This window comes from Eublepharis macularius, chromosome 2 (genome assembly GCF_028583425.1).
Source record: "Eublepharis macularius isolate TG4126 chromosome 2, MPM_Emac_v1.0, whole genome shotgun sequence".
NCBI lineage: Eukaryota > Metazoa > Chordata > Lepidosauria > Squamata > Eublepharidae > Eublepharis > Eublepharis macularius.
This window is the reverse complement of record NC_072791.1, coordinates 44,196,688-44,267,987: the sequence shown is the minus strand read 5'-3', so window position 1 is coordinate 44,267,987 and position 71,300 is coordinate 44,196,688. Positions and strand designations below refer to the sequence as shown.

The window sequence follows — 71,300 nt, the reverse complement described above, 5'->3', positions numbered from 1 at the left end:
CAATTCACAGGGAGCAATATGATAGTGTCATGCTCATGGTGCCCTTACTGTGCATGCAACAATATTGGCCTGAATCCAACCACATCAAGAAAACTGAAGTGCCTCTAAGTTTTCTTTAAAAGGGGGTGGCAATATTTTTAAAAAAAACCCTTGCCATTGCAGACCCACACTATGTTGTTCCTGGAGGTCTGCTAAGCCCCCCGGAACAAAATTTCAGGGGCTAAGTGGCCTGGAGTGGGCAGGAGAAAGCAATGAGTCCTCTCTTAAGAAAACTTCAGGGCTTTTAAGTCTTCATAACTGCATGTTTGGATCACTTCAAGGAAAGCCTTGAAAAACCAATAAGCTTTTGACAAAGGTGCATCAAGGAAGCTTGTAAACCCAGGAAGTGGACTAGATGACCCTGGAGGTACCAGCCCTATGATTCTATGATTAAATCAATTCTAAATTGAGCCAATGGGGAACAGGCACATCATTAATATAGGGACCCAAGTTTCATATGTCAAACCACTGAAGTATATTTTGTAAAAATCCCAAAAGCAAAGTATTTCGTACTAAGGAGCACGAGGCAAAGCAACCCATGATCTGGAACATAGTGGCCATTCTGGACAATTAGGTATATTTAGGTAAGTAGCATAATGTGCCCAGTGCTCCTGTTACCCACGATGAACACCAAAGTCCAACCTTTGTAAACAAATCCTTCAAGTCCATGACTTGGCATGACTTTGCTTTATAATAATGAACCATATTTGGAACTCAGGCTCTCCCAAGCATGAGGCCCAGGGCAGCTGATCCTGTTGTTCACTGGCTAAGATTGCCACTGCACAACACCTCTGACGGTTGATGCTGAAAACGACAGCCATGGCTCAGATCAAACCCTTTCTCAGTTCCTCCTGTAAAATATCTCCAGTTGCCACTAGGTGGCTCTACAGTCAGCTACAAATAGCAGAAAGTAAATTATGGTGTTTAAAATAAATAAATAACATTTAGCAAGTGTCTGCTAAGGTATTTGCAATCAGCACTTCCAGTAAGCAGATTTAATGAACTATAAGAGATGATGCCACTTCTGGGAAGTCAAGTGAACATAGTGGCAAAAAGACACTTTGTTTTCAGACCGTAAGTTCATATTTCAGTCTCGACAACTCTCAAATTTACAACTTCTGAACTCATACAGTAAACATTTAAAATAATTGCTTTATGTACAATTTACTTATTTATTTATGTCATTTATATTCCGCCTTTCTCACAGAGACTCAAGGCGGATTACATAGTGTGAGATTAGTACAATCAGTAGCAAGGACAAGGACAGGCATTTCCGTACAGTGTCAAGCACAGTTCCATAAACAATGTCATAGGGTAAATGAATACAAGTTTACAAAGACATAGCATTAGCAAGGATCCAATATGGGGTTGAAGAATTGCTGAAACAGAACATAATCAATTCTAAGACTTACATTAAACAACATGAAGCACAGGTAGTATATGGCAGTACATATTTAAAACAACAGATAATAGGCAAGGCAACATAATGTTGAAGTCTATGGTTCCTAACTCAGAGAAACATCTGGGACCCCTTTCCTACAATACCGCCCTCCTAGCTGAGAAAAAAGCCTTTTTGAATAATTCGGTTTTGCATTGTTTGTAGAAAGCCAGGAGGGTGGGGGCTCTCCTGACCTCCTCAGGCAGGCCGTTCCATAGGGTAGGGGCTACCACAGAGAAAGCCTGTGTATGGGCTGCTGTTGATTTTGCCTATGTACAGGCTGGTACCTGCAAGAGACCCTGTTCAGATGAGCGAAATGCGTGCTCTGAGTCTACAATTACATGAGTGGTTTTTTTTGCCTAGTGTGGTTCGTATGTTTTTAACAATAGTATGTTGTACAGAAACTGAACAGTCAAGCTGTTCTGGGGATGGAGACACGGCATCTTTTTAAAGGAATGCCTGTTGTACAGCTCTTAAAGCCACAGGAAACGATAGGGAACAAACAGATAAATTTCTGATGAGGGCTGTAATGACTAGGGAACCTGAACCGAATCTCCTGTAATGTAACTAATTAAATCATTTTAAGATAAACAGGAGAGATGGGGAGGATCTGTTTTTTTAAAAAATGGAGGATGTGGGTGAGGGAAGCTAAACTCTGATACCTCCCCATTTCTTTCAGCATTTTTCTCCCAGTGCAGCTAACTTCCAGTGATGGAAAGCCAGCTGGGAGAAAAATGCTCTTTGCATCACAGCACATCAAGGTCAAATGCAGATATAGTAGCATTTGGCTCCCCTCACCTGGGTACCCCATTTAAAATAGACATCCCCTAACCCCAGGGGTCATTTCGTAGAAAAAGAGCTGGAGGAACTCATCAGCAAAACTCATTAGCATATGCCACACCCCTTGACATCACCAGAAATGTGTCATTAGCATGGCAATTTGCATATGCCACACCCCCTGAAATCACCTATCCTGGCTGTTTTGGACCCAATCCTGCCCATTCAGGGCCGAAATTGGGTCCAAAATGGTAAAAAGGGGCTGAAAATGGCCCAAAAGGGGCCCAAAATGCTCAGGATCGGGCCGCTGCTGAGCAGGAAAGTGATTTGCCACCCGTCAGAGGCCCGATCCGGGCCGTTTCGGCCCCAATCCAGGCCGAAACGGGCCCAAAATGGCTGAGTGTCAGGTGGGTAGTGCCACCTGTCATGTGACCTCGTTGAGGAACTACCGGAACTGTGTTCCTGCGCATTCCCCCTCGAAATGAGCCCTGCCTGACCCCCTCTCAAAGATCCTGGAAAAGAAGGGAAGAAACATTCCAATTCATGGCTTGTTATGAGTAAAATTGAGACGCTGAGTCCTGTCTACCTGAAATTTGGCAGGAAGGATCCTTTTGGTGAGGGACATAGTTCCCCAAAATATATCCCTCTTGGGTGGAAGATAAAACAGGTATGCACAGAAATATGATTATCATTAAAACCAAAGGAAGCAAATAGGTGTAAAGGGGAGAGAGAAAATGAATAAAAATAACACACACTAGAATGCAACTAGTGTCATAGTTTGAATTGGTGTGATTTGTTATTTTAGCCATTTCAGGAGGGGCACTGTGTTGGTCTGCAGTTGAAGAGCAAGATCCAGGTCTAATAGACTAACTACTAACTAGATTTCCAAGGTATGAACTTTTGAGACTTAAAGCTCCCTTCATCGGCCCAACAAAGGGAGCTTTGACTCTTAAGAGCTCATACCTTGGAAATCTAGTCGGTCTTTAAGGTGCTAAGGATCTTGTTCTTCATTTTAGCAGTAAGTGTTATAGGCCTGCCAACTTTTCAGTCAGTCCCTGCTCCTTTAGCTGGAGCTTGCTTGTAGCCGTTAACAGGTAATAATGTTTATGATGAAAAGGTTCACCTGCAGTTCCTACATCTGAAGCTTCTGTGTTAAAGGCACAGGAGTAAACCAAGCTGTTCTTTTTTCCTCTGACCAAATAGCAACTCTAGTTAGTTATTCCTAGGGTTGCCAGCTCAAGGTTAGGAGATTCCTGGAGCTTTGGGGGAGCGAAGCATGGGGATGATGGAGTTTGGGAGGGGAGGGAATTCAGCAAGACGTAATGCCATACAGTCCACCCTCCAAAACAGCCATTTTCTCCAGGGAAGCTGATCTTTCTACTTTAGCGATTGGTTGTAATTCCAGAAGGTCTCTCAGCCCAACCTAGAGGCTGGCAACCCTAGTTATTCAGCTGAACTAAGCACTCTGTATATGCTACAGGGTACTTTCATCTATTTTTATGTCATATTCTCAAGGTCTGAGTGCCAGCATTGAAAATAAATGCCAGAACATAGACTTTTTTATGTGCCAGTAGGTAGGGTTGCCAACCAGCCTGGAGGAAAATGTCCTGTCCTTTTAATAGAGTCCAAATTAGTGGGAATGGGCAGTTGAAGCTTTTCATGGCATGGAGGTAAGGACAATGATGTAAGCCACTTTGGATCCCCATTGTGGAGAAAAGTGGGGTATAATCGTTGTAAATAAATAAATACAAATAATTCCCACTTAGCATCTATTAAAAGGATAGGACATTGTCCTCCAGGCCAGTTTGCAACCCTACTCAAAGGAAATGAAGTTGCCAGTTAGTCAAAAAACAGCCAACTTTGTTTGCTCCTGTGCTTTTAACAGCAGCTTGCTTTGCAGGAATCACCAGGTGAAGCTTTACATTGTAAGCTATGGCTTAAGGCATGAGACAGAATACCAGGTTACAGAGCTGGCAGCCTTGTAACAACAGGGAATCCCCTTGTCAGAGATAAGTGGGAAGAGATTCCAGATCAGAGTGAGATGAGCTTCAGCATCATGTTTTTATTTTAGATGTTAAGTACTGAGATTGAGCCCTGTTTCCCAAACATCTCATAAGGACCACATAAGTACAAGGATGTTTAACATGCCATTTGGGAAAGTCACATGTAACTTCCACATTTCCAGTTTTTTTTTAAAGACTCTATTGATTAACAAAACAGCATCTGTTAGATGTTGAGGAGAGAAGCACGTGAGCAGCTGACTTGGCAACCCTACCCATAGAAACCAAAGTTGCCAGTTGTCCAGAAAACAACCATTTACAAGATTTGCATTTTAGACTCAATATGTCATTCTTAAACATCAGATTCAGGGCCAAAATAGACATGAAAGAGTCTCTCTCTTTTACTGGATACCTGTAGCTGCACACCTGGGACTGATTTAGATGGCTTTAAAAGGAGATTAGACAACTCATGGAGGTCAGATCAATGGCTATTAGCCATGTGGATTTAAGGGGAACCTCCATTGGCAGAGGCCATAAACGTCTATATACCAGTACTGCTATGCCCCTTTTGTTGGCCCTCCAAAGTAACTGGTTAGCCACTGTGTAAAACAAGATTTCTGGACTAGGTGGACAGCTGACCTGCTTCCAGCTGCTGCTGCAGAGCATAGCATCAGATGGTCAGCCCCACGCAACCCTTTTCCCTGTGCCCAGGGTCATCCTTGCATTTGCAATATTACCTTAATGCTCCTTGCGCCACATCCTGCAGCCCATTAAAGCATCCTTATCCCATGACAACTTCCTCTCCCAGATTATCTTGTCCTGTTTGACTCCTTCTCTCTTGCAACTAAACAAATCTACCTTTCATGAAGTATTTTTGGCACACACAAAAAAGTACCCTTGTCCATCCTTTAGTTTTGCAATATTATTTTGTTTGTTTGTTTTTATTTTATTTTAACTACATTAACTAACAGTACAAAGGAAAGGAAGGAGAACAAGGGAAGGAAAGAAAAAAAAACCAACAACAACATATAACAACTACACTACACAGAATGCTTTCCCTTCATACTGCCATTATTAAAAAAACTAAAGCTTTGTATAATATTGATGGAGTGGTTGACCTTACAAAATGCAAATTACAATTCAAATTCGAATTAAGTTTTCCTCCCCCTCCTGGGTCCCGGACGCAATTCTCTCTGAGCAACTGCAGCCGCAGTGCTCGTTTCCTCCCCCCCCCCCCAGACTTCTCCTTTTCTTCTTGCTTGGTGTCTCGCTGAAATTCCGGATTTTTGTCCTCAAAATCCCTTAGTTGATCTTCTGATAATATCTTGTAAGCTTGATCTTTGTAACTGAACCAGATACCTTCCGGAAATAGCCATTTATACTTTCTTCCACGTTCCCTCAGAAGAGCTGCGAGCTTTTTATACTTAAATCGTCTTTTCCGAACTAAAAATGGAACGTCTTTCAGTATCTTGACTTTGTTACCCAAAAAGTCCAGATCCGCGTTGTATGAGTTGTATAGGATAGTGTCTCGGATCCTGTTAGATGAAAAATCGATGATGATCTCGCGAGGCAGCTGACGCTTCATTGCATATTTTGAAGAAGCCCGGCGGACCTCCAAAATGGCACTTTTAACCTCTTCTTTAGTTGCCTTCGTGGGTGTCGCCAATAGTTCCGAGACCAGACCCCGTAAATCCTCATTTTCCTCCTCTTTCACGTTCTGGAGGCTCAAAATTGTCTGTGTTCGTTCCACCTGTAGCCCGATCAGCTGGTTCTCCACCAGCTTTAACTCTTTATTCGTAGCCTTCACGAGTGACGCACTTTCCCAAGCAGACTTCTCTGCCCCCCCCGCTACTTCCTTAATGGTTTTCACTTCGCTCTCAATTAAGCCCACCCTTTGATCTGTTTCGTTCAGCTTGTCAACAAAGGGTTTTATGGCTTCGATAACCGACCTCCGCACCAATTCTTCGAGCGACTCTCCTTTCCCCTGCAGGGCAGCCGAAATTGACTTGCCCAGAGCGGGGCTCTGTTTTTTCGCTGCCATTTTAGGGGGGGGGCGCCAGCCAGATTCTGAGACTCAGCGAGGGGGAAGAACTAGCCTTCTTAGCTTCAGATCCCACCACTCCTTCACGTGCGCTTGTAATAACAGAAGGGATTTGCTTACTTACAGGCTTCCGCCTAGTTCTGCTCTTTGCCGTTTTCCATGGCCCGGCAGCACTCAAGGCACCGCGCACGTCTGCCGGCCTCCGTAGGGACAAACGGGCAATTTACCCCCCGCAGTGATTTTCAGGGGGCTCTTCCCGCAGCGTCCCGGACCCTGCCTCCCTCACTGGGAGTCCGGGGGGCTAATCTTCGCAGATCAGCCGCCCGGTCAGGGCGCTCGGGTGCTTCCTCCCGGACCTGCAGAGAGGAGCGTCCGACATGGCCGAGAAAACGAAACCGAATCCATTTTGCAATATTATTTTGAATCCCCTCCCCCGTCACACAAATCTGTTACTGTGTGCAAAGTATGGGGTTTGGGGCCTACTACCAATTACCAGGTCTGGTAACCTAAAGTCCCATGGCTGCAACAAGTTTGAAAATGCTTTTCTTTAGTGTTAGAGTCCTAGTTGTTAAAGGTTAAGTAGCCTTGAGAGCCAGTGTAGTGTAGTGGTTAGAAAGTCAGCCTAGGATCTGTGGCTAGGCCCAGGTTTGAATCCCCACTGTGCCGTGGCAGCTCACTGAGTGACCCTGGGCCAGACGCCCTCTCTCAGCCTACCTACCACACTGAGTCATTGCTGTGAGGATAAAATGGAAGAGGGGAGAACAATGTTGTAAGCAGTTTTGGATCCCCTTTGGGGGGGATGGGGCATGAAATAAATAAAAATGCTCTTTGAATCAAAGGAAAGTTACCATCTCTCATCCATGATTCCTCCACATGTTTTCATTTTTCTTTCCACTAAAATTGAATGCTGGTTGGTCAGCTATTTTAATTGTTCTATAGAAACTCTGTTATATCAGAGAGATTACACAATGCAGGAATTAGGACTGCAGAGCACTTTCAAGAACTGTGATTTCCAAGTATGCTGCTACTGCTTCCAAAGGAGGTATTTGCTAAGGGATTTTTAGGAGCCCTCTCCTAAAATCTATGTGTGAGCACATTCAAGCAAAAGACACACACACACGAGGCAAACTCACCTCGGTAGGCAGATTCTTTCTCCTTAACTGTAGAGATTGAACTACAGGTCAGCTCAATCTTGCAGTGAGGCGAGAAAGTTCCATTCAATTGTAAACATTTTTCATTGTTTTCATTCTGTAACTTAGGGCCAAGCTACAAGTGACGAATGACACAGGTTGGACACTTGTCATCCTCCCTCAAGTTTTGATGGGAAATGTAGGCATCCTGGTCTTGCAGCTTGGGTCTCCAACTGCTGTCCAATGGATTTTTCAACTGTCACTAGACCAACATTCCGCCAAGCTGCCTACATTTCCCATCAAAACTTGAGGGAAGCTGACAAGTGTCCAACCTGTGTCATTCATCACTTATAGTTTGGCCCTAAGATTTTAGCCTTGAATGTGTTACTTCCCAGAAGCATTTCAAGCCCACAACAAAAGTATGACTTCAGCATTGAGGTGTTTATATTACAGTGAGATCTGACTGTCCTGTCAATCAGGCTTTCGGTGCCATGTATCCTGGGAAATGTAATTCTGAAGGGATGTTTGTATTAACCTTCTTGATCTTTTATTCTGCAAACAATTAGCACTAAAGGTATATAAGATCCTATGATGTAACTGGTCTTTATGCATATGATCCAGAGAGAGGCAATATGCATCTGGGTTTTATCTGAAACAATAACACTCATATTTCCTTGTATCACTATGATTAGCGTCTTGAATATATTTGGGTAAGTGGTAGTAGGGGAGTTTATAATTGACAGCAGAGTACTATTTTAAAATTTCCCCTAATTTAGGAAAGGAGAAGAGAGTCTTTAGCATTAGAATTAAATAATAATCAACAGGTATTTCCTAAAATAATATCTGCATCTAAAGTAACAGTGCTTTTGAAAAGCATTTGTGATGGCTGAAGGTACTTGATGAGCACATGAAAGGATTCACCAATTTTATGTATACAAATTTATCTATAAGTAACAGTAAAAACAGTAGAAAATGCTAAAAATTGGCTTCCTCTGGTCAGTGTGAGTAACAGTAGCTCAGGAGATAGTGAATGTTTTCTGATGTTGTTTGATCTGTATTTAAGTGCAATGGAGATGCTATTATTGGTTTTCAACTAGTGGGAGAGAACACAAGTGGATTGTGCCCTCATCTAAGGTGCATTGCAAGAAAGGTACATCATTCTTCAGCCTTTACAAAAGACGATGAACTCTATTTTAGAGGGAGGGGAAATGCCGGACTCATGGAAGGAGGCCAACATAACACTTATTCCAAAAGAGGGACAAGATCACACATTGACAAGAAACTACAGGCCAAGATCACTATTAAATAATGACTATAAGTTTTTTGCATAAATCTCGGCAGGAAGACTTAAAAGTATCCTACGGGATATTATTCATGAAGAGCGAAGTGGATTCCTACCTAAGAGGCATCTAAAGGACAATGTAAGAACAGTATTGGATATTCTGGAATATTTAGTAAAACATAATGAAAGACAAGTTGCTTTGATTTTCCTAGATGCTGAGAAGGCCTTTGACAACTTAAACTGGACATTTTTGTTTAAGATATTGGAAGATATCGACTTTGGGACAATTTTATTAAATGGACTAAGTCAATCTATGCAACTCATACTACACGGATAGTCGTGAATGGAGAGTTAACCAAACTATGTGGAATACAAAGAGGCACAAGACAAGGTTGCCCATTGTCACCTTTGTTATTTATATTGATGCTTGAAGTTTTGAATAGGGACATAAGATGAGAGAATTCGAGGTGTTAAGGTGAAATAGGAGAACTACAAACTGAGGGCCTTTGCAGATGATTTGGTGTTGATTTTGGAGGATGCTTTGAAAGGAATTGAAACTCTAATGACAAAATTGAAAGAATTTGGTGTAGTGGCTGGTTTTAAGGTTAATAAGCAGAAAACCAAAGTCTTAACTAAAAATACGAAAATACAAGATCAAGTGAAACTTAAGAGCAAAACAGAGTTTAAAGTTGAGAAAAAGGTAAAATACTTTGGTATTACTTTGTCAAATATGAACTGTATGTTATTCCAAAATAACTATATTAAGACTTGGAAAGAAATTAAAAGAGATATGCTAAGATGGGATAAAATTCAATTATCGCTGTTGGGAAGAATAGCTACAATTAAAATGAATATCTTACCTAGAATGTTATTCCTATTTCAGACAATTCCTGTATTGACAACAGAGACACCATTTAAGCAATGGCAGAAGGATATATTGAGATTTATATGGCAAGGCAAAAAGCCAAGGGTTAAATTTAAGGTTCTACAGGATGCAAAAGAAAGGGAAGGTTTGGGCCTCCCAGATTTGAGATTATATTTTGCAGCTGTTTGATTTGGATGAAGGAATGGATACTGTTAAAAAATAGATTACTGGACCTGGAAGGGCATGATCTAAAATTTGGGTAGTATAGGTATCTATGGTACGACAAAGTTAAAGCCAACGCAGAGTTTAATAATCATTATGTAAGGCGTGCAATCCTGAGAGTATGGAATAAATACAGACTTAGGTTTTGTTTGAAAATACCTCTCTGGCTCTCATTGCAAGAAGCTCATTTTAGAAGGGAAATGGTTAGTCCACCTAAATGGTTAACTTATCAGGATTTATTGGAATTCTCTCAGGACCAAGTTAAAATTAAATCTAGAGAGGACTTAGCAGCAGAAGGGAATGCCTGTCAGTGGTTTCCATATATGCAAATTTTGGAGAGATTCAAACTAGGCAAGAGTCATTATGACTGAGAAATATAAAACTGAATTTGAAATAGCCCTTTGTACAAATGATGAACATGTTATTTCTAAAATGTATAAACTTTTGTTGAGGTTTGAGATGGAAGAAGAGTAAGTAAAAGAATGTATGATTAAATGGGCGAAAAATTGTGGACATGATATATTAATGGAGCAATGGGAAAATATGTGGACAAGAGGGCTGAAATTTACATTAAGCTCCAGTATTAAAGAAAATTTTTACAAAATGATGTCTCGTTGGTATATAACTCCTGAAAAATTGGCTAGAATGTATAAGGGGGCATCAAATGTATGTTGAAAATGTGTTAAACAAGAAGGGACATTTTTTCATATGTGGTGGACATGCAAGAAAGCAAAGAGTTTCTGGTTGCAGATACAATCATTGATGCAGAAGATTTTGAAGATTAAACTTCAGCTGAAACCAGAGACCTTTCTGTTGCGAATAATGGACAGCCAGTCGGAAAAAAGTTTTAGAACACTGTTTTTATACTTTATTACAGCAGCAAGAGTACTTTATGCACAAAAGTGGAAAACTACATTGCCTATAGTGGAGGAATGGTTGACAAAAGTTTTGGAGTTTGCGTTAATGGCAAAACTTACTGCATTAATTTGAGAAAGGACATTAGTTAACTTCGTGACTGAATGGAAACCGTTAATAGACTTTTTGCATGAAATGGATAACAATGATTTGTTGACATCTGGATTTATGGATTAAGAAACATGAACAATAGAAAAAAAGAGGGATTTTGTGACTAACTTAGAATAAGTGGGACTCTAGAAATGATATATACTTGGGGCAGAGAAAATCAGAACGCAACTTGTAGCGCAATTTAGGTGGTTTTTTGTTTTCTTTTTTCTTTTCCTCTTAATTTTATAGATATATGTATTGTTAGTGTGTCATGTTTAGAATTGTGTGTTTTTTCTTTTCTCTTTGTTTATTGTTTATTATGTTACGGTGTATAGTTTATCGTTTAAATAAAGAAAAATCAAGCAAGAAAGGTACATCAGCATTTTCTTTCCCCATTTATTTAAGAGAAGGAGGACAGTGAGGGAGATGGACGTATATAGAAAAAAGTAACAGCAAGTCCCAGAGTGCTCTTTAAGTTCTGTATCTGAAAAGAAGAGAGATGATTTGCACAGACTGTGAAACATGCATCTGGATGCCCATTCTTATTACCTCAATGGATAAAGTAAGTTAATTCATGCTGTGTGCTATTTTTATGAGTAATGTAGATGTACCAAATTTATTCCTGGGTGAGTTTAAAAGAAACTGCCTGTTCCATTTGTTGAAAACATGACATGTGATCATTAAAAAGGAGGAATACAGTACACAAACTACCAAAAAACCATGGATTGATTTTAAAGGAGGCTTTTTCCAGAGACATGAGTGACTCAATCCCACTTCTGTATACATCAGCACCACAACATGTAAAGCAGAAGTTCACAGTTCTGGTGTCAATGACCAGTCACAGATCTGCCAGTGGGTTTGATCTCTGAGTTTCTTCCTCATATTTATGCTTCCCCAGCTCATAACAATTTGAGCATGGCTTCATGCTCCGATCCACTCAACTCACTTCCTCATCATGACAACTTAGTTGTACAAGCTGATGAAAGCAAACCTCATAGGCAGCTTGAAAAGAGCACAACAGTGTCCCCCCAACCCTAGTACTAAAAGTGGTGCCTTCCACGAAGGTGGGCAGCTGTGTTGGTCTGCAGTAGTAGATTAGAGTCTGAGTCTAGTGGCACCTTAGAGGCCAACAAGATTTTCAGGGTATCTGAAGAAGGGAGTTCTTCTGACTCTCGAAAGCTTACACTCGGAAGCCACTGGAGTGCCACTGGACTCAAATCCTGGTATTGAGAACGTATTCCAGAACGGATCGCCCACGAGCCAAAATAAAGTAAGCTTTTCGCTACGGGTACGCACAACCACGACTTCATTTGAGCCAAGCTTCACCAGGGTTCCATCTTTTCAGCGCTAGAACTCAGCTGTGGAGCAAGTGAAGGAAGAAACTGACCAAAGTGCCTTTGAGGCTGTGCAGAGCGCCTCTCGCCACCGGCGCCCAGCGGCTCTTCAGACGGCGCGACTCCCAGGCGCTCCAGAGCAACTGCTTCTCTCGCCCCAGCGGTCCTGCTCTCGTCCGTCTCTCCGCCCGACTGGGGGGGGGGGGTCGCTGCTGTCCCTTTAATTAGCCCCAGCCGGGCGGAACGGACGCATGCGCACCGAGGGTCTGGCTCCGGGCATGGGGGGAGAAGCGGCGCTGGCGGCCCCCCGTGCAGCCCCCGGGCGCCAGAGCCCCAGGCCGGTTCCCGTGCTTGCTCGGGCCGGAGGTGTCGGCCGGAGGGCTTGCAGGGCGCGACCCTTCCGCAGCGGCTTTGTTCCCGGCGCGCAGCATCTGCCCGGCCGGCTCCTCCTCCTCCTCGCCCAGCGGCAAAGGGAGCCGCTGTCTGCGGCCGGGCCGGCCTTTGTCTCTCTGGCTGGCCCGCAGAGCTAACGGGTCCGCTTGGGAAAACGCGCGCGGATGCCTTTCCCTCTGAAGCAGCTGCAGCCTCGCTCGCTTGCCCGCCTTTCTCCCCCCAGCCTTTGCAGGCGGCCGCCTCCCTTCCCCGGCAGCGCCCATTGCATTGTGATCCGCTCCTGAGCTCACCTGCTTTGCAGCCGGCGGGGCTCGGGTTGCAGCTAAGAAAGGCGCCCGGAGCTGCCCCGGCAAGGCTCCCCCACCTTGCCTTTTGCCTTGACCTTCTCGCGTTTGGCTTGCTGATTGCCTCTGTCTGCCTAAAGGGGACTGGAGGGCACCTGAGCTCAGCGGGTGGGGCATGCCTGCTTATTGTCCTGTTGCTCTTGGGCGATGACCTGCTGCTCTTCCCATTGGCAATGCCTTGGTAGGTGAGTAGGATGCCTTCTTGAAAAGCTTGACTGCATCGAAGGGGCCTTGACTTCTTCCTCCCGCTCCCTCCCTCCCTCCGGCTTTCTCTTCATATCCAGCCATATCCATTCTGGGGGGCGGGGGGGGGGGGGAGGGAGAATACCTGTTTTTTTTCCTTTTGCTTGAAAAAAATCCCTTTCCTAATTCTTTATGAACTCCTCTGTTTATTTTATTTATTTTATTCCATTTACATTCTGCTCTCCCTGCAAGCAGGCTCTTTAAGTTCCTCCTCTTGAAGCAACAGATTCTTGCTTGCAGGTAGGTAAGTTGTAATACAAGCCTTGGTGTTCCAGGGTTCTTGTATGAACACACAAATCTTTTTTTCAGAAAAGACCTCCTCTCTCTCTCTAACTGTCATGTGTTCTTCAGCAGCAGAGACTTCATCTCCAGCAACCTGAGGAGCCCAGGCAGGGCCCTGCTGTAAGCAAGAGAAGGTCAGATTGACGGACGCTGGGATGTCAAGCAGCAGAGCAGATGGTGGTGGCAGCAGTGCTGCCGTGGTTAGGAGATCAGAGGCTAGTGAAGGGATAGCACAGAGAGAAGAGGAGCAAGAAGAAGATGGAGATGAAGATCTCCGTGATGGTGGGGTTCCCTTCTTTGTGAATCGAGGAGGACTTCCCATTGATGTGGCCACCTGGGAGAGGATGTGGAAATATGTGGCCAAGATCCACCCAGATGGAGAAAAGGTGGCCCTCAGGATCCGAGGAGCCACTGACCTACCCAAGGTGAGAAAGCCGGAGGGAGAAATGGAAAAAGTAAACTGCTAATCAGAATTATCAATCAAACTATCAGTGATGGAATTAAAAATTACAAGGGCTCTGGAATGATAATTCTGAAGATGCCAATCTTTAATCATGAAAGGGTGTAAATAACATTTTTTCTGTCTAGTAGTTATCTGTGGACATTTTTTCTGGCTAGTAGCTAACATCAGAACATATCTTGGGAGTGTAACTGATTCTAATAAAGAACATCTACATATTTGTTTTATCAATTAAGTGTCTGTGAAGGGTTGAAGTAACTTGAGTTGCCTTTAATACCACCTGTTTGGGGCAGGTTGTTTAAAATAGGCAAATATCCAATTCAGATTCTGAAAAGGTAGCATGTTAGGGGCCATGCCAGAAAAAGAAGTGAATTTTGTACACTTTGCAGCTGTCTAGAATAAAAACAGGGAGGAAATAACTTTCAGAAGAGTTGTGTGAAATAGGCTTAACTAGGTGCAAGAACTTGTGGCTATGGAAGGAAGAGCTGTAGGAAAAGTTCTTCTATGTTTCCGAACACTGGAATAATCTAGCCAGTACAGTACTCATGGAGTCTAATGGTTGGTTAGGTAACTCTTCATAGTAGAATCCACCATGGGAGGCCATGCTAGTCCAGTGGCACCTTAAAGACTAAAACCAAAAACTTGTTCTAACATAGGTTTTCATGAATCAGCACTCCATCAGATGCATGAAGAGCTCATCCCTTTGGCATGTGGATGAGCATTTCATGTATCCGATTAAGTAAATATATAGGGGAATAAATTTTATTGGGCTTTAAGGTGCCTTTGGACTCTTATTTGTATTATGTATTTTGGTCTTCCAGAATTCCATAAACTCTTCCAGTGTCTTCACAGAACACTTACTTTGTACAGGATTTTGCTTTATATTTTGCATTCTGGCGCTGTTCAGTGTTGAGTTGCTACAGTTGCATTTGCTGCTGGGTTGGAAAGCTCCTTTCCCTCAGCCTTTAAGGCTCAGGGCCATTTTAGATGTTATGGCAGCTCAGCTGCCAATGTCATTTTAGAGACAAATTCAGCCATTTAAAAATGCCATGTGGGCCAGCCCATAGTGCAGAGGAAACGGGATCTTGTACCTTGTCAATTACTGAAACAGGCCCCCTCACAGCTGTTTCAACATTTGAAGAGTATAGGGACAGGAGACAAGATTCCCTGTTCCCGCCATTTTATATGGCTGAATTTAGCTCTAAAATGGCATCAGTGACCATGGGTAGGACTGTCGTAATATCTGGTTTGACCCTCAGTGTGCTTCTTTTTCAGTGGGAGGAGAATATTCTGGGACCCAGAAGCTCCTTCTACATCCCTGGTATAGACTGAGGAAATCTCTCACCACTGAAGGTCTCATTAGTATGTTTATAGCTGAAGTGACTAGAGATGTCTTGAATGTTATCACAGTTGTTGTGACTTGAGCTCTTCAGAGGATTGATCTTGCCTCAGGGCATGAATAAAATGACCTGCAAAGTGGGATGTAGGAAGACTGAGTTTCCATTCACTTAAAGAGCAGCTGCTGTGTATTCAAGCTGGGGAGCATAATATTTAGTCTTCTAAATAAACAGAGATGAATCTTGAGCGACTAGATTATGTTGTCTTCTCAACAGCGTTTGTGTTTGGTCTAGGTAGACTGAGAAACATTTGAAGAAACTGATGTATTGAATACATTTTATTACTTCAGCCCTTCCTCCAAGGAGCTCTGGGTGACATGCATCATGACATGCACCCTCCTCTGTTTTTTTCTCACAACAGCCCTGTGTGATGGGTGACGCTAAGAGACAGTGACTGGCTCAAGGCCACCCACCAAGTTTCCATAACTCAGTGGGGATTTGATCCTGGGTCTCCCAGATCTAGTCTAACTCTTTAACGATTACACTAAGCTGGCCTATTTACGTACTCAAATAACTTTCACTAGCGGTTGCCTTTGTACTGTGTTGTATTAGTGTTAAAGGGCTGTAGCCACTGTTGTGGATGGCAAACTTCTCCACAGGTAGCAGGGAGAGGTGTCAATCTTCACCTCAACATTGCTTTCTTCTATAACATATAATGTGTTTAGGTTAGCCTTGTTAGAAAACAGTTTTAAAATGCCACAATAGTAAAGGTCAATGGGGTGTGTAATGCAGGAAGACTTTATCTCCTTCTAATGACAACCAGTACCAGATGGTTGAGTTGGGTGGGCCTCTCTGGGGAGAGTTAGGGCAGATGGGGACCTTGCAACACTAACATGGAGAAAGTGTGTCCCCTCCACTTCATACAGATTGTGGCTGGCATTAACGGTTGTTTGGTACAGGACAGAAGTGCTAGCCATCTGCCACATAACTACATGAAGCTTGCCGCATGGGAAGCTGCTTGAAAATGCAACTGTGTGACAATCCATGTGTCTAAACCATGTGGCCACTCATATGGTTCTGGGGGCTTTGAAGCACACCATTGGCAAAACTCCTGAAAGACAAGGCTCGAACACACATTGATGAAGCTGCCTTCTGTTGCATCAGGCCACTGTTTATAAAGTATGGTCTACTCTGGTCTTGCATTGGCTCTCCAAGGTCTTGGGTCGAGGTCTTCCATATCACTCACCACCTGATCCCTTTAACTGGAAATGCCAGAGGTGGAACTTGGGACCTTCTGTAGGCAAAGGTGATGTTCTACAACTGAGGCACGGCCTCTCCCCTTTTGTTGTGGTTTGCCAGCGTCACAATACACTCATTACTTGCTACTTGATTATTTTCACCTAGCTCTCTTGCCTCACAGGCCGCAATGAGTTCTGTGGCACCCATGTGTTTGGTATAGTGCATCTAGTTTTCAGCGCATTGGCTGTTCAAGTATACTTTTGCTCAGGGTCTTGATTGAGTGGCCTGGTGTTCTCTCTCCTGACTTAGTTAGGCTCAAGGATTCTAGTGCCAATACAGATTGGCCCATTGTGGCATTTTATGTTGAATGTATCCCAGCACAGCAGCCTTCATTGATGCCTTTGGGCAGCCCTGTAAGGTGGCACAGCATCAGCTGCATGCCATGTCCCCAGCTTTACAGCAGGCAGAAGTTCCTGGTTTCTGTGTCTCTGGAATCATATACACTTTCCAACTTGGGCCAAGTTTGTGGCTTTGGGAAAGTTTTCCTCTGGCAGAGCAGATCCAGACCCATTTGCTTCCCCTGCTAGGCAGTGACTGCTGCTGCTGCTGCTAGATCTTGATAGCAGTGAGGTGGTTGTCTATCAGTAGTGGGTAACATGTTTTAAATAGCATCATCAGCAAGATTCTCCTTTCTGCTACTAGGAATGTCGTGTGCGCTAGCCATCCTCTGAGTAAGATGTTCAGGAATAAAACGGGAAGCTACTGAATCCTTGGTCTGTCGGTATTGCCCGCTTAGGTCGGCAGCAGACAATCTGGGGTCTCAGGGAGAGGACTTTCACATCACCTCCTGCCTGTACAGAGAAATTGAACTGATGATTTGTGGATTTGATTTCTAAGAAGATAAACTTGGGAAAAATAAATAGAAGGGGGAGCAGTATTGAAAAGATACATTTTAGAGGTATTAAAACTACAAGTATAATATGTGTAAAGATAGGTGTTGTAGAGAAAAATGGGAAATGAAATATGTATTATTTTTCTTTGTTTTTCCTTTAATTTTAGTTTCTTTTCTTCACTCTCTTTTTATTCCCTTTTCTTTAATTTTTCTTTTCTCTACCCCTTTATTGGATTTTGATTTTATTAATAAAATAAAAATTATTAAAAGTGAACGTACTGCCTGTACAGCAGATGCTGTACTACTAAGACAAGGCCAGTTGTATTACGTGGCCACATGCTGGGCCATGTAAGTTAGTACAGAGAAATGTCTCCTCTGGATGTTGTGCTATGAAAGCCTTCTTATTGGTACGCTTCACAGAGGAAGGTGCAAGGGGTGTGCCTGGTTTCATGTGTGCTGAGCTTTAGGTCTGCTTTTAGTACCTGGACATGCTCCAGGTCCTGTTCACATGTGCTTAAATCTCACGGAGTGCTAAACATTTCCTTGCCACTTGTTGTGAAGGTACATCATTAGAGCCCCAGAGCACTTTAGTATGGGGACCCCTGTGCAGATGGCTCCATGGGACAGACTGATTAGTGTAGCCAATGGGGCAGAGAAATTAATCAAAATCCACCCGCCCTGATCTTCTTTGCTTTTCTGTTTTCTTCTGAGACATTTGGATAATTTCCCAGATCTGTCATAGAGTACTCATAAGGCCTGACTTTGTTCCAAAAGACATTTTTGTGTGTGAACAACGCTGCATTGCAGAGTTGGTCCTATTACTTTTTAATCCCATTCTTTCTTCCATATGCTTAGGACAGTGTTCCTGTTTCTTCTGCATCATTTATCCTCCCTGTGAGGTGGGATAGGCTGAGAGGGAGTGGCTAGCCCGGTCTTACCCCATGAGCTTCATGACTGATGGGGGAGTTGAACTTGAGTTCCCTCAGGCCTGTTCCACGGCTCAAATCACTACACCATAATGAGGTCTGCATTCTGTGATAATTAAGGAAGCACTGGAGGGGCATGACACTGCCTTCTGTGTTTGCTTGGCTTTATTATTTAATGCAAGATAGCTATATTATTTGCAGTTTGCACAGGAAGTGGCTGATCTTGAGCAATAAGCTCCCCCTTCCCGTCACCAGATGCTTTGAGATTTAGTATTTTACTGTCTGAATGTACAGAACACTGCAGACCTGCCAGATCTCCAGAATTCCAAAGACAATAGCAGTCGCTGTTCTGTAGACTATTGTGGTTGAATTATATCCAATCCACAGTTCTGAGTCAAACATGAGCGTTTGGCACGGTTGCTAGTTCAATGCCAGTAATTCGCATACAGATTTATAACACTGTCTGCATTGCAAAAACCATGGGGGTGGTATGAAACAAAGAATGATTTCTCTAGGCTTCCTCTTGAGGAATGCATTCTGCATAGTAGTGCTTTACATACCTTTTCCAAAGTTGACCTTCCCTTTCCCTTTGAAAATTGCTGCCCTGGAACCATTTATGTTGTATTGTCTCCAGTATTGCCTAATGGCAACCTCAAGTGAACATGCATTGCTGGTTCATGTGGCCACATGAAAATCTCCCTCTTTGTTTTCAGATGAGATGAAATGAGGCCTAACTTGTTTTATTTGAAGTTTCCGTCATGAGGCAGCTATCTCTTGCTAGGCACTACATGGAGAGGTTGCCGCAAATGATACAGCATTTGTAGCTACAGAATTAATCTTAATGTATATTCACAGACAATTCAACATATTTTTTTCAAAACACTCTTCGAAAAGAATAACGACAACAAAACACACACACCCCCACACACTTTTTCTTTTAGCCTTTGCTTAAATCCATTAATTTAAAGCGTGTGCCCAGGCAGCCTGAGTAGAAGAATTTGCAGCAGGACATTATCTCATGGCAGCATTAAGAGGGCATACCCTGTTACCTCTGAAAGGAGGGAGCCAGAGTCTTCTTCCTGCTTCTCCCCCTCACATTTCTCTAATGGAGAAGTCTGGAGTCTTGGATGTAAAGCAAACGATCACCCATTCTGGGCTCTGGGCCCACTTCTGTGTAATTCCCCATCAGCCTAATTGCCTAAGTGAGAGACTAGTTATAATAGGAGAATCCTCTACTCTTTAAGTGGTTTCCATTGCATTGTCTTGGATTGTTGCACATATCCCAGAGGAAATGCAGATGGGGAGTGTTGACAGTTGCTGCAACTTCTGCTTCCTCCAGTACCAAACTCATTGATTCCTGACCAGGCTGATAAATTGGGGGTGGGGTGGGTTTGGAAATTCTGGGAGCCAGTGAGCTCTTCCGGGGTTTTAGGCAGCCCTTCTCTCCCTACTTGCAGTCGCCTCTGACAGCCAGTGAAGAAGAGTTGTTTTATGCCACTTGCAGCACCCTGTGGATAAATGAAAAGAAACACTGAAGCTTTTATTAACCTTAAATATGAGGCCAGAATATTTTTTCCTCTTACAAGTTATGTTGATGATCAATGCTTAGTGTATTGGTGGTGGGGATTGGAGATCTCGTTATGATGGGAAGCTTGGCTCACTTCCTCAAACAACCTGAACTGATTTTTAAGCAACTTACTGTAATTTTTTGAGGTGCTTCACTTCTCTGCTGCCTTGTGCCTTGTGTTTGGGGGATGTCGGCAGTGGTTTGTTAATTTTAAGCCCTAATAACACCTCCCCCCAGTTCTATTTTATTTATTTATTTACATCATTTATAGTCTGCCTTTCTCACTGAGACTCAAGGTGGATTACACAGTATGAAGTTAATACAATCAGTATCAAGTACATTTCAATACAATATCATAAGGTAAACATATACAAATTTAAAAAACATAGCATTAGCGAGGATCCAAGACAGAGGAGAAAAAAATACTGGAGCAAAACATAATCAATTCTAGGGCTAACAGTAGACAACATGGAGCGCTGGTTGTACATAGAAGTACATATTAAAAGCAGCAGATAATATATAAGGCAAAAATAGTGAAGTCTATGATCCCTAACTCATTAGTGAAGCATCTGAGACCCCATCCCTACAATACAGCCCTCCCATTTGAGTAAAAATCCTTTTTGAATAGTTCAGTTTTGCATCGTTTACGGAAAGCCAGGAGAGTGGGGGCTCTTCTGACTTCCTCAGGCAGGTCATTCCACAGGATAGGAGCCACCACAGAGAAAGCCCTTGTACAGGCTGCTGCTGACTTCACCTGTGTGCAGCCTGGTACCTGCAGGAGACCCTGTTCAGATGAGCGAAGCTGGTGTGGAGGAACATAGGGAGGGAGGCAGTCCCATAGGTATGCTGGAACAAAGCCGTGAAGAACTTTGTATGTAATAACTAATACCTTGAACTGAGCACAGTAAATGATGGATAGCCAGTGGAGCGACTGTAGAATGAGAGTGACGTTCATGCTCCTGCTCGCTCCTGATAACAATCAAGCTGCAGCATTTTGCACTACTTGGACCCTCCTAGTTAACTTAGATGGAAGGCCAATGTATAGAGCATTACAATAGTCAAGCCTTGATGTTACCATAGCATGGATCCAGGTGGCCAGGTCAGCAGTGTCAAGATAAGAAACCGTTTTGCAGGCTAGAGTGAGGTTGTAGAAAGCATTTTTTGCTGCTGCCTTAACTTGTTTTTCTAGTAGTAACGCTGGATCCAGTATAACCCCTAGGCTTTTAACTGAGTCTGCAAGGGTCAGACGAACTCCATCAGAAGTGGGGAGTACAATGTCCTTCAAGATCTCTGCCTTGCCAACAAGCATCACTTCAGTCTAGTCTGGGTTCAATTTGTTGTTTTTCAACCATTTCACCACGGCTGTAGGCAGATTTCCACTGTATCTATGGGGACCTGGATAGCGAGATATAGAGTTGGGTGTCATCTGCATTTTGATGACATCCAACTCCATAGCTGCAAATGAGTTCTCCTAAAGGCTTTACGTAGAGGTTGAATAACATGGGAGATAAGATTGCGCCCTGCGGAACCCCACAACATAGTTCCCATTCTGGAGATAGCTGATCTCCAACTGCAACCCTTTGAGTCTGTTCCATGAGAAATGATTTAAACCAGTCCAGGGCACATCCTTTGATGCCCACTTCTGTTTCTAAATGCCTCAACAGGATGGCATGGTCTACTGTGTCAAAGACTGCAGATAGATCCAATAGAAGCGGTAAGGAGGTATGGCCTTTGTCTATATTCAGACGTAGATCATCCACTAATACTACTAGTGCTGTCTCTGTCCCATGCCATGGTCTGAAGCCTCATTGGAAAGGGTCCAGAGCGCTAGAGTTATCCAAGAAGGTCTGGAGTTGGTCATCTACTGGAGAAATACTGCTAAATGTGCTACCATTTTGGCGCTAAGCTCCTTGTTCCCTGTGGCTTAGGTGTAAAATTGCAAAGGTGTTAGTCTGTTGTTAGAATGTTCTTCCTTCTTAAGGACCTCCTGTCCTGCTTGAATATCCCCTCTTGTTGCTATTTCTTATAATTGATAATAGCAAATTGCAGTTGAAACTTCACCACATGCATTTTCACGCCTGCTGTTCTTGCTTATGAGGTAGCTTCTGCTACTTTTTTTCTGAACTAGGGGCTGAATTTTGGTGCAGCACATAAATCACCACTGCTTCATGCACCTGTGGAGGACCTGCCTCCTAGCTGCCAAAGCACTCCATTGAGTACCCCTTACCAGTTTTGCCCACAAGAAATCCTGCACAAAGACCCTGTCTCTTTAGTGGAACATTCTGTCAGCAAGCAAGCAACCATAATCTAGTGAGCGGGGTAGCACCCTGAGCTGAGATTATGAAAGGAACCTTCTCTTTAACTCCTTATTAAATCCTGATGTCCATAATTTTATAGCTTCAGAACTTCTCCTATATTTGAAGGGCTCTCTATTAAATGAATAAACAAATCTTCCCCTTTAAGAGTTTGAAATGATTTCTCTTAACTGTCTGGAAACAGACAACTAAATGGTCTCTCTTTGGGACTAACCTCAGGTGACCAGAAGTTAAAAAAAAAGAAAAGAGGTCATTTCATGTGGTTATGTGGAAGGATGATCTCATCTTCCTCCCTGCTGGGCCTGGGTGTGGGCTTTGTATGCAAGCTGATGTCTGTCCTGGTGATCTCATATCTTGCCTTTCCACTCCCCCTCTCTCTGTGCAGATCCCCATACCAAGTGTGCCTACACTCCAGCCGTCCACTCTTATCCCTGAGCGCCTGGAGACTATACAGCGCTATATCAGGGAGCTTCAGTATCCTTTTTAACTTTGGCCAAAGCACCAAGCAATTAAGTGAGGAGAGGAGCCGGATGACTTCCCAGCTGGCCACAATTTCTGGCTGCCCGGAGCTTCAGTCAGACTGGGAAATGGAACTTGCTGTCTGCCAAAAAGAAGCAGCTGTTTTGTTAGAGCCCATGTTTTTGCCGTCCTGTGGTGACTTGCTGGTTTCTCTTTGTGTCAGCTCCTCATCCTGGCATCCTGTGTGTGACTGAGGCAATGCTATTCTCTCACAAAGCCCTGCCCAAGTAGCAGATGTTCTCAAAGCCTCATCATTCCCTCTAATGTGAAGGCCGAGTGCCTCCCAGCAGCAGGGCCAAAGGGGGGGGGGGAATAGGAAGGCCATTTGACAGGGGCCTCAGGTTGAGACACTTGTTAATATTTTGGTGTTTGATAAGTTTCCCAGCTTGTTTTTATGGACATCTTTCTTAAAACCAAAATGTGTCACTTCTCTCAACTAAGAGAAGCAGATTTAAACAAATCATAGACTCATAGGGTTGGAAAGGACTTCTAGGGTCATCTAGTCCAACTCCCTGCACAATGCAGGAAATTCACAACTACACCCCCTCCCCCAACTGACCAAGCGACCCCTGCTTCATGCCCAGAAGAATAAGAGATGTGATTTGGTAAAAGACACAGTTATTTTTGTTACCAGATACAGACTTTGTCACTCTTTTTTGGTGCCTTTTAATTTTGCTTTCACATGTTACTCATTATTTTTATTATGGGTAGGTGCCTCAAAAGCTGGAAATGGCCTCAGTGGACCCCTCGGGGACCTATATATCAGTATGGGGTTTCTGTGTTCATGAATGACTCACCAGGTATGCAGGATAATGTTTGTTTAAAAGGCAGAAGAACACCCCACACAAACAGCCTGATGCGGACTGAATGTGGAATACTGAGGGCTGATGAGTGAAGCTCAGTTATCTGTTGCATTGTCTTAAATCCCACCCTAACTCCAAGAAGCTCAGGGCAGTATATAAAGGGTTTCTGCCCTTCTGTTTTATCCTGACAACATTGTGAGGTAGGTTAAGCTGACAGTGAGTAATTGGCCCAAGGTCACCCAATGAAATTTATGGCCAAATGGGGTTTTGAACCCAGATTTACCCAGAATAAAGGGGACTTCTTGCAGGGAAAGTCTGAGTATCTGCATAGAGAGACATCTTAGGTTTGCAGGAAATTACTTTTTTAAAGATAAAGAGGTCCCCTCCCCAAAGAGGACCGAGCATGCTCCTAATGCTCAGAATATTGAGAGCAGTTTTTAAAAAGAGAGAGATGAATAACTGACCTGCTCAAACCCCTAAGTGATTTTAATATCCTGTGCAGAGAGAGTGATATTGGATAATTTGGGTTGAGATTTTGGGGAGTAGGAATTTTCCCCAGTCAGTTATTGCAGATTCCCAGCTTGTTTTTCTTAATGCCCGTCTTATATCTGAGAAGAGATGAAGTCTCTGCTATAACTTACAGTGAAAAATAGCAGGGAAGGTGCTGGTCTCCTTTGCATACCTTCTTGAAAACCCTTGGCTTTGTTGATGGCCTGGTATAGGCCTATAATTCTTCCTGCCGGTTATATGCCCTATCAGGGCTTTTTTTCTGGGAAAAGAGGTGGCGGAACTCAGTGGGTTGCCCTCGGATAAAATGGTCACATGGCTGGTGGCCCCTCCCCCTGATCTCCAGACAGAGGGGAGTTGAGATTGCCCTCCGCGCTGCTCAGCAGCGCGGAGGGCAATCTCAACTCCCCTCTGTCTGGAGATCAGGGGGAAGGGCCACCAGCCATGTGACCATTTTCAAGAGGTTCCGGAACTCTGTTCCCCCACGTTCCCCCTGAAAAAAGCCCTGTGCCCTATCAGAGCATAGCTTTATCCTGGTGATGAGCTACCTTTGAATGTCCAGCTTCACCTCAGTAGTCCAGTGTACCTGACAGACCCACACGTTCACTGAACATGCAGGTAGGGGGAGAGGGAGCTATCACACTGACCCTGCCTTCTGGACCATTGGTCAAGCAGAGGCTAACACACACTTGCAAGTAGGGTTGCCAGTTCCAGGTTGGGAAATTCCTGGAGTTTTTGAGGGTGGGGTTTGAGGAGGGGAGGGTCCTCAGTGGGGTATAATGCCATAGAGTTCACCCTTCAGAGCAGCCATTTTCTCCAGGAAAACTGATGTCTGTTGCCTGGAGATCAGTTGTAATTCTTGGAGATCTCCAGCTACCACCTGGAGGCTATGAAAACCAAAAAAATCACAGGGACCACAATCCAACAATGAAGTTTTATGTTCAGAAGTACTGAACTAAATTTCACACCGCACAGTGAAGAATAAATCAATTTGGCCGGTGAGTCAAAAATTTTTTTACTGTAAACTTCCAGCTGGAGGTGGCAACGGCTGGAGGTGGCAACTGAACTGTTTCCCTCCCGAGTTTGGCGAAATGCCTAGGCTGAGCTCTGAGTTGGCCGGCGTCTGGCCTCCCCAAGGAAGCTTAGCACAAAAGCTGGACTCGGCTTTGAACGCCGCGGCTCAGAATCCTGACAATAGACCCAAGATTTTCTTCCTGCAGCTGAGGAACCATTAATCAGCACCAGTCAAAGTATCTGGTTTTGCCGTCCAAGCAGCATTGTGGGCTTTGATAATTTTTTTTTTTTTGGCCACCTCCAGCCGGGAGTTCACAGTAAAAAATTTTTTGACTCACCGGCCAAATTGATTTATTCTTCACTGTGCGGTGTGAAATTTAGTTCGGTACTTCTGAACATAAAACTTCATTGTTGGATTGTGGTCCCTGTGATTTTTTTGGTTTACATTGCTTCTGAGACCACCCCCCTTTGGATTCAACTACCTGGAGGCTGGCAAGCTTCCTTACAAGTCCTGGGTGAAATATTCTTGCAAGGAGTGCTAGAGACCTGAATGGTATCCTGCCTGAGAGGCAGAGACCACAGCTGCAAGAAATAAAGGGTAGAATGTCTTACTTAATCTGGGTAGGATATTTTGTTTGTATTGACAATGTTTCTGTACGGCTTTTAAGACATCCAGCTCTGCAGTTTACTCTCCAGTTCTAAAACAATATATTATAGCACTAATACTAAAACCAGTGTAAATAAGTCGTAGTATCTGTATCTTCTCCTGGAGTTCTCCTGCAGGATCTGATCAAAAGGATTTGGAAACTTTACAGTAAGCAGGTGCGTGCTTCCTGTGTGGCTGCCATCATCTTTGACTTAGTGGCAGTGAAGCATTTTGTACATAGTGTCCGGCTGACATGGTAAAAAGGCTGCCCCCGGAAGAAAGATGGCTTCATCTGTGGAGGCGTGGGGGGGGGGGTGTTCATCCTCCTCCCCCATCCCGCTTTTTAAAACGGTGTAGCCCTTAACAGTTTGCCTTCATGTACAATCATACTGGGACACAGTTCTTTGAAATCAAGAAAAGCAGGCCTTTGACTGGGTGAGTACTCCTGTGATGACTGTGGTGACGGGGACGAGCTGCTTGTGAACTCTTTCCCTCCCGAGTTTGGCGAAATGCCTAGGCTGAGCTCTGAGTTGGCCGGCGTCTGGCCTCCCCAAGGAAGCTTAGCACAAAAGCTGGACTCGGCTTTGAACGCTGCGGCTCAGAATCCTGACAATTGACCGGAGATTTTCTTCCTGCAGCTGAGGAACCATTAATCAGCACCAGTCAAAGTATCTGGTTTTGCCGTCCAAGCAGCATTGTGGGCTTTAATAAATTTTTTTTATCCATTGGCCTTGGGTAGATTTTTAGATAGGAGAGACTGTCACCAGAAGAGACATAGAGCATATATACAGAGCCCGTGTTACATAGCATCTCTGGACATTTCTGGTTCTTAAATGTGTCACTCGTACAGTAAACACTAATGGAGGTGAACAAGCAGAGTAATTCTCCTAAACAGAGCTTCCTGCAGGCCTCATTTCCACATTGCATTTTGTCTCCTGACTCAGAGCACCTCTGCATTTGGCTTGAATGGAAACATTCCAAATATATAATGAGGATGAATGGCTGCTGAATCATAGAAACGGTCTCCCCAGTGAGTGGGGGAGGTGCCGAGGAACTGAGCATGCACGTGGCTTTTCCTTTGTCTTTGCATGACCAGACTATTCTGTCCCCTCCCTTCTTGAAACCTCTTCCAGCCCATCCTATACATATGGTCTTGCTTCACGTTCTGATTATCCTTTCCCTCCATCCCTTGTCTTGTCCCTTAGGCTGATGGATCTGGCCAAAGAAATGACAAAAGAGGCCCTACCAATCAAGTGTCTGGAAGCTGTGATCCTGGGAATGTATCCTTTCCTCTTAGACGATCTGTGTCACCCCAAATGTTTAAATGCCATTGTTTCAGTGTTGCTACTTGAAGTCCACTTTGATTGCTTTCTTTCATATATTGATCTACCAGATGGGGAAAATGCATATGGGAAAGCAGGTTGCTGTATGATTGTGTGTATTCTCTGGAGATAAGTAAAAAGACAACATAACAGTATCAGGACAAAGGGTATGTTGAAATTTATGCTATTTGATTAAAGATGGGACATACTTTGGGTAGACAGCAATTGGCACTTCTCTAGCAGTTCATCGGGAGGGCACTCCTGTCCCTTTGGAACATCTATACTTGGTTGAGTTCCCTTTGGAAAGATCATAATTATTGACATTGTGTTGGAATATCTGAGAGTTCTTTTTGGTTCTACTTCCGCACACATGCTTTTTCTTTGGTGGAAAGAGGCAGCCTAGGAAGAATTGTCCAGGCCATTTGCAGCTGTATAAAGAGGGCACAGGATAAGGAAGTCACAAATTGTTTTGGCAATCTATCGGGCAATTGTTTGTAGCAGGGTAATGGGTTGTATCTTCCAGAAAAGATCTCTTAATAGAAAGGGGAGGTGGCTTTTCATTATTCCTGGAATTCCCCTGTCACCCAGAAGCAGTATTTTGGGGGTGGGGGGTGCAATTCAGGGTTGCAACAAGAGAGGGAGGTGAGGAACTCCCTTCTGTCAGCCAAGATCTACGATGGGATCCGTAGTTTATTCACTTCTTTGGCTGTTTGGCTATTTTTATACTATTGTTTATTGTTTTCTTGCTTTTGTTAATGTTTTTGTATGAGTTTGTCTTGTTCAACTGGGCCCTAGTTTTCTGGCAGAAAGGGAGGCTTATAAACATTTTAAATAAAGAAGAGAGCACACCCACTGTTTGTTTTGTTCAACTGAAGAAATGGTTGACGTACAAGTAGTTTGAGGCCTTATGCAAAATGCATAAAGCTGGCTGATAGTATGAGACCACAGCTCAACATCGTCTTGTGCTGTGGACATTACTCAGAAAAGAATATCCTCACAGGAGCAGACTGGTGGAGTTGAGTAGCTTGTACCTTCAAGTGAGGCAAATGAGATTTAATATCTGTGTCTGCCAAGTTCTAAGTATTGAACCTGTCCAGTCAAAGCAGGTCAAAGATACTTAGAAACATGGAAAAGAACAAGAGTCCAGTAGCACCTATAAGATTAACAAAATTTATGGTAGGTATGAGCTTTCATGAGTCACTTCAGAAGAAGTGAGCTGTGACTCACACAAAAGCTCATACATTACCACAAATTTTATTCATCTTATAGGTGCTACTGGACTCTTGCTTTTTTCTACTGCTACAGCCAGACTAACATGGCTAACATCTTGATCTATCTCTTAGGAAACATGGCAAATAATCCCTGTTAGATACCCCCTCCCACCTTGTCATATCACAATTTCCTGAATGTATCACCATGAAGTTACCTCACCAACAACATGCCAACACTGGAGCGTTTCCCCATCAGCTTCAAAACTTATTTCTCAGGGAACTACTTCCGCCATATTGTGCTGGGAGTGAATTTTGGGGGCCGCTATGGGGCGCTGGGCATAAGTCGGCGTGAGGATCTCATGTACAAGGCCCCCACCTTTCGCACACTAAGTGAGCTGATCTTTGATTACGAGGAGGCATACAGGCGCTGCTGGCATACCCTCAAGAAGGTGAAGCTTGGCCAATGTGTGTCTCATGATCCGCACAGTGTGGAGCAGATTGAGTGGAAGCACTCCATCTTGGATGTAGAAAAGCTCAGCCGTGAGGACTTCCGGAAGGAGCTTGAGAGGCATTCCCGTGACATGAGGCTGAAGGTAAGAGGGTGGGAGGTAGGGTGGTGCTATCTCTATGTAGCTCAGTAGTTCTTAGTTTCCCATCTTTTGTGAGTCCCCACCAAACTTCACTTTAATCAGACTGATTATTTGTTGTAGTTTGTTGTAATATTTTGATATAGCCTAAAGGGACTAGGTAAAGTCCCTGGTTCAAACAAAGCAATGTTCACTTAGTCTCTGCATTGTGGGTTGCTGAGAGAATGTGTTTGAAGCCCTTTGTTTAGAAAGAGATAAGCATTCATAGTACCCGTTGTAAGCTGCCTTCTCCTTGTTTTACTTTTTACCAAATTCTTTTTCCAACTCGTCATGAAGCTGCTGGAAATCGGTGTTAAGGTTTGTTGCAATACTTACTGTCCTTTTCCGCCCTCCTTCATTAGATCAGCAAGGGTACGGGGCCACCATCCCCGACCAAGGACAGGAAGAAAGATGTGTCCTCCCCACAGCGAAGCCAATCTAGTCCACATCGTCGCAACAGCCGGACAGAAAGGCGGTGAGCAAAAGGCTGTTACCTAGATGTGTAGAATATATATGGGTGTACTCTTGTACCCACATCTGTCTTCTCACTATAACTTTCTACCCGTGATTTAAGTGCATGAACTTTGAGAGTCAAAGCATGTTCCTTCTTAGTTGCAACTTCTCTGTACCTACAACTCTTGACTGCCACATGAGAAACATTGCCCCTTCTCTCCTTCTGAAGGCTGTGAATTTGGGCTTCCTGTGGGCTGCCCTATCAGTGTTCCATTTGGATTGGAACAGACACCTGACCCTCTGATTAGCCACAGAAGTCTGTGAAGAGAGGTCCACAAAAATCTGCCCTCCCTTTAGATCTCTGTGCATTGATGAGAAATGGTTCCGTTCCAGTCCCAAGATACCAGCCACTTGCACCTCCCCCTCCCCACCAGAGTCATCTGCCAAAGGGCAGAAGGTCCTTTCTCACTTTGCACTTGGCTGTGGAGAAGCTTGGAATTGTTGAGGCTGCTTCTGTCCTTCTCCAGAGCCTGAGGTGAAGTGAGAAAGAGAGACTCGTTGTTCCTCTCCTCAGTTCCTACTCATGCCAGGAGGAACTTGGAGGCCACAGTAACTGCAAATAACAGCTGTCTACTAAGATGAGCCAAAATTTGTAACCAAACAGATTCTCAGAGAACAACTGGGATTGCTGGTAATCTCCACCCTCACTGTAGCTGTGTGGGAAATGAAGAACACAAATGAAACACATCTCACAATTGGTATTCCCTCTAGAAGAAGAAGAAGGCAGAAAGTTTCCTAATCAAATGACTCTCTTTCTTCCTCCCAGTTTCAATAATTCTTTGTTTCTCTCTTCCTTCTTCCACCCTGTAGGCCTTCTGGAGAAAAGAAAACTACTGAGCCCAAAGCCATATCCGATCTTAATGGTTACCAAATCAGAGTGTAGAGAGACTCGCACTATTTGTGGACTGCTGGCTGGGCAGCGTTTGGACTGTGTTTTCCTGAAGCATGCTCATGGGGGAGGGGGGCAGTGGACATGGATTGCTGCTTTTTCCGAAGTGTCTCCTGCATTGAGGATCCCAGGGCTGTAGCCTGTAGCTCAGACCAGCCTTCCTGATTTTTGTATGAGGGAGGCATTTTTAAATCCTGCCAACAAAATGAACCTTTTTAAAGCATCACACCTGCCAGTTTCTGGTTTAGTGTTTGTACAGTATTGGTAAGGAACGAAATCTTCCATAGAATGATGGCGAAGTTACGGTCTACTGGCATTCTTTTGACTTGGCACAATCCCTCGCTGGGTGTCTGTCTCCTTTTTATACTTCAGAGGGAATCAAGGTTACATGAAGACCTCAAAACAGAAGTAGAGGAGGAGAACTGGAATTCAGAAAGGAGAGGTCTGTGGAAAAATCAATGAATCTGTACCTTCTGAGCATTTCAATATTTTCAAATAAGATGGAGAAGGGAGAGAACTGTATTTTAACATATATCCTGAAACCATCAACTTAATCCTTGTACTGCTGGTTCCAATGGCGGAGTGCCTTGTACTTCTCCATCTTGCAGTTTCTGCTGCAAGCCGACTAGTATATTATACTAATGATCCCTTTATGTAAAGCCACTTAGGAGGTGCCTGTATTATTGTGGACAGAAGCAGAAGGAAGGGGATTGATGTTTCCCTTAGAAGTTATAGCACCCTTTGGTGCATTCAAGAAATTTCCTGGAGTTTAGGTTATCTCTTCACTTTCTGGTATGGAGTACATTAGCAAAGCACTGCAGCCTTTGGGGTCAGAAGAGAATGCAGAAGTAGATCTCTATAAAGGTTCTCAGAGTGTAACACATACACACACACACCCTACACTAGGTATGTGTCAATTCTTCCTACATGAAGGTTCTTAGATATGTCCAGACTTGGTTTTCACCAGTAGCCTATGAGGCTGCAAGCCACACAGCATCCTAGGAGTGCATCCACTTCTTATGTGTTCTGTTTTGATTCCTGTCTCATGCAGAGTGCTTCAAGATCCAAGTTTTTTCCCTGTGACTAGTCTGGACAGAAGTGTTGCATTGTCTGTCAGTCCTGTGTTTTTTTTAAAAAAGTGAATTGCACTTGTATTTCCCCTAGATTCAGAATCTTCTTATAGTAGAAGCCGGATCTATTTCCTTCAGGGTCTTGTCTCAAGATCTGTCCACATACTTTTGTCAGAAGTCTAGATAGAGAGGTGGTGATGAGTGCAGTTACACCCATAAAGAGTACTTATTCAAGAGTGGGGAAGGGGAACCAGGAATCTATTATTATGGAAAAGAGGATCTTGAAAGAAATCTGCTCGGTGGAAAGGATCGCCTTGGTCTTCCTAAACGCTGGTTAAGCACTGGTGTGGAAGATGAAGCCAAGCATTCTCCTTGTTCTAGTTGACTAGCTCAGCTTCTCATTGGGTCCAGTTGGCTTTGGAACAGCACGAGTTCTCCAGAGAGTGAAAATGCTGAGAGGGGACATAGGGACACCAAGCGGGTGTGTGCAAGTTACAGAAACCTAGATCTTTGGTACCTGTCCAACAGTATTGCGCTTTTGAGTCCTCATGTTTGATATGGCCAACTCAGGCTGTAGCTTTATCACAACTCCAGGAAGCCTGGCTGGTTGTCTTTCTGTCATTTTTCTCACACATACTCAAGAATTATTTATCAGTTTTTAATGTAATAGGAAGGAGCTGGACTTCCTTCTGATTAGTGACCTTCCATGACTTAATTAACCCTTTCAACAAATGGGAGTGTAACAAGGAGCCGAATTAGCCATGTATGGCTAGGAGCAGGCAATATTGTAAATTAGCACTGTTGCATTTGTGTGTGTGTTTTGAGGAGGGAGATATAAATGGGTTTGGACTTCAGTTCGAAAGAGGAGCTGATTTGGAGCAGTGTACTACTGTGGACTCTGCTCCCTCCCTTATTTTATAACTGAAATATTCAGTGTATCCTATAAAAGTGTACAAGCATTTATTGGCCAGATGGAAAACTGCTGTGTTAAGATATTCCCAGAAGAATTAAGGCTGGTTACTAGAATTATTTAGGGCCTTCTTCACCAAGCCTGTCTCCTGCCTTTTTCTTGTCAACACACGCAAGAGGAAAAAATCTTCAATATGCCTGGTTCACATTTTTATTCAAAGAGTGCTTTCTTTTTTGTAATTGACACTAATCTTAGTTTTTAGGTAATAAATAGCCAGACTCTACTGAATATGATGTCCGTGTTTGATCCTGTGCAAAATGTCTTGATTGCCTTTTGTTTAAAACACCAAACCTTCCTTATCTTGTCTATCACCATCATTTCTTTTCCCCAGTTTAACTGCTAAATCCTCTATGCAAGAAATAGAGAAGGGGAAGAAAGGAGATTGTGGATAATCATGGACTATGCTGGTGGCTGAGCTGAGTTTTTCAGAGCCATCCTTCATAACTCGGAGAATTTTTCCAAGTTCCAAAGTTAAATTTAAAGTAGTAATTTAATGATGGGCTCAGCCAGATGATGAATGCCATTGCAGTGAACTGTGAGCTGCCAGTAGTGGTCTCTCTCTGTAGGGACACCGCATCATGAGGCAGCGTAACCATGATTAACATGAAATCAAGCATTAGACACAACTGGAACATGATGTCTCCTCCTGCCTCCTGGAGCTATCTGCCAAGTTTGTGGTTGTCCCTTTCTCCAGAAAAAATGGTCCATCTGTAAACAGAGAGAACTTAGTTGGAAGGGATTCTGAGGAGAACTACAACAGGCACCTCTTATAAAGAGGCATGTATCTCATTCTCCTTTAAAAGAAATGATGTTAGATTGTAAAAGGAGTTTTGGAGGAGCAGCAAAATCAGGTATTCACTGAATTGTGCTAAGGTAGGTCAAAGTAAAATGCTAGTAAGATCAGTGATACAATTCATCAATGCAATGCTTGACCTCAGGAAGTTGTGCACTCCCCTTCCTTGGAGGCATTAACACACACAGCCAAGCCTCAGGACAGAGGGGGCTCAGCTAGACAGGTCCCTTCTGATTATGTCTTCTTTTGCGTAATGTGAAAATACAGAGATGAGAGTTCTGTGCTGTTTATCTTCAGATGCATGTAAAGGTGGTGAGATAGGTTTGCTAGATTAATGTTGTAATAAGATATTTTATACATTATTTTAAACAATCTCCTTTCTGGTTTAGGTAAAACCACAGAGCTTTGCCTGCTGTCCTTTGCTAGCAAAATCTAGCAATAGAGGACCAAGCGGCATGAATAGCAGCCCCATGCGATACATTCCTGGCAGACTGCAAGGAATTCTGTCCTTGGTTTTAAAATTATCTGCATTTAGAATTGTTAGAGAGAAGGTTTGTGTGTGTCTTTTTAAAAAAGAAATTGATTCAGAGGACAATTTGGATGGGGGTGTTAGCATTCAAATGTTTGAAGTGATACAGTAACTCTTGTGATACTACTACTCATGTTCTTTTTGTGTCCCTGGAAAGTTCCACTTAGTGAGAATCCATATACTTTTGTTTGGAATCAGTGAAAAAATGCCGCCATCCTAAGGTGAAAATAAAAACATGGTTGAAACTTAGATCTAGTTCACCCAAGCAGGGGAAAGAGGTGATAGGATGGAGTGTGCCCATTCAGTCTCTAAACGATGGGTTCCAGCTACGAGTGTTCCTTTCGGGCCTTTTATTCTTTTTTAAGGTGAAAACTAGCAAAACAGGGAAAGGTAGAATCTCTTTTGGCATGCTGTGCCTGTTTCCTCTTGGCAGGCAGGCTTTGACATAAGGAAGTATTCCAAAATTAGGTTTTTCCACCTGTAACTCTGAAATGGTGAAATGTATTCTACCTTATTCTCTTGCATGTGTCATACTGAATCTTAGCCATAAATATTTTCCCTTCTTCTGATGCAATCAGGAGAGAAGTGATCAGATATGCCTGCGAGATCAAGAACATTGCTTCAGAACAGTCTCTAAAGGAGAAAGTGAGGAGAGGAGGCTACTATAGCCTCTCCTTGCCCATATATGCTGGTGCCTCCATTTGCAAACTGCTTTTTTAAATACTTACCGTCTCCCTATGAAACAACATTGGCTTTTTCAGAGGTCTGGAGGGGATGTGGTTTACACAGTAATAGTGTCAGTATTAGTGGAGCTGCTTTACAACATACGACAAGTGTTGTGTGCCAGACTTATTTGGTAAAAACGTTAGCCAGATTGTATCCCTGAAGTCATGTGACAGGCTGGATATGTATATGGGGGGTGCAATGTCTTCTTAACTCTTGTCTTTTGAATTTTCTATACCCCTACCCGATTAAGCATTTCAGTTTCAAGGCCAATGTTGTCCTCAGTTGCATCACATCAACCAGTCAGTTCTCCTGATTCTTGTGAATGAGACACTGCTGTAGCAGTTTGCCTTCTGTAATTGAACTTGTCACACATTGTAGTTACGCTACAATAAATTTGTTAGCCTTTAAGGTGTTATGGGACTCTCTTGATTTCTGAAGCAATCAGGGTAATAAAGTTTCTAGTTTTCTTGCTCTAATGCAAGACTGATTTTGGATAGTAAAATATAAGCTCAGGTTTAATAATTCACAGCTGGTTTTCTCTGGCACTTTCAGGGTCTGAAAATACTGTCAGTTTCCCCTATGGAGTTCTGATAACAGAAATCCTGCAGAGTCAGGAGATTGGATGGCTCCTCTCAAAGTGGCTCAAAGGAGTGGTTTTCAAATGTTCTGCTATTAGGAAACAGTCTGCAAATAGATGCATTTCTGCCATGGAATCTCTGTAAGTTAGCAGAGGGTTCTCTACTGTGCAGGGTGCGCAGAATTCCTGAAATATATTGGCCAGGGCCTTTTACAGGCACAACTGCCTTGCATGACAGTCCATTGCAGAAAGGAACCAATAAATGGTCCATTTCTCTAAGAAAGGTGGGCTGTTTATTGACCATTACTTATTTTTTAATTAAGGAACTCTTGCCTTCTCTGGTGTGCACACAGTTAATAAACCACAAGCTTAAAGAGAACTGTGAACAGGAACCACAATATGATTTTTTTGGGGCCCCAATTTTCCCTTTGTGTAAGATGTATACGAGGAACTTGTGACTCAGTTCCTTGTCGCTAATTGTTGTTCCTGTCTTGCTAATAGGCTCAAAAGTCAGCTAAGCTGCTTGGGGAATTCTAAATGAAGCAGGACCAAAGTAGCAGATGTCTTTGTTGGTAAAACCATTCTCCCCGCCCCCCCTCCCGCCCCTTGCCAGTCATGCACTCACCACCTGCTTAGATGACTGAATCGCTTAAGCTCTGCCGAGCTGAGACCCTCAACAGATTTGCCAGGAACAAGATGGTGCTAGTGGGGCTAGGGAACTTGCTTTAATACCATCTGTATTTATCCAGTTTGAGCAATTGGCCTTATTTTTCAGAACCATTTTTGTTGTCATAACCAGAGGCCAATGAAGGCTTTTATGGGTTGTCAAGTGTCTATTCTGTAAACATAGTACTCTTTGTGATCTGAAATAGGTGTGTTGGACCCTCCTTTAGCTCTTCTTGCCCTCTTATCTGTATTCTTCTCATTGATTCCTTTTAAAAAGTTTTTAAAAAAAATAAATATCCTTTCTGTACAATTTATATGTTGGAAAGGGTCTGTCTTTATTGATGACATGTATGGTGTGTTGAGTGGACACTGTAAGATATAGGCTGTTCAGTATATGGCACAAAATGTTATTGTTGCAGTGTTCACTGGTGAATAAATCTTTTAATAATAAGACATGAGCTCTTTTAAGCTAATGACAGCCATAAGCTATTTGGAAATACCACTCTTTCCAGTACAGAGCTGGTTTCTGTTGTTTGTCTTCTAGTGTAATGGGCTGGGTCTCTGGCATCATGTGACTAACAGCAACTGATAGATGCTGGTGGTAACTTAGTACTATACCTGGAGCCTTTATAGATGGAGTGAAAGAGAAAGGTTTGACATTTACCAAGAGGATCTCTTGGTTGGATATCAGCAGAAGAAATTGCCAGCACTGGAGACATTGAACACCAACATTTGCAACAGACTGGCATTTCCGGTGTGATTTAGCAGGCATTTGTAGGGCCAAAGTGGTTTTCACTTTTTTACCCATCCTTTCCTTCAGGTAACAAATGTCATACTGTTTTTTAAAGGATACAGGAAATTACCAGCCTATTACTCTAACATTTGTGCTTGGGTGAACTGGTTCCTGGAAACTTACTGAAAACAGAAATAATCACACTGAGGAACAAGCTCTACTGAGGAGGAGGAACCAGGACGACTACTATAAAAGGAGGACCTGTAATACCAATCTTTTGGAGTTCTTTGAGTTAAGGAACACATGGACAAGAGTGAGAGTACATATATTTGGACTTAACAAAAAGCTTGGGACAAAGTCCCTCCCCAAAGCTCCTGTGTTAACTTAGCAGTCCTGTACCAAGAGGATGGGTCTCTCTCTCTTTTTTTATAAATTTTTATTGGGTCATTATACAAATATAAAAACATACACAGTTAACTTTCCATCATATTGTAATACCCCCCCACCCTTTCCCACCCTTTTCCGTTGACTTCCGACAGTTTTCCATTCCCTTTGTTACCTCTTAAATAAAACCTTAACCAAGCTAAACTATATATAAAATAATAATACCTATCTAATGATAAATACCATTATCTAGGATGGGTCTCCTAATGCATTAAAAATGGTTAAAAATCAAGAAGCAGAGAAGTAAACGGGCAGTTGTTACAAGTGTAGGACATAAGCGGTGGGTCCCATTAGAACTGGTGCTGTGCAATTTCTTCATCAACGATCTGGAAGTGGGGTGTGCAGCAAAGGGGCCTGCTTTGCAGATGACATTACATTACTGATGATGGACGGGAACAAGGTGGGTTGTGAAGAGCTGCAAAAGGTTTTCTCCAAACTAGATGAGTGGGCAACAAGGTGGCAAATGGAGTTCAATGGAAGGACAAACGAATTTAATTTATTATATTTATATTCCGCCCTCCCCGCTTTCGCAGGCATCTTAGGCCAAAAAATCCTCATTTTAAATATTACGCACATGGGATCTGAACCTAGTGGTGACTAACGGAGGTTGTAGGGTTGTCATGCGTTGTTCAATGAAAATGTTGACTCAGTCTGGAGCAGCAGTGAAAAGGGCAAATACTGTGGCAGGGGTTATTAGGGAGGGGGCTGTAAACAAAATGATCAGTATTGTAATGTCTTCGTATCTGTTGCAGAGCTATATTTGGAATATTTGTTTACAATAGTGGTTGCTTTAAGTTGGTAGCTTTGTTGGTCTGTAATAGAAGAGCAAGATTTGAGTCCAGTAGCATCTTGAAGATCAACAAGACTTCCAAGGTATAAACTTTCAAGGGAGATGTTAGATATGTAGCAATAGTAGTTGCTGTACCTTTGAAGGATATAGCAGAGGTAGAAAAAGTGGAAGAGGACCCAAAATGGGCAGGGGTTGGAGCACCTTCCCTAACAAGAGCTAGGAAGCATGCAGCTGTTTAGTCCAGAGAACAGAATTGGGATATGTAGAAGTTTATAAAATTATGCATAAGGTGTAGAAGTACATAGCTTTTTCCTCTCTCTTCTCCAATACTAGTACTTGCAGGAACGCAGTGAAATTGATGGGCAGTAGATTCAAGAGGATGAATAAAAAGTAATACTTCCTTCAGAGTGAAATTTCACCTGGTAAAGTTCAGTTGGCACAGGATGTAGTCACAATAACCATTAATTCAGTTGGTTTTAATGTGGACTACAGAACAGATCCATCAATGTCAACAATGATGTTGAAATGGAAGCTCAGAGGCAGTATCCTCTGAAAACTAGCACTGGGAGGAGCAGTGACAGGAAGAGGCAGCTGGCTAGTCCTTGTATGAAACAGGATGTTGAATTAGATGGGCCATTGGTCTGAGCCAGCATGTCTGCTCTTACATCATGATCGTTTATGCACATGTTTCTTTCCTATGCAACAAAGTGAGGAACCATCTGGAAGTTATTCCCCAAAGGCCTGTTTAGGAGATTTGAACTACATGTAGGCTGCATTAATCGAAAGAGAGCACCTTCACTTGTTAGGATTGTTTGAACAAAAGGCAGTGTGTACCTCATTACTGAAGAATCATTCCCAGAATGGGGCGGGGGGGGAATAGCATAGCTAGGTCTGGAACATAAATGAAACAATCGTTTGGAATATTTTTTGCCAATGATGCCGTAACAGGCTCTAATAAGTGGGTGCGCTCCAGAACTCTTTTACATGCATGTGGTACCTACAGTTCACAGCTGTTCTGAAAATGCAGCATCTCTATACCAGGTGTAGAAAACTTACATAGTTCACAAATTTCACAACCCTTTCTGCTAAATTGTTGCAAATCAAAAACGTGTCATCTTGAACACTCCATAGTTCAGAAACAGTGAGACCCTATAGATGTAGTATTCATTTTTCCTGTTGTTGCTTTGCAACAGGTTTGTTTTCACATACCCAGTATCGAAGTGTATCACACCTCTACCAGCCATTACAAAAGTACTAATGTGCTACTTTACACTGCAGTGTTGATTCCTCATAAATGAATAGCACACTGCATTCTGGGTACAGATCAGTTCTCCCTCCAAACCCTAACAGCAGTAATCTGCGTCTGTGCAGACACCAAATATTTTCCCATGTGGTTTGCTAGTTATGCCTTCGTGAAGGATCATGGTAGCCAATGGGGACAGGGTATGTTGAGCACTGCACACAATTCTGAAATATTTATTTTTATAAACAGGTGGTACAGCAGTGTTAAAATCATCAACATCAGGAAGAACCACCAGGCAATAAGTTATAATTTTAAATCAAATAGTTATAGTAGAAGACAGAGATTTGGTAAAGCTGATACACGATCAGTACAATATATTTTTGTAGAGAATGCGTGAAACCAGCACTACTGAAATGGTCTTAAGAAAAATACAAGGCAAAGGACATTTAAAAATGTCCCCTAATAAAAGTTCTATGACACTTAATATTGCAGTAGCATCTTTGATTCTCTCCTATCCTCTAATGCAGGGCTGAATACACTAGCCCCTGCAAGGGTGGAATGTCCTCTAAAGGCCTCCTCCCCTCCCCACCCCACCCCATAGCTATTAGAAATCTTATTACTCAGCATTCTTTCAACTTTTGAGATTTCACTATGCAAACTACCTAGAACATTTAACATCCAAAGAAACTAAGAAGTTGCTTTTACTTAAAAGTTCAGATTTTTCAAATGCAGAATTTGTAGTCCGAATTCCATACCTGAGTATATGTATGTGAATTAACATGGATCTGAATAGACAGAAGGCACTTGGCCTCTGGTATTACACTCAGTTAATTATTTCTGAACAGCTTAGCATTCCCCTCTTTAAGGGGTGGGTAAACACCTGTTTTGCACAGTAAACTGAGAAGGCGCCAGCAAAATATAAATGAAGCTGTTTTCTTCACTATGTCCACCAGAGGGCACTCCAGTTGCCATACCTCTAAAAAAGCACTTCTGCTCAGTCTTGTTCACTCAGTCCCAAAGCCAGTTGCTCTTATGATTTTTCTGAAATTATAAAACTTTATTTTTCAAATTTAAGAAAACATTACAAATCCAGAAAACTCCAAATGCATCCCCCCCGCAGAATAAAGAAGTTGTGCCATAGCCCACACATGATGCTGCAGTTTCCATGTATCAAGGTGGTGAGTTGAGGCTGACTGCGTAACTCCCTTCAAAGTTCCTCACAAATGATCAGCAACTGCTAGGCCCAGCTTGAAGTACCTGTCAGTGTGGCTTCCAAGCTGAAAACAAAACAATAAAAGCAGCTTTCATCTTCCCCCAGTTTTAGCAGTCCTTCCTTGCAACTCTAGATGCCAGAAGAGGCATCAGAAATGTCCTGAGAAGATGGGTGAAGCAGAAAGAGCCACCTGAAGAACTTGACTATAAAATGCAACAGTGCACTCTAGGCAGAGGGGGGAAATTGTGATAAATGCTCAATGCTTCTGAATGTCTGCTCATGCAGAAGAGTTGAAACCTGGCCCGATAGCAGCTTTTTTTGAAGTCACTTAACCCAAATGGCTTTGATTCTGTTTCCAAGCTGCTTAGAGGGACCAGCCAATCAATAACTACCCTTAAGTTTGCAAGCAACATCAAAAAACCCTCCCCCAAATACTACATTTTGCACAGTTGCAGAAAACCATTCAGGCCTGAGTGCAAAGAGAAACCAGTTTGCAGAAGAAGGCAAAATAAAAACCCACGAGTCACTCTTATCTTGCTTTCCAAGGGTCTTCGAGGTGCTTAGTGATAAGTTACACAAGCCCTTGTGGACTTCTAGATCACAGTGGCGAACAGTTCACCTACCAAATGGTAAGTCTGCTGCTGGCAGGACGTCCTTTAAAAGATGGTGGGAAGCCAGGGAACTGCAGCATTATAGGTGAATCCAATGTTTTTCCTCATGAAAAAGATGCATGGGAAAGAAGAACAAGGGAAACAAAAAAGAAAGGGAAAGGGAAGGGTGGGGTAGATAGTTGATTTTTTTTTTGGTTAACTGATGCAAAACTTCAGTGGCATGATTTTCCCATTCAAAGTAACTCCTGTCACAGTTCTAGAGATCTGGCACATGATTAGAAGCCAGAGATCTCCAAGCCAAAGCTGGCCAGCAGGCAGAGATGATCAGATGAATAGAAAGGGTTAGGCAAGCCATTTGCTGACCAAAGGATATCTTCAGAGAGGAGGGACAGCCGCCCAAGCAGTTTTAGGGTTCCATCTTGGTACATTGTGTGACCTAAGATGAACAAGAGGTGCATGTCAGAGGGAGGCAAAAGCTGTGTGCTCAACTCCCATGTGCAGACTTTGAAGGAACCAGACAGTATAAAAACAAAAGTGACAAAGGCAACATCTTCACACGCATCTGTACTAGCAGTCCTGGACACTTAAGCAGTCCCTTGCTGTCCTCACACTTTTGTTTTCTGTCTTAAAATTTTGTCATTTTCCCTACGTCACTTGACAAGGCCTCAAAATAACTGTACATTCCTGCTCCTCCAGCCAATATTTAGGACATAGAGAGCAGGATAAACTTGCAAGTGAGAGATATCCAATAGTGAGTGTATGCTTCCAGCAGTCACCATGCATATGCTCACAAGAAAGCTTCCATATCTTCTCACTTTCCCATAGGCTGAGATCTCAAATTAAATAGGAAAATGGGCAACCAATGTGGGGTTTGATCCTAACCGTGCTTTTTAATGGAGGAATGGGGAAAGGAATTTCCCCCGACCCCACTTTGTTCATAATACTCTTTCCTGCTGTTCCCTAATTGGGAGGGGGGCAATTCCAGGGGTGGTGGTAGCAGGCTGTGGTAGTAGCAGGGAGTCAGGAAATTCTGCTTCCTCTACCACCAGTTTAGTGTAGTTTCTTCCTATGCCAAAATAAAGCAAAACTGGAGATGCCACTCAGAGCCCAAGCATCATTTTTGGCTCAGTAATATGGGCCCCTTTCCTCCCACATAAGCTGATCTTATACATACAATACCAGGAGTAATGAAATGCAAGTTTCTATTCAATGCTGAAATGTCTGCGTTTCTGAAATTATACCATGGTGTAAACACACATATTTTTCTGCTATGCCTCCAAACACTACCCCCCACTCCTTTGGGGTATTTTTCTTTAATGTACCATCCAACCTGACAAAGAGTACTATGGATCTTACTATTTTGTAATATTTCAGTATGCCCTGTCAATGTTTTGAGTTTAAAGTATTTTAATGGACCAAAAAGGCTGCAAACATTTTATAAACAAACCAATTTCTAAAAAGCTTTATTTTTCTGGCCTTTTTCACTCCCTGATGTAAACTTCTTTTGCAAGTTAGCACTCAATGAACAAAAGAGACTCCTCTTCATTTATCCTCACAACTTTATAAGGTAACAAGACAGAGTAACTGACCAAAGGCACCCCGCTGAGATGCATGGGAGCATAGGGATTTGAACCCAGGTTTCCCCAGAGCTCATTGGACTCTCTAACCACCACACTGGCTATCACCCAAGGTCATACTAAGAAGCAGGATCACCACATCAGCCCCTGCAGAACAATGCCCAAATAAAATTTAGGATGCCACACCACAGTGGCTACACTCAGTGGGCCGTTGCTGGGATAAAGGTGAGTTGGATAGACCACCTATCATTAAGACCTCTCATGTACTATATAACAGGCTTGCTACAGCCCACTAAGGGATTGGTTTTTCTGTGCTCACCTCCTGCATTTTCATTCTTGATTGGATTTGCTGAGTAGAAAATATAATCTACCGTGGCCCCCATTCCCATAGGCATAGTTGTAACCTCAGGGCGACCTCTCTGGGGCAGGAAATGGGTGTAGGCAGAGGTCAAGTTCAGACCATGCTGGATATTGCCTGAATATCTAGGCAGGAGAAAAGGTTAGTGAAAAAGTCACATGCACTTACATACACTCTCTCCCTCCCCCAAGGAAATAGATCAGGATGGGAAGCCATGTTTGTAGCAGTAGAAAAGAGCAAGAGACCAGTACCACCTATCAGACTAACAAAATTTGTGGTAGGGCATGAGCTTTTTGTGACTTTTTTCTACCCCTCCCCCAAGTACAATTAGTATCCATAGGCTATTCTACTGAACTTTAGAAGTCTACGCAAGTCCCTCCCTTCAGGAATACAAAGTTCATGCTATTCCAGCAGTAAATATCTGCACAGGATGGCAATGAAATATCTTCATTGCCATCCAAAGCACCAATACGATGGCTACCTGAGCTGTAGAGAGCCGCCTTCTGCAGCATTTGCTTTTTGTTATTATCTAATCTTGAAGAGAGATGCTTTTTAAATATACTGAACTAAAAATTACATAAGCACACTGAATAAATGCCTAACATAAATGGAAGCCTGCTAACTTCTTGAATTCTGCAAAGATTCAGGTGGACCTCAGTCAACATAGCCTGAAAATAGGCTTTCAAAAGTAAATGCTACCCCAACTGGGCATTTCTCCTATTTGATGCTTTCATTTTAGTTTCAAGAGGGCGCCCAGGTTGAGAATTTTAAAAATCCCTCCTGTGGCTAAGAAAGTTCATGATCAATTGTTAGGTAGTTTCTCCAGCAAGCATCCATCAATTCCTTTTCCTTGGAAAGGCAAATGTCAGATTTCCTTGGAGAAAATCCCTTCATCCCTATTAGCTCATCAGCACTGACATAACCTTTGGGATTGGAATCAGACAATCTGTGCCCTTGGAGCTTAAGACAAGCTTCCTTTTCCTGAAGCATGCTTTAGTCTGCCATCCTCCTATATACATGGTCATGGGCTTTCCTCATTCACAGGCCTCAAACTTGTTCCCTTCTGATTACCTTGAACAGAACAGTTCTGCATCAGAGTTATTCTCCACAGTGAGCTCCTTAGACCAATGGGCAGGACGTTCTGCAATGCAGTAAAGAAATCTGATTAAACAACACTGAACTGGCACAATTTTGAATCAAATTCATAATGTGTTACATAAGGAAGATGCTATTCATATGCCCTGTATGATAAGGTGCCAAGTGGCAAAATTTACTTAATTAAAGTATTTATTAGTTGTCTTTCCTCCGAAGATACTCAAGGTGGTTTACAAAATAGAAGAGACTAGGGAAAGGTTACAAAATACAGTCCATGATGCTTTCCAGCAAATCCAAGCAACAGTTCATCATACAAGACTATTGGCTGGCCACAGTTAGAAAATGACCAGCTTGCCCTGTCATCTTCAGAACTGGATTATAGAGGCCAGCCTGATGAACACACACAAAATAAAAATTAGGATGCGGCTGAGGGGATGAGTAAAGGTGCTGCTCTTCATTTAACAGGTTTGGCCCAGGAACCAAAAAGTTATTCGAAGCAAGCATATTCTCATGCCATATCCTAAAACCATTTTCAAAAACCCATCATTTCCAAGAGTAGCTTGCCACATGCTGTCTACGGCTGCTGCTTGAGAAACACAAGTCAAAGGTCACACAGGAAAAAGTTGCATAATTCTACAGATCCCACCTTGGTACTAGCTCACAATAACCCATGACTGCTGACTCCCTCCTGCTCCTTGGAATCTATAATCTTTTGATTTAGAGATTTGCAAGGGATCCTCTCTCTCACACTCCAGATGGGACACAAACTATCTCTGTACCGATGTGGTTTGCCAAAGTTGAATAATCAACACCCTTCTTGCCCGTAAGAGCTGGTGTTAAGTCATGTCATGGCTCACTAGGACCAAGGGCAGCATGTTGCTCTGCCTGCAAGTCCTTTCTGGGATGTCTCAAACCATCAATTATTACAGATTTTGTGAAATGAGAAAGACCACAGCTAGAGGAGACCAAAGAAATGTAGAGAAATCTTGTTTAGGTACCTGGTTTGACATCTGTCACCCCTTCCAACAGAAGTAAGTCTGCAGGTCGTTCACAGGCGACATCACAATAACGGAACTGAAGCAAGAAATTGCGGCTATATTTGCGCCTGTCTACAGAGAGAAAGAAAGAACAAAGGAGGGAAATACAATGAAGTATTTAAGATGTGTCCAAACCAGTAGTTTCCAGCACAACCTGTGCTATTTGTATGAGGTGGCACTGCAAATCCGTATTACATGCTGTAGGGTGTACAAGTGCAATTTCAAAAGCAAAGCACTCATTTGATTATTTATCTACTTCATTTATAGTCCACCTTTCTCAACTGGACTCAAGGCAGATTTCAAAATATAAAAATCAAATGAACAGCAAAGACCTCCAATACACAATGCAGGTAGACTATGATTACAGGATTAGAAAACATGCCACTTACAGTTTATGGGCAACATAATGCAATACATATACTTTTCTTCACCATGAAGCTCACCTGACTTCTTAATTTGGCAAAGAGTGACATATTGGCAACTATCAGTTATACCCAGACAGCTGGGCCACAGAGGAGCCATCAGTTTCCGCTGATGTGGGTGATGACAGAACTCTTCCTGCCCAGACACCTAAAGAGGCAGAAGGGTCAAACACAAAGAGGAAACTACTTTTTAAAAAAGGGTAAGGGCCATGCCATACATACAAGTATTCTGAGACATACTCCAAACACCTACTCACACATTAACAGTGCAATTCTTACACCCTCTAAGTCCAATGAAGTCAACAGGTTGTGAGTCAGCTTGGGACTGCACTGTAAGAAAGCCAGCATCCATATCTTCAGAATAAAGTATCTTACAGCTACTTTCAACCTTTACAAGCAGGGCAGTTAGTGATTAGCAAAAAGAGGAAGAAAGCACAATGAAGGCTAAACTTTCCCTGTACAATCAGAATTCAAAATCAGCATGGCAACATGCTCACATGCATGTATCTCAAGGGCAGAAGATGATTTAGAATCCAGTAATCTTAACTTCGCATCCATAAGGAAGTTTGAACATACATCTTTCACACGCTTAAATTCTCTAGACTGATTATGCTGGAAACTTCTCCTTCTGCTGGTCCCTCACCCAATGTGGGCAGCGTAGTTTGCACAGGAGCACTCGTATTTTCAATATGGAAAAAAGGGCCAGCTTTTCGCTCTGTTGTTTGAAGGCAGAATTAAGCTCTACCATCCTTTCCATAACGGCTGTAATTAGAGTTTCCACACAGAAGCTGTGCCCACAGATGCCCCCCATTCCCATTTAATAGTACAATGCTAAAAAGTTACACCCTTCTAAGCTCATTGACAGCGATGGATTTAGAAGGGAGTTGCTCTCTTTAGGACTGGACTGTAAATTGGATCAAAGGAGGTTTTCAATGGGAGCCCCAGGTATCATACTCAGAAATGAGCATGATGTCATGTGAAAAATTTCCCCAAAATGCAGGAGCATGCTGCTCTCTATTCGAGGTTAAAAAAAACAGATGGAAACAGCCTGAAAAAATTTAGATCAGAACTACCTATCACATGTAGTTCTGTAATTCTCTTTAACAAGGCAGCTGTTGGAACTGCAATCTGAATGGGAAGTATTGTAAAGCGGAGAGCAGCTTTTTAGCCCTTCCCTTCCCCACATGCTGGTTCCCCACTGAAAATTGCCTCCCCAAGCAGTATTTATATCTTTGCATAACTTTTCTCCAACAGGGGAACAGGAGATTTTCAGAGGGTTCCTCCTCCTTTCAAATCATAACTGCAGTGACTGCACTTTCTAAAACAACCAAAATCCTTTTAAAACACACACAGACACAGACACCAGAGTCAGTCTAGTGTAGTGGTTAAGAGTGTGGGACTCTAATCTGGAGAACCGGGTTTGATTCCCCACTCCTCCATTTGAAGCCAGCTGGGTGACCTTGGGTCAGTCACAGCTTCTCGGAGCTCTCTCAGCACCACCCACCTCATAGGGTGATTATTGTTGTGGAGATAATAATGACATACTTTGTAAACTGCTCTGAGTGGGCTTTAAGTTGTTCTGAAGGGCAGTATATAACTCGAATGTTATTATTATTTACCTTCCAGGCAGGCATCCCATGGTAGTACAACTGGCCATTCCGGATAAACTTGTACAGTGGTGAATCAGGCACAGAATTTAGGTCCCCACATAAGATAATGGGGCAGTAACTGCCGTCGACCTGTTTTGCAGTCTTGTCTATCTCTGCCAGAAGCAGAGCCATCTGAGCTAGCTTGATATCTCCCCGATGGGGATTGTACAACACATGAGTGTTTGCTACACACAAGGGGCTGATTGCCTTGCCTCCCAAGCATTCTGGAAGTAAGGGCTGCAACAGCAGGACCAGACCGACATTGTCTCTGTTGAGGATGTCCAAACCGGGCCGGAAGTATTCAACAGGGTTAGCACTGATTAACTGGAACCTGTTCTGCTTGTAGCAGATTGCACAACCATCTGTCTTTCTTCCTGTCCGCCGCTTGTAGATGCAATCAAAGCCTAGCCAAACACAAAATTATTTGTTATTATTACTATTATTATTATTATTTTCATGTATAGTCTGCTTTTCACTGGGACTCAAGTTGGGTCACAAGTATGATAAAAACTATTCAAATGTTATATTTTGTAATCCATTTGCTGATTGAATAAAAACTATTCAGTCAATCAGCAAGGGGATTACCAAATATGGTAACATTTGAATCTAACGGAAAGATTCCCTGTAAAACAAAATAATGCAGTGGGGCTGAGATTGAGGAACTGGAAAAGAACAAGGCAAGCAAATATAACTGTCTAAAGCAGTGGCACTTATTCTGTGATTTGTGGCGAGCCAAATTCACAGTTACTATCAACAAAGAGCCAAATGGCACCTTACCAAACACACAGTGCATATGAGACATATATAATATTATAAATATATATATATAAGATATAAATATATGTAACTATAAATATTCTAAATTATCAGATTACTTATTATCAGAGCAGAGTCACCTGGGCTCAGGAGCACATGGTCTGCAGCTGCTAGAGGAGGTAAGGGCTTTTTGCCTTTCTTGGCTGTGGTGGGTTAAGCTGAGAAGCTAAGGGTGGTCCTCTCTAGCTTTGGGGCTTTTTGTGTGTAGTTTTGTGTTGATTTGAGTGTGGTTTTGAGGCTGAGTGTGTTTGGGCTTGATTGTGTTTGAGGGTGAGTGTGTTTGTAAGGCTGCTGGGGGTTGCTGGAGTACAAGCCACACACCCCCTTTGTGCTCACCTCCTGTGCTTAGCAGGAAGTGACCTTTTGCATTGAAAAGGCAACTGCTGGGCAGGGGCAGGGCAGGGCAGAGCAGAGTCACCTGGGCTCAGGAGCACATGGTCTGCAGCTGCTAGAGGAGGTAAGGGCTTTTTGCCTTTCTTGGCTGTGGTGGGTTAAGCTGAGAAGCTAAGGGTGGTCCTCTCTAGCTTTGGGGCTTTTTGTGTGTAGTTTTGTGTTGATTTGAGTGTGGTTTTGAGGCTGAGTGTGTTTGGGCTTGATTGTGTTTGAGGGTGAGTGTGTTTGTAAGGCTGCTGGGGGTTGCTGGAGTACAAGCCACACACCCCCTTTGTGCTCACCTCCTGTGCTTAGCAGGAAGTGACCTTTTGCATTGAAAAGGCAACTGCTGGGCAGGGGCAGGGCAGGGCAGAGCAGAGTCACCTGGGCTCAGGAGCACATGGTCTGTAGCTGCTAGAGGAGGTAAGGGCTTTTTGCCTTTCTTGGCTGTGGTGGGTTAAGCTGAGAAGCTAAGGGTGGTCCTCTCTAGCTTTGGGGCTTTTTGTGTGTAGTTTTGTGTTGATTTGAGTGTGGTTTTGAGGCTGAGTGTGTTTGGGCTTGATTGTGTTTGAGGGTGAGTGTGTTTGTAAGGCTGCTGGGGGTTGCTGGAGTACAAGCCACACACCCCCTTTGTGCTCACCTCCTGTGCTTAGCAGGAAGTGACCTTTTGCATTGAAAAGGCAACTGCTGGGCAAGGGCGAGAGCTAAAGGGCTCTTGGCCTGTGGCTCTTAGCCGGGGGATCATAGCCGTTTTCTTTCCTCTTAGTGTGTTATTCCTAAAACAGAATAATGAAGTCAGAATGCCAGCAGGGGGTTGGGGGCTTTCCAGTGTATTGCACTGAGTGTCACATGTATGACTATCTGCCTTCTGGTCAGAAGTCCTGGATGTGTGCTCGCTGCAAGGAGCTCCTGGTTCTCAGGGAACGAGTACGTACCCTTGAGGCCAAGGTGGCTGACCTGGAGAAGCGGAGACAGTTAGATAGGCACGAGGACAAGATTCTCAGGGACAGGATAGATGTGTCCCACTCTAAAAATGGCAGCGTTCTTGTTGTCAAGGAGAATGAGGATCTTGTGGAATCAGGGCACCGTACTGAGGATAAGGGGAACATGCCCTTAGAAGGGACCTCTTCTTCAGTTGGTGAGCAGGTTTCCTTTCGCATCAAGGAACCATCCCTGGGTGGGGCGGGAGGGAGGCTCTTGGTAGTTGGTGATTCGATCCTTAGACAAGTAGATAGCTGGGTGGCACAACCACGTTCTGACCGTATGGTGACTTGCCTGCCTGGTGCGAAGGTAGCGGACATTACGCGTGTTATAGATAGGCTGGTAGATAGTGCTGGGGAAGAGTCAGCGGTTGTGGTCCATGTTGGAACCAACGATGTTGGGAAATGCAGTCGTGAGGTCTTGGAACAAAAATTCAGGCTGTTAGGCAGGAGACTCAAGGCCAGGACCTCCAAGGTAGCCTTCTCAGAAGTGCTACCTGTTCCACGCGCAGGGCCAGAGAGACAAACGCAGATCAGGAGTCTCAATGCGTGGATGAGACGATGGTGTAGGGAGGAAGGGTTCAAGTTTGTTAGGCACTGGGATTCTTTTTGGGACAAGCGGGAGCTGTACAAGAGAGACGGTCTCCACTTGTCCCGAGAAGGAACCCGGCTGCTGGCACTTAAAATCAAAAAGGTGGCAGAGCAGTTTTTAAACTAAATGCTAGGGGAAAGCCGACAAGAGATAAAGTGTCTCTGGTTCAGGATGGTTCATCTCAGAGAGATGAAGGGCTAGGTATAACACTTCTACAGGGAGATAGATTAGAGTTGTCAACTGAGATGGAGACAAACAGTGCAGATGACCTAACTACGTCTCGAGGCAAAGTGTGCCGGGGAAGTTACAGGTGTTTATATACAAATGCTAGAAGTGTCCGAGGTAAAATTGGGGAGCTGGAATGTTTAGTGTTGGGCGAATCCATAGACATTGTGGGCATATCAGAAACTTGGTGGGATGAGGAAAATCAGTGGGACACGGTGATTCCTGGATATAAATTATATCGGAAGGATAGGGAGGGAAGGGTTGGTGGTGGGGTGGCTCTATATGTCAGAGAAGGTATACATTCCAGTAAGATTGAGAAGGTAACTGAATTAGATTCGCTTCTGGAAATGCTATGGGTTGAAATTACGGGCCCAAATGGAAACTTAACTGTGGGAGTTTGTTATCGCCCTCCAGATCAGAAAATAGAGGAGGATTATAAAATGATGACAGGATTAAAGATGGCTGCTAAACAAAAAAACTGTGTTGTAATGGGTGATTTTAACTACCCACACATTGACTGGGCCAATGGGTGTTCGAAACGGGGGAGAGAAAGTGAGTTTCTAGACTGTCTCAATGACTGTGCTATGGAACAGATGGTTACAGAACCTACTAGGGGAGAGGTGATCCTGGATTTGGTCCTCAGTAATGCTGAAGACCTGGTGAGAGATGTAAATGTGATTGCACCACTTGGGAACAGTGACCATAATGTTATTGAGTACAACATATGTATAAATAGGAAATTGCCAAATAAGACCAACACAGCCATGTTTAACTTCAAAAGGGGTAACTTTTCTGAGATGAGGGGGTACGTGAAGAAGAAACTGAAAGGGAAAGTAAAAAAGGTCAAAACACTTGGGGAATCTTGGAGACTATTTAAAACTACAATCCTGGAAGCTCAAATTAAATATATACCGCTGGTTAGGAAAGGCACAAATAGGTTTAGGAAAAGGCCAGCATGGTTAACAAGCAATGTAATAGAAGCTGTAAAAGGTAAAAAGGATTCTTTTAGGCAGTGGAAAACTAGTCGGAGTGAGGTTGATAAAAAGGAGCATAAGCTGTGGCAAAAAAAGTGCAAGTCTGTGATCAGACAGGCAAAAAGGGAATATGAGGAGCATATTGCAAAGAACATAAAGAAAAACAATAAGCAATTCTTTAAATATATTAGAAGTAGGAAACCAGCTAGGGAGGCAGTGGGGCCCTTGGATGACCAAGGCGTAAAAGGATTACTAAAGGGTGATAGGGAAATGGCCGAGAAGCTGAATGCGTTCTTTGCTTCTGTCTTCACTGTGGAAGATAAGAAGTGCATGCCCACTCCGGAAGCACTGACTTTGGGAGGGGTTTTGAAAGACCTGAGTCACATTGAGGTGACGAGAGAGGAGGTTATGCGACTGCTAGATAATTTAAAAACTGATAAATCACCGGGCCCAGATGGCATACATCCAAGAGTTCTGAAAGAACTCAAGTGTGAACTTGTAGATCTCCTCACAAAAATATGTAATCTGTCATTAAACTCTGCATCTGTTCCTGAGGACTGGAAGGTAGCTAATGTTGTCCCCATCTTTAAAAAAGGTTCCAGGGGAGATCCGGGAAATTACAGGCCAGTCAGCCTGACGTCAATACCGGGTAAGTTGGTGGAAACTATTATCAAAAATAAAATTAGTGGGCACATTGATGACCAAAAGCTGATGAGGAAAACTCAGCATGGGTTCTGTAAGGGAAGATCTTGTCTCACCAATCTGTTAGAGTTCTTTGAGGGAGTGAACAAACAAGTGGACAAGGGAGACCCGATAGATATTGTTTATCTTGACTTCCAGAAAGCTTTTGACAAAGTTCCTCATCAAAGGCTCCTAAGTAAGCTCAGTAGCTATGGGATAAAGGGCCAAGTCCTCTTGTGGATCGAAAACTGGCTAATTAATAGGAAACAGAGAGTGAGTATAAACGGGCACTTCTCACAGTGGAGGGTGGTGAGCAGTGGGGTGCCACAGGGGTCGGTATTGGGTCCAATGCTTTTTAACTTGTTTATTAATGATTTGGAATTGGGATTAAGCAGTGAAGTGGCTAAATTTGCAGATGACACGAAATTGTTCAGGGTGGTGAAAGCCAGAGAGGATTGTGAGGCACTCCAAAGGGATCTGTCGAGGCTAGAAGAGTGGGCATCCATGTGGCAAATGAGGTTCAATGTAGCCAAGTGCAAAGTAATGCACATTGGAACCAAAAATCCAAAATATAAATACAAGTTGATGGGGTCTGAACTGGCGGAGACTGACCAAGAGAGAGATCTTGGAGTCATGATAGATAACTCACTAAAAACGTCAGCACAGTGTGCGACTGCCATAAAAAAAGCTAATGCCATGCTAGGGGTTATTAGGAAAGGGATTGAAAACAAATCAGCCGGTATCATAATGCCTCTGTATAAATCGATGGTGAGGCCTCATTTGGAGTACTGTGTACAGTTCTGGTCGCCACACCTTAAAAAAGATATCATAGCACTGGAAAAAGTACAGAGAAGGGCAACTAAAATGATTAAAGGGTTGGAACACTTTCCCTATGAGGAAAGATTGAGGCGCTTGGGGCTCTTTAGCCTGGAGAAAAGACGACTGAGGGGAGACATGATAGAGGTTTACAAGATAATGCACGGGTTAGAGAAGGTAGAGAAAGATGTGTTTTTCTCCCTTTCTCACAATACAAGAACTCGTGGGCACTCTATGAAATTATTGAGCAGTCGGGTTAGAACAGATAGAAGAAAATACTACTTTACACAAAGGGTGATAAACACATGGAATTCGTTGCCACAGGAGGTGGTGGCAGCTACAAGCATTGCCAGCTTCAAGAGGGGACTGGACAAATATATGGAGCAGAGGTCCATCAGTGGCTATTAGCCACAGGAGATAGATGGTATTCTCTTTGTGGGGAGGTGGTGCTCTGTTGTCTTGGTGCTGGAAGGAAGGCAGTGGGAGGGCTTCTGGTGTCCTGGCCTCACTGACAGTCCTTTAGATGGCACTGGATTTCTAGCCACTGTGTGTGACAGAATGTTGGACTGGATGGGCCACTGGCCTGATCCAACATGGCTTTGCTTATGTTCTTATGTTCTTATGTTCTTACTTCAGCACATGTTTTAGGCTGTTCCTGCATTGGGCAGGGGGTTGGACTAGATGGTCTTGTAAGACCCTTTCCAACTCTATGATTCTACGTATGGCTGTCTTTCCCCACCACTGTTGAATCTCAGACATCCCTTATGTATCTAGAGTGAGAGGAAGGGCTTTCCTTTCTGCCTTTTTGTTCTCTCCTTGGAATGAAGGACAAGGCTACTGGAAGAAAAGTTGGTCGTGGAAAAGGGGGGGGGGATGCAAAGAAGGGTGGAAGTTGTTGGTATCAGGCCTGCAGTTTAGGGGGGCTCATTGCTTACCTAGCCTCCAGACCCTCTAAGTGGCCAGTTATTTCAAAGTGGGAACCAACTGCCCACCACAATGGCCTTGTTCATTCTTCTAGATTCTTGCTAATGGCAAGCTTTGTAAGCTTGTTTATTTACCCTATGGCATTGTTTATTAAATGTCCTTGATATTGACTGTACTAATCTCACACTGTGTAATCTGCCTTGAGTCGCAGTGAGAAAGCAGACTATAAATGACATAAGTAAAACAAACAAAATGGGACAGATGCTACACTGGAGAACAGGGCTCAGAAGAGCCACAGATGGCATGTCAAAGAGCTGAACCAATGGCTCCCAAACCACTAAGTATCACTGCTCTAAAGCAACAAAACAATCCATGCAGCAAAACTTTATCCCAAATAGAATAGAATAGGTAAGATATTCCTGAGGAATTCAAAGTCCAGGTAAGGAATAGTTTTGCAATACTAAGTTTAATTTATCGTGCACCAGAACTATGGGCTGAAACCAGAGATATTATCAAGGGGAAATTTGCAAAGATTGTTCATATAGCCAAAAGAAAGGAGAAGCCTAAATGGATGACTTATACTCTTAAAATTGCTAAAGACAGATGCAAAGCAAAAGCAAAAAGTGACAGAAACTGAGTCAGAATTCTAAATGCAGCTTTTCAGCGATCTACATGCAGAGACAAAGAAATCTATTATAATAACCAGTGCAAAGAAATAGAACAACAAAAAAGGAAGAACAAGAGATCTGTTCCACAAGATCTGGGAAATCAAAGTGAAATTCAAGCCATGGCTTGGGATGCTGAAAGATCAACACAGAAATATAGTATCTGATCAGGACAAAATAAAGGAAAGATGGAAACAATACATTGAAGAACTATACAGAAGAAATTGAAGGATAACAGATATTTTTGAAGAAGAGTCCTTTGATGAAGAACCAGAAATCTCAGAAAGTGAAAACTGCACTCAAAGCAATTGGGAGAAACAAAGCATCTGGAGTAGATGGAACACCAATAGAGCTATTTCAAGCTACAGAAATACAGTCCATCAAAATCTTAACAAGAATCTGTGAACAAATACGGAAAACAAAACAATGGCCCACAGCCTGGAAACGCTCAGTCTACATTCCAATTCCAAAAAAAGAGGATGCCAAAGAGTGCAGCAACTATTGGACTACTGTGTTAATTTCCCAAGCAAACAAAGTGATGCCCAAGATTCTACAGCAATGATTCTTACCATTTATGGAACAAGAAATGCCAGATATTCAAGCTGGATTCAGGAAAGGAAGAGGTACTAGAGATCACATTGCAAATTTACAATGGCTAATGGAACACACCAGGGAATTTCAGAAGAAAATCAGCCTGTGTTTTATAGATTACAGCAAAGCTTTTGATTGTGTGGATCATGAAAAGCTATGGATAGTGTTAAAAGAAATGGGGGTGCCACACCATCTGATTGTTTTGATGCACAACCTGTACTCTGGACAAGAGGCTACTGATAGACAGAATATGGGGAAACAGAATGGATTCCAATTGGCAAAGGTGTCAGACAAGGATGCAGATTATCTCCCTACCTGTTCAACCTCCATGCAGAGTATATCATAAGGAAAGCTGGATTCGATCTAGAAGAAGCTGGAGTAAAAATTGGCAGAAGGAAAATTAACCATTTGAGATAAGCAGATGACACCACGTTACTGGCAGAAAATAATGAAGGCTTGAAACAACTACTGATGAGGGTTAAAGGAGAAAGCGCCAAAGCAGGATTACATTTGAACATTAAGAAGACAAAAGTAACGATTACAGAAGAGTTACACAATTTTAAAGTTGACAATGAGGAAATTGAAATTGTCCAAGATTTTCTATTCCGTGGCTCAATTATCAATCAACAGGGAGACTGCAACAAGAAAACCAGAAGGAGACTGAGACTCGGAAGGGTAGCTGTGAGGGAGCTAGATAAGATCCTTAAAGATAAAGATGTGTCTCTGGGAACCAAGATCAAGATAATCCAAACAATGGTATTCTCCATTACGATGACAGGAAGAAAATCGATTCATTTGCAATGTGGTGCTGGAGGAGAGTTCTATGGATACCATGGTCAGCCAAAAAGACAAATAAGTGAGTAGTAGATCAGCTCAAGCCTGAATTCTCCCTAGAAGCTAAAATGACAAAACTGAGGCTATCATACTTTGGTCACATTATGAGAAAACAAGATTCTCTGGAAAAGGCAATAATGCTAGGAAAAGTAGAAGGCAGTAGGAAAAGAGGAAGACCTAAAACAAGATGGCTTGGCTCAATAAAAGAAGCGATGTCCTCCAGTTTGCAAGATCTGAGCAAGTCTGTTAATGATAGGATGTCTTGGAGGTTTTTCATTCGCAGGGGTGCCATAGGCTGGAGGTGACTTGATGGCACATCATACACACATGCACACACAATATAAGTTACCTCTTGAGCTGATCCATTACACCATAGTTTTGCTCCCTCTACAAGAATGCCCTTCTGAACAACTGTGCAAAACGACAGATCCTTGAGGGTCTTCCTTAGACAGACCATTTCATAGTATGAGAACCACCAGAGAGAATGCACATGAACAGGCAACTGATTTTACCTGTTTGCAGGGTGGCCCTTCAGAATGCTAGGCTGAGCAATGCTGTCATGGCAGAACACGGCAGAAGAGGCAGTCACAGCAATTTTAATAATCAAAAACTCAAGATCACAATCAACAAACATAGGAGGAAGGCCCATTGAACTGAGCAGGACCTGCTTCTGAGAAAACATGCACAAAGTTGGGCTGCAGGTTTCTGTAAACAAGGTGGAACAATGTACAGACCCAAATCTCCAGACTTTTGCTTTTATAATAAACAGCCAATAAAAATACCTCCCACTCCTTGGAAAGCTGGGTCAAGCCAAACAGATTCAACTTTCAACAGAAAAAAGAGTGGAAGGCAGGAAATCAGGTCTAGGCTTGGAACTTCCCTGCTCTGACAAAGAAAATTCTGTCTAAAAGTCAGAAGACACCAGTGTGTTTTCAGAACCAAACTAGACATTTTACAGAAAATTGATGAGGTTTTCTTCTTCTTTGGATGGCTGCTAGTCTCAGGAATGGTCAGGCTAGAATGTGCAAGTTTAACCCTTCTCTGTCTAGTTATTAATCAGTATAAGATCTCCCTTCCCTCACCCAGCTGCTTTTTCCCGATAGGAAGAAAAGCAATGGGGGTGGGGAATGGAGAAACAGTAGAAGGCAAAACTCATGGCTACTTTCATTACATAAAATGGGGTGGAGACTGTTACATACATCTATTCATTGCCTACTTTGGCTCTCAGGATGAGCAATACCACAGATGTACTGATATAGCCCAGTCCCATTCATGCAACCAAAGGGAATAGGCTACCCTCCTTTGTAAAGAGGGATACCCCCAAACAAGGCAGAGAAGCTCTTCATAGCTATTCCAGTTACTAAATTCAGGAGCAAATCATTTCAGAAATGTGGCAGCTAGTAAAACTTTTCACTCAAGAGAAATGTTCTTGAGTCAGCCTCAGAATCTGAGTTCCAAAAAGGATGTTATACCCATCATCACAAATGTTGGTTCCAGCTGCTCGCAATAGTGATTCTCCTGAACCTCCTGGAGACAAAGAATCTGAAAAGAAATAAAGGATGCTGCTTAGGAGCCGCACTTCCAAGGCAGAGCACATGCCCTCATTTTAGCTACTTTTAATTTAGTATGTTGTCTCTGCCATTCCCAGGGTGGGTCAGGGGAGGAGAGGAAGTCTGTACAGGATTTGTAGGGGTAAAGCGCCTATGTCTGAAACAGCAGTTTGCCTTTTTCCATAAATGGCTAATTATAGCTAATAGCTAAATATACAAATAAATATATGGATATTTACTCAGTATGTAGAGTTAGAATTCTTTTCTTAATGATTTTTGTTTTGTTTTGTTAAATACCACCCCATCCCGCTTGCAAGTCACTTTGCAATTTCATATTCCTATCCTACCTGAGTAGCTCAGAGTGCATTACAGGAACTGAGTATCTCAAACGTGCATAGTGACTGATATTGATAGGCCCATATGATACTCACATCAGGATCCCAGTGCTGGATCTCCTGTAAAAGATTTGCAAGACGATACCTCCAGCTCAAAATGTCTAGATGGCAATGCATGTAGAGATGAGGACTCAGGTCTATCAAGTCCTGGGCCAGAATATTGTAGGACATGACTCTGAATTCAAATAAAGAACCAGCCTCTGAGCTTGGCTCTGGGATGCAAGCTTGAGCAGAAAGATCTTCCCAGTCCCTCCACAGAATCTCTATACAACAAAGAGAAGAAGACAGATATTAGATTAGATATATGCCAGGAATTCCTCTCCCATAACACTTTTCTAAGCTGCAGAGTGGAAAATATCGGTCATCCTTCCATTCCTTGAAGGATTTGGAACTATGACATGCCCGTTAACAGAGAATTTTGTGGCTCCATAAATTCCAACACATTTATTGTGGCACAAGTACTCACAGGCAAGAACCTACTTCACCAGGCACACTTTTGCTACAACAGACTAACATGACCATTCTTCTAGAGCTAGAATTCTAGAAAGGTGCTGCTCACTAATATCAAGCAAGCACGTGAATTCCTGTCCTAGGAACTATACTGTGCAACTCCATCCACTCCCTAGATTACAGTACTCTTAACTAATTTGCCATACTATTCATAAATATTCTTGCCTATGTTTTATGAATTATAAACCTCAAAAAATCCAGAACTAAAACTAAATAACAGATTCAATTAGAGATAATTTCTTCAAATAGCTAAGGAATACTACAAAAAGATATGAATAAGAAGTTATGGACTTTTTGAAGAATTCTGAGGAAAAACTGGCAGAGATATTTCAGCACTATTAGGAGGGAAACATGGCAGAAATGAGGCCCGTTTTCAACACAGTGAAATTGCAGTCACAAGATGAAATACATTAGTACTGACCGTGATAAGGTATCTCTGCTGGGAGTGACTGAAATTGACCTGTATTCTGAAAAGGCCATGCTACCCCCTCTGTTGTCACCACATCAGTCTCCTGTGCAGGACTCCAAGCCAACACAGCAGGGTCTTCAATCCACACTTCTGTGGACAGAGGAGCATCATCAACAATCTGAGGATTAGTCTGAGTCCTTAGGGCTGCCCATACCGCATTGTCCTCTATGGCCTCTCTTTCCTCTAGTGGTAAATTTGCCAATGTGGTTTCAACAAATTCCTGTAGTCCAGAAGGCATTTCAGTCTGAGCCACCTGTGGGGACACATTCAAATCACTTAAGCTTGTCATCAATAGCTGTGGGCCTTCTAGCCACTCAGTGGCTGACACTTTCTCTGTTTCTGAAGTGCTCTCATTGGTGTGTGGCCCACCAGCTCCTTCCTGTAGCAGAGCTTGCTGCTCCTCCAAAAGTGGCTTCCCATGGACTGGAACAGAAAAACCATCTATATGGGTAGCTGTGCTCTTCACCAGAAGCACATTCGTTCGACATGTAAAGAAAGCATCTGCAAAACAAAACAAAAAATTCAAAACCCTTTGCTGATTAACACCCATTGGTTTCTTACAGGTAGCAAAATCATGTACAATAAAGAACTATTTAAACTCAATAGCAGAGTTAATAGGGAGGTACAATTTATATGCTAGTATGGTATGACAGACCAGCTTTTACCATCCCCAGAAAATAAAATAATCTGGTATTACTGTTTTCCACAGATGTTTAAGCAACCCCATCTTTTTGTAGATCTGATTTATGATATAGAACCTTTGTGTTCAGCAACACCAAGCTTTTTTGGCCTCTTCAGTTAGATTTATTATTTTATTTATTCAACACACTAAGAACTACTTGCTGATATAATCTTCTCTCACATATACTACATGCATCCACAATTTATAGTGCTGAAAGTGTGAACTGGAATAAAAATTATATTCATTTCCAAAATTTGCAGACCAGACTACAAGGTACTGTTAATAAGAAAGATGAGGCAAGAGAAATTGCATTCTCTTATAGGTTCAAAAATGAAAAATGGAACACAATTAAGTAGTACAGAATGCTAAGAGCCTGTATTCCTCAACCATCCTAAATGAGAATGCCGCTGAATGAATGAAAATGCAAAAAAGGGGCAGCATCACGAGAAGTGCCATTTCTTGCTCTTCCTGGGGCAAGTATGGTCACCAGCTGAGCAGTTGCATGTATAGCCTTCTCAACTACAGCAGTTTATCCTCTGGTAAAAACAGCTGCACAATGCTGTCTTGGGTAACTGTTCTGTCCCTTTAAATCTGGGAAAGCCATCTGAGACAGCATTGGACAGCTCTTTTCAGTCATCAGAAAAAGTGCTACAGGCCAGCAGCAGCAGTATTGGTTCTGTGAGCACTTTCTCTCTAGGACAGTCATGTGAAGCTAAGAGGAGATGAAAGCTAATTGATACTGCATGGATACAAGATGCATGAAAAGGGGCAGAATTAAGTGCTTATAGAAAGGAGACCAAGCTACAGGCAGTAAACGTATTGGGTTATTTAGCATACAAGTAACTATGAACATATCTACACTACAAACATACATCTTTTCAAAACCCATTGGACTTCCTAAAAGGAATCCCTAGCTTTCCTTCACAGAACTCTGGTTACACAGAATATACAAAAGAAGAGAATGACTTAAACGTGACCACCACCACCACCCCGCCCTTTGACCAGCCCTCCAACTCTAAGTGTTCAGAGGAAGAGCCTGAAGAGTCCAGACCAGGAAACCAGGAGGACCTGTGAGATTAGGGAAGGCCTGACAATGCAGAGGCATCTGCAGACCACATTCCAGCCACACCAGAGGCCACCCTGCCAGAGCCTTTAAGTGAGCCCTTGTCACTGGCCCCTGAGATAACCACTACACCTCTACCAGGCAGGACACGCATCCAGGACGTGTCCCCCCCCCAGGACTCTCTGCCTCTCCACAGGAACGGTAGAAGCAGAAGGCCCAGGCTGAGGTGGCACAAAAGAGGCAAAGTACCAGACCGGCTGCATGCTACCTCCCTGTAGATCCAGGGCAGAGTGTTCAGAAAGATACTTCCTTGGAGGAACCTAGTTAGAGCACAGTGCAGCCTCTGGAACTACAACACCTGCCAGCAAGTGCAGCTGAGCCTGACTGACACTCAGCCTATTTAGGCTAAGGCTTGCTAAGGCTGCATTGTTGGATCAACCAGTCCATTAAGCGAAAGCTCTGTGCTCCAAGCCGGCCCAGCAGTTGGCCCTACTCCTGAGGAGTCCAGACCTGGCCAACCTGTTGAGTGCAGGACAGTCACTGGTAGATTATGTCTATTAATTGTTTGTGCATTTTGGCTGGAGATTAGCAAAATTAAAAAGTGGAACCTTAAAGATTAACAAACTTTATTCCAGCATAATCTTTCGTAAATCAAAGTTCACTTCACCAGAGCAACAGATTAACATTGCTACTGTTCTGGAATAATTTTCAGAAGGTTGTGAATGTGTTATCTTAGGAAGGACAAATGATCAAAGAATCACATCATAGTTCTCAAAGAGAACATACATTGATGAAGGCTATTTTAGGATTTTTAATCTATTGCAAGGGCTGGAAGTGCCTGGAGCCTGAACTTGTCTGCCCCACGTCCTCTCCCTTTATCAGAACAACTAATGGATGCGAACAAAGATGCAAAGTTTGGTAGACTACTGCCCCCTCCCCCGGGGAGTATAAGCTTGCTCCATATTTAGGCTCAAAAGCCTGTTTCAGATATTCAAAAATGATCTCTAAGGAAATATACCCCTGTGAGATAAGCTGGTGGTCATGTTCCTTTCCTCCTGCAGTACATGGTTTGGTCTTCTTTAATTACTGCTTGCTTACACAGGCAATTCTGATGGAATTCGCCCAGTTTTCTTTATTCTGTACTTACAAACACATGAGTGTGCCTTAGAACAAGTCGAAATACTGATCCATATATTTTTCTGGGAAAAGAGGTGGTGGAACTCTCTATAATCACATGTGCACGTGCTCCCAGAAATGTGTGATGACGTCACTTCCAGAAGTGGCATCACTCCCGGAAGTGACGCTGCTCCCAGAACCCAGCACAATGCATTACGACGAGATCAATGTTGGTAAGCTTGGGAAATTACACTATTATGAGAAAGGGTTTGTTTCCTTTCTGTATCCCCTACAGAAAGTGAAATCTTCCATTCCCTTTCCCAAATATTTCATTTCTTTGGAATCATATTTTAAAATATGCAAGAAGGAGGGGGCCTCTGAAAATCCAAAACCCATCTCACAAATCTAAATTCTAACAGATGCCCTCTGCCAGTGTAGGAAAAAAAATTCCCAAATTCTTTCTCAAAATTCCACAGAGTCTGAAATTCCTAATCTAATTAATATTGAATTTTTAAATTTTCAGGGAGGGTTTTGCTTTACTGGAGCAATTCAAAATTAGATACTCAACTTAGCTGCATTAGTTTAAAATGGCTTTTTTTTGTTGCCTGCCAACTCTACCTTACCAATGGCTAAGCTGTCATGGCATTGTGAAATGCTCATAAATATCCCAATGTCCCAGACAAACAATATTCATAAAAACTTCCTTAACACCCATATGCCCACTGCAATTTCAGTGATGTTAATCAGCTGAGGGTGGGAGAACCACTTGAATTACAGCTATTAAGACATAAGAACATCTATATGCTGATGAATATATTGATGAAAGCCTTCTGTGACTTGGACACTGCTATCCATTCTTAGCATAAAACTAGAATAATCGTAACTGATATTTTAACTAATACAAATAACCATAAATGATATATTTAACTAGCACAGAACCAATCTGCATTCAAAAGCTGTGGGAACCATAACAATGTCAACTTCAGTCAACAAAAGAATGCAAGCAACACACACACACACACACACACAGCCCCACCATGAAAAGAAAGCAGAATGAACTCAAAGCAGCACACATACACACAGCCCCCCACCCCCATGAAAAGAAAGCAAAATGTACTCAAAGCAGCACACACACACACACACACACACACACACACACACACAGAGTTCCGACCCCCCCACAAAAAGAAAGCAGAATGAACTCAAAGCAGCACACATACACACACAGCTCTGAATGAATAAAACAGAATGAATTCAAAGCAGCACACACATACACAGAAGCCCCTGAATGAAACAAAAGCAGAATGAACTCAAAGTAGAACACACACACACAGCCCCACCTCCCGAAAAGCCGAATGAACTTAAAGCAGCACACATACACACTCAGTCCCACCCACTCAGTCCCCCAATTAAAATAAAACAGAATGAACTCAAAACAGTACACACACACAGAAACCCCTGAATGAAATGAAAACAGAATGAACTCGAAGCAGCTTAACCTCCTCTGGAGAGCCAGCCCCAGCAGCTCTGCTTGCACTCTCTCTCACTCACTCACAGAGGAAGGAGAGAAAAGCAGAATGAATGCAAAGCAGCTTACCCTCCTCTGCAAAGCCTATGCTGGGCCCCAGCTCACTCTCTCTCACAGAGGAATGGGAAAAAAGCAGAATGAACTCAAAGCAGCTAAACCTCCTCTGCACAGCCCCTGCTGAGCCTCACCTCGCTCTCTTTCTCTCTCTCTCTCAATCACAGAGGAATGGGAAAAAACAGAATGAACTCAAAGCAGCTAAACCTCCTCTGCAGAGCCAGCCCCAGCAACTCTGCTTGTACTCTCTCTCTCTCTCTCTCACTTACTCGCGAATGAAAATAGCAGAATAAATTCAAAGCAGCTAAGCCTCCTCTGCAGAGCTGGCCCCAGCAGCTCTGCTTGCACTCTCTCACTCACAAATGAAAAAAAAGCAGAATGAACTCAAAGCAACTAAGCCTCCTCTTCAGAGCTCGTGCCAGGCCCCAGCTGTCGCTCTCGCGCTCTCTCTCTCTCTCAAGAAAGCAGAATGATCTGAAAGCAGCTTACCCTCCTCTGCAGAGCCCGCAGGGCCGAAGGAGGAAGGAATCACGTGGGCAGATTCTAGAGCTTTCAGAACAGCGTTCCAGAGCGTTCCCCATCAAAAAAAGCACTGCATATATCTATTGTCTCACTATTAGCGGCTCTCCAGGATCTCAAGCACAAAAAAAGTCTTCTCTGATGCTGGTATTTATGTAAACTGGGATATTATGGTTACTGGAAAAGTATAAAAGGGAGACCACTGTATGTCTCTTTATAGAAACAAAACAAGAAGCACAACCCTGGTAAATATCCAAGACACACATTATTAAACATGTCAAGATTTGAACATGTTTATACCTAGTAGCCAAAATTCAGGGCACAAAGTCTACCTCACTTAAACAGCCAGCATTCCAGCACAGAGAAAGTCAAGCCACACATGATATAAGACAAGATTTGACAAACCCATTGCACCTAGAAATTTCATTGCAGCACCTAGGTATTTTCAACATTTTTAGCACATTGTAGCATCTCTCCACTATCCTTAGCACAAGTACAAAGACTGGCTCCTAAAACCAAAGAAAATCGATAGGACTTGGGAGAAAGTGCTGTATTCTAGCTTGCAAAATGCAAGTTCCATTTAAAATTAACACGTTGTGAGCAAGAAAGTAACCAGAGACTATGTGGCTTCTGTGTTCTGTACAGCATGTCCAACGTGTCTGAAACTAAATAAAAAAGAATTGGGCCATCAAATTTATGCTAAATGGAACAACAAACCCTACACATTTTGCATCAAACCTTTGAGGGAAAACCTTGGTTCAACATTGGAAATTCGGCCAGAACCATGGTCAGATCATCATCTGCTGAAGGCAAAAGTGAATATGGCCCCAACACCCCTCAAAATGGGAGGTCCACTTAAAATGATTTGCCCACAAAGGCTCATAGACCCTTTCAGATTCCAAAATGCCTTGGGGGATTTTAGAATTCCAGACACATGCTCCACAGAAGTTGCAGTAGGAGTGTGGAACACAAAGCTCCTGGAAGCTATTGACACCATTGCTCCTTGTCGACCCCTCTGGCCCTTGGGACGGAAGCTGGCACCATGGTTTACCACGGAGCTGGCTGACCTGAAGAGGGCTGGAAGACGTCTAGAAAGACACTGGCAAAAAACCCGCAGAGAAGCTGATAGAGCTTGCTTCAGAACACACTGGAGGACCTATGAATCAGAAGTGAAAGCAGCAAAGAAACGTTATTTCTCGGCAACCATTGTGTCGGCTAGTTCATGAGTCCGACCCTCCCAACTGTTCAGGATATCCAAACACCTTCTAACCCCTAAATCTGAACCTTTACAGCCCCAAGAACAGACAATTAGCTGTGAGGTCTTTGCTAAGGTTTTCGCTGATAAAATAGCACACATACGCTCTGATCTAGATGCTAGAAGCAATGCAAATGAGATAGGAGAAATGCTAAATGTAAAAAAGAGTCCAGTAGCACCTTTAAGATTTAAAGGTGCTACTGGACTCTTTTTGATTTTGCTACCACAGACTAACACGGCTAACTCCTCTGCATCTATGCTAAATATACTATCTGGCCTACATTTAGACTGCTTTGAACCAATTACAATGACAAACCTTAACAGGATCCTGGCATCTATGAAAGCCACTACTTGTATGCTTGATCCTTGCCCTTCTTGGTTGTTAAAATCACATAAGTGAACCACTGAGATCTATTGTAAATCAATCACTAACTCAGGGCACCTTCGCCTGGCCGCTCAAACAGGCAGTTATCCATCCGCTAATTAAAAAACCATCCCTAGACAAAACTGATGTGGCCAATTATCGCTCAGACTCTAACCTGCCCTTTCTGGGCAAAGTGATCGAGAGGGTGTTAGCTAACCAACTTCAGATCGTCTTGGAAAACTCTTAGCGCCCTAGACCCTTTCTGGATTCAGACCAGGGCATGGGACAGAGACAGCACTAGTAGTGTTAGTGGATGATCTCTGTCTGAATATAGACAAAGACCATGCCTCCTTATTGCTCCTCCTGGATCTGTCTGCAGCCTTTGACAGAGTAGACCAAGCCATCCTGTTGAGGCGTTTAGAAACAGAAGTGGGCATCAAAGGATGTCCTGGACTGGTTTAAATCGTTTCTCATGGAACGGACTCAAAGGGTTGCCATCAGGGCCAGTGACAGGGTTTCTGGTGCCTGAAGCGAGATACCTACTTGCGCCCTCCCCCTCCAGCCAATTTTTAAAAACAGAATGTAGGAAAAATGAAAAGCACAAAACTTGAAACTTTTTACATTTTAACTTAATTTTTATTTAATTTAAATTTTAATTTTTAAATAAGTGTGAGAATAACAACAATCTTTGTTTTTCTTATTGTGAGTCAAAAATCTATTTTGTGAGCAGAAACAGTGACTTGCATTGAAATTTTGAGAACACCTCCTTTTGTGTGTGTGTGTATAAAAAAGTTTCCCTCTCTCTTTCTTCCCACCTCTCTCCGAACCCAGAGACTCTTGGCAGTAGAAGGAGGGTTTCTCTTACAGGGCCTGTTGGAGGAGAGAGATGTTTGGAAGGGGGAGACTGAGCTAAAGCCTTCTCTTTCTCTCCAGCCCTCTCCAAGCCTTAAAATATTGATCACCTTTGTCAGAGATCCCTTTTTGGAACTACCCTCCATGCTCATCCTTCTCCCCCCACCCCTTGGGTCTGAAGTGAATGGCAGCTGACAGCTAAGCATGTTGTGTATAAATATTGAAATAAACTATTGTGAAGAGGGGGAAGGTGGAGTGATATATGTAAACTAGGGAATGAGAGAAGGAAGGTCATAAAGAGGGGGGCGCAGTGTGTGACGCTGCTCTGCTGGAGTGAAGGGGGAGCAGCATTGAGATCGGAGAATCCTATTATTTCCAATGGACAATCCTCCTGTCATTCCTCTTAGTACATGGTGGGGGGGGGAGCAAGAAAGAAAGGAGGGAACAAGGGGGACAAAAGTTCAGACGGGTGCTCACTGCTCCCCAGCCAGCTCTCTTGCTCACGGAGGCTTCGCCCAAGGCTTAAATTGAGAGAGAGAGAGAGAGAGAGAGAGAGAGAGAGGAGGGGGAAAAGGCAGAGAGAGAGATGTCCTCGCTGACGGGTCTGAACTTGAAGCTCCTTGGCGCTGGATGAGCAGGAAGACAGGGCTGCACTTCTGCACTCCAGAAGAAATGCCTTGTGCCAAGAGAGGAGAATTCCTGTGTGAGCACACAGAAGCGCGCACACTGCAGGGAATGCTGATCGATCGTTGGGGGGCCAGCACGGCGCCTCCTTCAGAGTTCAGCGCCCGAGGTGGGGGCTGGCTCCACCTCAACAGAAGCACCGGCAGTGGTTGCCATCAGAGATCAGCTATCTCCAGAATGGGAACTAACTTGTGGCATTCCACAGGGCACAATCTTATCTCCCATGTTATTCAACCTTTATGTAAAACCTTTAGGAGAACTCATTCACAGCTATAAAGTGGGATGTCATCAATATGCAGATGACACCCAACTCTGTATCTCGCTATCCAGGTCCCCACAGGATGTAGTAGAAATCTTAGATCGCTGCCTGACAGTCATAGTGAAATGGCTGAAAAATAACAAATTGAAATTGAACCCAGACAAGACTGAGGTGGTGCTTGTGGGGAAGGAAGAGATCTTGAAAGACATTGTACTCCCCACCTTCGATGGAGTTCATCTGACCCTCGCAGACTCGGTTAAGAGCCTAGGGGTTATACTGGATCCAATACTACTACTAGAAAAACAAGTTAAGGCAGCCGCAAAAAATGCTTACTACAACCTCACTCTAGCCTGGAAGATGGCTTCTTAGCTCGACATGGCCGACCTGGCCACCTGGATCCATGCTATGGTAACATCAAAACTTGACTATTGTAATGCACTATACATTGGTCTCCCATCTAAGTTCCAATTGGCTCCAATTGGTGCAAAATGCTACGGCTCGACTGTTAGCAGGAGCGAGCAGGAGCATGAACATCATTCCCATCCTACAGTCACTCCATTGGCTACCTATCAGTTATTGTGCTTAATTCAAGGTATTAGTTATTATATACAAAGCTCTTCATGGCCTTGGCCCAGCATACCTACCAGATCGTCTCACTCCTTATGTCCCTCCACAGCAGTTTCGCTCATCTGAACAGGGTCTCTTGCAGGTGCCGGCCTGCGCATGGGCAAAATCAACAGCAGCCCTCACATGGGCTTTCTCTGTAGCAGCCTATGCAACTGTCTGCCTGAGGAGGTCAGGAGAGCCCCCACTTTCCTGGCTTTCCGCAAATGATGCAAAACCAAATTATTCAAAAAAGGCTTTTTACTCAGATCGGAGGGAAGTATTATAGGGAGGGGTCTCAAATGCTTCGCTAATGAGTTAGGGACCATAGACTTCACCGCTACTTTGCCTTGCATATTATCTGTTGCTTGAATATGTACTCTTATACTACCTGTACTTCATGTTTATCTAATCTCAGTCCTAGAATTATGTTCTGCTTCAGCAATTCTTCAACTTTGTATTGAAGCTTGCTAATGCTACGTCTTTGTAAAATCCTATGACGCTGTGGAAATGCCCTTAACACTGTAAAGAAATGTCCTTGATACCGTATAAACAAACAAAAACAAACAAACAAACATCTTCCCATGGTTTGAACTGAAGAACATCATCAAGAACTTTTGGAACCCTTGTGGAGGACCCATTCTGTTTTGCAAACTGATCTCAAACAGCTAGACAGATTTATTCCTGTGCATTTAAGTACCCAAGTTATTTGCCCAGTTCTGCTAACTCACACTCCCCAACCACTGCAGCCCGACTTTCCTTTTATTCCCCCAGCCGTTATGGGCTCTTCAGTCCATGGGTGCAAACGTGCTGGGTTCCAAGAAAGATATTCTGACCTTGTTGTGACTTCTGAGGGAGCGTTATTTACCTCTCTGAAGAAAGGCTCCGGGAGTTCACTGAGAGGGAAAATGGCGGGGGGTGCCACCTAAAACCCACGCTGCGCGGGGAGGGCATAAGCGGAGGAGCTGTTTACAATCTCCCCGGGATTCCTGTCAGGCTTCCCTGTAGCGAGGCCAGGCCGGGGCCTCTGCAGGCGGGTAGGCAGCCAAGCTAGCGGCCTCCCCAGCCGCAGAGGAGACGCCTCAGAGGTGTGTTTTCTACAGCAAACAGAGGAGAGAGCCGGCCGCAAAATCGGCCCCTCTGAGAGATGGCGGGCACAACACAAGGAAGGGGGAGCGTTACCTCGCAAAGCCTGCAGAAGCCGCGCCACGGGCAGCAGCACGTAACACAGCACCGTCCCGATCATGCCGCCCGCTCCTCCCCTTCCAGCTGCCAGCCACGCGGGAGCCTGGCTCCGCCTCAGCTAGCGAACCAAGATTTCACCGGGAACGGCGCGGGGTTGTTAATGCTACTGCCGGGTCAAACCGTTGGGCGTTGGAGCTGCCGCCGTCGACGGTTCCTTGAGGAGCTGAAGAACTCTTCAGCCAAAACGAAGCGTCTGGGAGCGGGAAATTCTACGATTCATTTCCCGACATGTTACACAGAGCAAGGAGGTGGAGGAATACATTCCGAAATACTCGCCCTTGCGGCGCTTGTTAATTCGAAATAACTCTCGCGCCTTCCCAGTCTGGTTTCGTCCTGGGACTTACTTAGGTTGGGTTCCATGTAGTGATCTGTTGGGAGATGGAGGGGGGAGGGTGGCACTGGCAAGACAACTACTTCGACATGCGTTCAAAGGAAAAAAATTAAAATGGACTAGTTCAACCCACATCTCACCTACTACTAAATCTGTAAATTGCCTGTTAATTTTTCCAGGGGGCATACACCAAAACCTGAAACGCACAATGTTTCGCCATCTTTTTAACACATTTCCTCCACTTTGTTCTAATTGGATGTTTACTTTGTGAGGATTCTGTGGCACATTCTGTGCAGTAGAACCTAAATTAAATGTATTTGAGAAGGTCCTGGATCTCAGTATGAGATACAGGTCAGGTGAGTCCTTCATTGAATAAAGAAGGCTGAAATATTAGAAGGTAATGAGTTTTCCTTTTTCAAAAGGAAAAAAATGGTATCTTTTTGCCTTCAGTGTTTAGATACTTAATTTCATATCTCCCCCCCAAAAAAGTTTATTATTTATTTATATTTATGTTATTTATAGTCATTTCTAACTGGATTACACAGTGTACATCATTATGATCAACAGCAGGGAAATTCAATAACCAATACAATAGGGTGGGCATTGCAAAAATTTGAAAAGAGGCATGCATTTGAATACAGGAATATAGAAATGAAACCCTGCTGAAACAAAACATGTAATTTGACGTGACATATTAAACAATGCAGAAACTAACCAGCAGGAGCCTATCTATATCAACAGACAGTACCCAGTAGTATAGTCTACCCTCCCTGTCCCTTGGCCATCTTTCTGAACCATTTCCTTACAGCACAGCCCTATTGCCTGAGTAGAAAGCCCTCCTGAACAATTCAGTTTTGCATAGTTTGTGGAAGGCCAAGAGAGTGGGAACTTTCCTGATCATTTCAGGCAGGTGGGGGCCACCACATCAGTTGTTAATTTTGCCCATTTACAGAGCGGTATCTGCAGAACGCCCTGCTCAGAAGAAGGAGGCTGCCATGGTGGAGCATAGAGGGAGAAGTGGTCCTGCAAGATATGAGGAGCCAAGGCCTTGAAGGGCTTTGTGTGTGATGGCCAAAACCTTTAATTGAGCTTGGTAACTGATGGGTAGGCAATGGAGAGACTGCAGAGTGACAATAATAAGCATGCTCCACCTTGCTCCATCCTGATAATAATCAAGCTGTTGTGTTTTGCAGTCTCCAAGTTGACTATGAAGGCAGACCTATGTGGAGTGCATTACAGTAGTCTAATCTCGATGTTACCATGGAGTGAATCCAGCTGACCAGAAAGACCGTCTCCAAAGTAGGGGACAGTTTCCAGGCTAGTCTGCATTGTGAGAAAGCCTTTTTTCCTGCTGCATTTACTTGCTTCTCTGGCAGTAGTGTTGGATCCAGTATAACCTCTAGTCTCTTAACAGAGTCTGCAAGGGTCAACTGAACCCCATCGAATGTGGGAAGCACAATGTCCTTCAAGATCTCTGCCTTCCCAACCATCATCTCTTCTGTTTTGTCTGGGTTCAGTTTCAATTTGTTTCCTTTCAGCCATTTGATCACAGCTGTCAGGCACTGACTCAGGACCTCTATTGTATCACTAGAGGATTTGGATAGCGGGGTATAGAGCTGAGTACCATCTGCTTATTTATGGCATCCAATGCCATAGCTATGAATTATTTTTCCTAAAGGCTTTACATAGAAGTTGAGTAACATGGGGGACAAGATTGCATTGGCAGGGGTGTATATATGGACCACCATCTTGGAACTGAAAAATTCACTGTTTTATGATTGTATGTTTTTATTGTGATTTTAATTGTATTTATATTTGGATGTAACCCACCCTGAGCCCGTTCGCGGGGAGGGCAGGCTAGAAATTGAATCAACAATAACAACAACAACAATCTTGAGGAACCCTGCAAGATAATTCCAACACTGAAGATAGCTGGTCACCAACAGCAACACTTTGAGTCTGTTCCATAAGGAACAATTTAAACCAGTCCAAGGCACATCCCCTGATACCTTACTTTTGCCTCCAAATGCTTCAACAAGATGACATGATCTACTGTATCAAATGCTGCAGAGAAATCCAGGAGGAGCATCAAAGATACAAGGACTTTGTCTATATTCAAAGCTGTCTCCGTCCCATAGCACGGCCTGAAACAAGACTGAAAAGGGTCTACAGCACAAGAGCTGTCTGAGAAGACCTGCTATTGCTCTCTCAATCTCTTTGCTCAGAATGGTAAATTAGAGACTGGAGGATAAATGGTCACATCATTTTTGTTTAGGGATTTTTTTTAGCAGTAGGCAGATGACCGCCTCTTTGAGTGGACAAAGGAAAGTGCCCTGATTTAGACTGATTTATAATAGACATCAAGGACTCATTTATGCAGTCTCTACAACATTTTTGCAGCCAAAGATGGTCAAGGATCCAGTACACAAGTAGTGGCCTTCACAAATGCTTCAAAAGCAGAGCAGATGATGTATTAAGCATTTCTTCTGCCTCACCTATATTACAGCTGATATCTATATCATAGCATATTGGTGCTATTTTATTGCCAAAAAACTTTGCAAAGTAGCTAATTGTCTGTTCTTGAGCCAGTAATAACTCGAATTTAGGAGTCAGAAGATGGTAAATACCTTAACATATAGATCATGAACTAACTGATGGTTGCAGAAA

General features: G+C 43.2%; 2 protein-coding genes across 6 annotated transcripts; one reads left to right on the top strand and one right to left on the bottom strand.

Moving 5' to 3' along the window:
* The first annotated feature begins 12,448 nt into the window (after positions 1-12,448).
* VASH1 (vasohibin 1) lies at positions 12,449-35,826 on the top strand. Of its 3 annotated transcripts, XM_054971627.1 has the most exons (9): positions 12,449-13,055; positions 13,309-13,353; positions 13,465-13,820; positions 22,517-22,608; positions 26,002-26,055; positions 26,826-26,900; positions 28,365-28,746; positions 29,142-29,254; positions 30,103-35,826. In XM_054971627.1, exons 3-9 carry the CDS (start codon positions 13,551-13,553, stop codon positions 30,173-30,175), a joined length of 1,059 nt encoding a protein of 352 aa, XP_054827602.1. In that variant the 5' UTR covers positions 12,449-13,055; positions 13,309-13,353; positions 13,465-13,550; the 3' UTR covers positions 30,176-35,826. The 3 variants fall into 3 exon arrangements, with proteins under 3 accessions (XP_054827602.1, XP_054827603.1, XP_054827601.1); XM_054971628.1 differs by lacking the exon at positions 13,309-13,353; XM_054971626.1 differs by having other exon boundaries at positions 12,449-13,353; positions 13,468-13,820.
* A 3,115-nt stretch (positions 35,827-38,941) lies between these two features.
* ANGEL1 (angel homolog 1) lies at positions 38,942-68,312 on the bottom strand. 3 transcript variants are annotated; one of them, XR_008596578.1, is made up of 11 exons: positions 68,240-68,305; positions 58,031-58,579; positions 57,136-57,362; positions 56,627-56,696; positions 46,655-47,088; positions 45,057-45,183; positions 44,575-44,685; positions 43,553-43,622; positions 42,443-42,606; positions 40,559-40,982; positions 38,942-39,999 (listed from the first exon to the last, which is right to left on the bottom strand). XR_008596578.1 is itself a non-coding variant. In XM_054972640.1 (10 exons), exons 1-10 carry the CDS (start codon positions 68,301-68,303, stop codon positions 40,822-40,824), a joined length of 1,977 nt encoding a protein of 658 aa, XP_054828615.1. In that variant the 5' UTR covers positions 68,304-68,312; the 3' UTR covers positions 38,942-40,821. The 3 variants fall into 3 exon arrangements, 2 of the variants coding, with proteins under 2 accessions (XP_054828615.1, XP_054828614.1); XM_054972640.1 differs by having other exon boundaries at positions 38,942-40,982; positions 68,240-68,312; XM_054972639.1 differs by lacking the exon at positions 68,240-68,305 and adding an exon at positions 67,926-68,061 and having other exon boundaries at positions 38,942-40,982.
* Between the last annotated feature and the right edge of the window lie 2,988 nt (positions 68,313-71,300).

Excerpts from the sequence above, each read along its gene's own strand:
- VASH1 (XM_054971628.1), top strand. The coding sequence starts at position 13,551 with ATGTCAAGCAGCAGAGCAGATGGTGGTGGCAGCAGTGCTGCCGTGGTT. Across the intron at positions 13,821-22,516 it reads GAGCCACTGACCTACCCAAG|ATCCCCATACCAAGTGTGCC; the intron begins GTGAGAAAGCCG and ends CTCTCTGTGCAG. Across the intron at positions 29,255-30,102 it reads AACAGCCGGACAGAAAGGCG|GCCTTCTGGAGAAAAGAAAA; the intron begins GTGAGCAAAAGG and ends TCCACCCTGTAG.
- ANGEL1 (XM_054972640.1), bottom strand. The coding sequence starts at position 68,303 with ATGATCGGGACGGTGCTGTGTTACGTGCTGCTGCCCGTGGCGCGGCTT. Across the intron at positions 57,363-58,030 it reads AGCAGAGATACCTTATCACG|AGATTCTGTGGAGGGACTGG; the intron begins GTCAGTACTAAT and ends TTTGTTGTATAG. Across the intron at positions 42,607-43,552 it reads GCAGAACTGTTCTGTTCAAG|ATATTCAGGCAATATCCAGC; the intron begins GTAATCAGAAGG and ends TCTCCTGCCTAG.